General features: G+C 35.9%; 1 protein-coding gene across 2 annotated transcripts; it reads left to right on the top strand.

The window, feature by feature from the left end:
• The first annotated feature begins 4,529 nt into the window (after window positions 1-4,529).
• On the top strand, window positions 4,530-59,521 carry sfswap (splicing factor SWAP). 2 transcript variants are annotated; one of them, XM_014473741.2, is made up of 19 exons: window positions 4,530-4,894; window positions 6,446-6,609; window positions 10,482-10,613; window positions 13,527-13,603; window positions 16,702-16,927; window positions 17,174-17,274; window positions 19,186-19,324; window positions 21,057-21,312; window positions 21,504-21,656; window positions 21,775-21,868; window positions 27,228-27,291; window positions 29,411-29,514; window positions 29,651-29,780; window positions 33,612-33,808; window positions 44,219-44,565; window positions 46,863-46,988; window positions 47,364-47,501; window positions 49,204-49,276; window positions 58,764-59,521. In XM_014473741.2, exons 1-19 carry the CDS (start codon window positions 4,695-4,697, stop codon window positions 58,827-58,829), a joined length of 2,787 nt encoding a protein of 928 aa, XP_014329227.1. In that variant the 5' UTR covers window positions 4,530-4,694; the 3' UTR covers window positions 58,830-59,521. The 2 variants fall into 2 exon arrangements, with proteins under 2 accessions (XP_014329227.1, XP_005812212.1); XM_005812155.3 differs by having other exon boundaries at window positions 4,801-6,103.
• Window positions 59,522-60,948: the final 1,427 nt, after the last annotated feature.

Below are 60,948 nucleotides of genomic sequence, written 5' to 3' on the forward strand. Positions count from 1 at the left end.
GACAAATCATAAACACTTTGATGATAGATGGCAGTAGCTAATAGATGCAAAAAATCTGTCAGAGTTAAGATTTAATCACAGCATTAATCACTGAGATAAGGTGAACAAAGCAGGTAAACAACCCCAAGGTGCCGAAGTCAACTTATCTAATCTACATCATTCTCAGACAAAATCTTGATTAGAAATGTGCCGTTTGGGAAAGCTATAAATATTCGTACATTAATTTTATACTTTGTTTAACCCCAAGTGAAAGAGTTGGCTCTGTGTAAAATAATGATAAGAGCTCAGGGGTTGTATTAAGCCTCCGACTCATCCTTATAAATCCACTCACCACTGCAGTAAAATCCTCCCTGACTTGTTTCGAAACACTTGTGACGGCTGCAGCATTGAGACATTTGCCCTTGATGGCTCATGTCCTGTCCAACTTGTCACTCATGAAGGTGATCACCTGAATTTATAGCATGAATTTAGGCATGAGTGGTGCAAAAGAGATGCTTGGTCTCTGCTGGTGTATAGTACGGCATGTAGGGAATGATAAATAGAGTTAAAGAGTCATTTCTAACAGCTCTGTCTGACATCTGCCATTTAAAGATAAAGAAGAGATGCCCCTGCTTTCTGCAGTCGTCCACGGTCATTGCATGCTTATAATTTTGAAATGCTATTTGCTGCAACAATAAATCCAATACCAGTTTTTCTGCATGGATATCATTCTTTCTTTTTCCTCACCCTGGGGAATGTTAACATGCTGTGGTAAGCATAACAAGAAAAAACAAAGTGTCTAAATGTGGGAAGATTTGCATTTTTCACTCATGCTGCCACACAGTTTCTTGTCACAAGAAGATAGGAATCTCACTGTGGGAAATTGGGAGATTTATGTTACTCTCCACGGAAAGGAATCTATCTAACATGACAGTTTAATCCTCTCAGAAAAATCCCTCAAGATCAAAAGCAAGTATTTCAAAAGTTTCTTTGTGTTGTTGCCATTATGATTTGTTGCTACATAATAAAACAGAAACTCTGACAGCTAATTTTGAAAAGATTTCCTCTTCTGGGTTGTAGGATGTGAGTGAGTTTCAGCTTATTCTTCTTCAAAGCATTAACTTTTAAAATCCTTACCCAAAACAATAACTTAAATCTCACTTGTGTGTCATTGTACATTTTCAAATTAAATGTCAATTTATTCATTTTTCATTTAGGAAGAAATTACATACAAATAAAAGTAGACATTCACATATCTTTGTTTTCTCAGAGTCCACAATACTCTGCCTACACGTTTCTTGTTTAAGGTGAAAAGAAATTATCAAAATTATTTCTATTTATGCAATTCTAGTATAGATGAGAGAGAGATGTTTCTGTTGAAATGTATAAAGGTTCAGAGGTTTACATATATTTCCTTATTGGTAGAATTGTTTTTTACAGCATCATTTAGTTGTTTAAAAGCCAAATTATGGTTTTTGGCATCATTTGGCAAAAAGCATCATTGTTTTGGGTGATTCTTCAATCTTCTCACAGTATTTGGCTGGAACATAGACCCATTCATTCAAATTTATACTGCCTTCACTCAGTTAGTAGTGTCTTCAGGCTTGCTTACCTTTGTTTCTTTCAAATGGTTAGATCATTAAGGCCAACTATGTCCGTTTTAGTTTTAGACCACAGAGCATATGTCCACAAGGTAAGGTTTATATCCCTGAATGCATCTGCAAATAACGTTTTTTTTTACTGCTTTGAAATGATGGCTTCTTCCTGTGTGATTAGTGTTTCAGTCATGTCAGGACAGAACTGTAGATAATAGATACCTGAAAATAATGCAGGTCTGTTTGTCTGCAGGTTCACAAAGTCTTTTTCTTTGTTCTGGGGTGGCCAAACACATTTAGCACAAAACTGGTTTATCTCTGTGGCACTGAGCCTGTCTCCTTCCCTAACAATGGTTTCCATTATGGCTTACAATCGCTTGGGATGATCGCAAACATCTAGAAATTGTATACAATAATGTATCAGACAAGCAGAGATCCACAGTTTTCTTGCTGTTATCTTACCCAAATTTATGTAATGGTGTCACACATCTACAGCACACATACTGTATTCTGGGAGTCTTTAAATAGACTTTTTTTTTTGGGAAAACCTTCAATCTCAAACAGTGAAAAAAGATTTTTCAGTCTATGTAAATATCTGGTTTAACTCTGACAGAAAACAATCAGTTTTGATGGCTTTTGATTGCATTAACTATGGCAAAGAGACTAAGAGCCTTTTATGCCAAGCTCTCAGCATGTACTCATGTCAAAACCTTATGTGACACAGAACTTGCTTGCAGTTGGGAATATGGCCACAAAATCCCCATGTGAATGCTTGAAAATAGAGAACAGCACAGCCCAACTTGTAATTGATTTATTTTATTTAATCTAGCAATATAAAAAACTCATGGGCTCCCATTCTATCCTTTTTTATGTCACATATGCACACACCAACCAAGTGGTGCTTTCCTGACTAATTATTTTGGAATAAAGGAATAAACTTGGGGGCTCATCTTGCAAAAAAGGCAAACATAACAGCAGTAAACATTATCATAATTATCGGTGTTCGCGGTAAGTTTTTTTTCAAGGACACTCATGCATAAAAGATGAAAAGTGAAACCTAAAAATGCAGGTTTTTAACTGTAAAGAGTTGGATGGTCTCATCTAGATGACCGTCTTGACATTTGGAGGAGAAGGGGGGAAGCCTGTAAGTCTGTGTACATCATCCTGACTGTGAAGTATAAAGGAGAGATTTATGCACTGCCAGGTAGATGTTGACAAAAAGATAATGGGGCTGATCATACTACCAAGTTAGTTAAAAATAATAATATCAGTGTTATGGATTGGTCATCCTCATCTTAGTCTCATGGAAACTTTGTACAAACTTGACTCAGTTACACTGGTTCTGTCAGGAGGAATGACCCAAAATTTCAGCAAACTAATTAGCGAAGCTTGTGTGAAAGATGTCCAAAAATGGTTAAAAGGACTATTCTGTCAAACTCAGAGGAAAGTAACATAAATGGAGACTGCTGCCTTGCACAGCATCAGTTTTTGAGGCAATTGTGAAGAAAATCCTCCAAGGTATGTCATTAAACTCTGCTAATTAAAAAAAGGCTTCAGCTAAGCTTGAATAGAGTCCAACACGACCTATATCTCAGCCTTTGTAATACACACACACACATACATGTAGTGATGGTGATTTCAGAAGCTCCCCCTATGATCTCAAACTTGAGAAATGTGGGTGTTATTTTAATGAGCACTCCAAAGCATGAGTACGAATTGGTTTAACATTTCAGTGCGTATCGCATAGGATAGAATTAATCTTGTAAATCACTTGAGATGATATAGCCAGTGTTTGATATAATATTTAAAATGTTCTTTTCATTTAAGGTTAGCTGCAATACAATAAAACATTGTCTAAACCTTAAAGCCTTCTGTCTTCCTTACTATCACTCCCATGTGTTTCAGTTTGTTTGTTTCTAACAACAAAGTTTAAGATAATACAGCCAGAGGTTAAAAATAAGAAATAAAAAAGGTGAAAACTTTATGGATATACTAACACTATGATCTGTCTTCTTTGTATAAAAGTACTCTGACACCTCTGCTGTGAACTTCATTAGTCTTCCCAAACTCCTTACATTTCTTGAATAAATTATTCAAAGGGCAGCTTCTGGGCATAGACAAAAGGCCTTATTATGATTATAATAATGCACTGCTTCTTATACACACCTGGTCATTAAATCTCTTATTTATCAAGCAAATTATTTCAACAGAGCTATCTGAAAGCATTAAACTGACACTTATGAGTAAAACAAACACACACATACTGAAGGAAACTAAAATCCATTTAAAGCACATCTCCATAATATCTCAAAAATATACAGCAATTACGATTTTTTTTATGATTGATGTGTTTGGTATGGTTATTTAGACAAAGAGAAGTATCCAGATCAGTTCACAAAAAAGAAAACAAACACAAAACTAAATTAGCTATTTTTATCTCTATGTTTTGTACTTTGTTTCTCATGGCATATATTTTACTAAAGATTCAGAACATCTATTTAATTGTTTCTTTCCTAGATATTCCCTAAAAGTGCTGCTACCATTAACTATTTTCTTTTTTCTTCAGCATAAAAAGTAGTCCTGATCTTGTCCTAAAGACCCTTTATATTTATAAGATATGTATGTCTCATGACATAGAAGTGGTGTCACGCAAAAAAGTATTTTTTAGGAGAGATAAATTAAAGATTACACCACCTAGCTTTCCATGCCCCGTTCAGTCAGCTGGAAGAACGCAACAAGAACAATTATTTAAGGCAGATTCGACATAGAATGGGAATTCAAAATGGAAAACAAACACAAGCGTAATACAAATGAACCCCTTTTCGTAAAAAAAATAATGCAACTAAAAATATTCAACAATTACATGCATTTGTTGTAAATACATTTTTCTGAAATATTGCTCTAAGTATGACGCTTCAGCCGAAAGTGCTGTCGGGTTTAATAAAGTTATGATACTCCCTTCCCAATATGGCGACACGCAGAGTGCAATTTGTGCTAATCGTTGCTAGTTGCTAAACCATTTTGACTATATATGAGATATTTAGATTCCAGGAAGTCATTGTCGTGTGACTATTGTTATACTGTTCCCTTTAGCAAAACTAGTTTTCCAGTGACTTCGAGATGTTTCGCCGCGGAGCCGTAAAGAAGGACCCCAACAACAAACCTGTAAAGAAGGACGTGAGCGACAGCGATAAATACGCCGACCTCTTGGTTTTTGGTTATGCCTGCAAACTGTTCCGAGACGACGAAAAGGCTCTTTACCACGAGCATGGAAAACATCTAATCCCATGGATGGGGGACAAGAGCATCATGATTGATAGGTCGGTTGAACAAACGTAGACTGAAACATTATGCTAACTGTTTCTGCTAATCGTTAGCCTGTTTCAAATTTCAAGGGACTACTCCAGAGTTTATGTTGCAGAAGCCTGACAAGACCCGAAACAAACGCCGAATCCTTTATTTCTGTCTGCTAACTTATCTTTAGATGTGTTAAACTGAAAAATGCTATATGTAGTTTATACAACAACATGCTAATATGCAAAGGCCATCAGTCCTTGCTAACTTTAGCCACAACAGAATAACTACACGCCAGTCAACATATTTAATTTGTCAGATAAAACTGCTATAGTACGAAAATTTAACGATGTCAAAAATGGATGAATAAGATTTATTTTTAGTATATTTGTTTTCTAGATTCTAAAATCAACATTTGTCTATGATTTCACATTTCTTTTAAAGCATATGTATTTTAGACCTCCACTTTCAGTATTTGAAGCCAAATGCCATTATTATTCATATTTATTATGTTGAACTAGAATAGATTTCTACCTCTCATAGATTTTGTAGCTGATTACTGACTCACATATACTCAAAAAATCTTAACTTTGAATCTTATTCACAGATTTTTAGTATCTAACTGGCTGATCAGTAATCAGAGCTGATCCAGGATGATGTATGACAATCCCTACCACCAGAACCTTTCTTGGTGCATCTCTGTCTAGAACAAATAGGACTATTCTGGTCAGCTTTGCATACTGGCATGTTATATGAATTTCCTCTGGAAACCTCTGATTGCTAAATAAATATTATGATATTCACTCTGTCAAATTGTTTCTTCCCTTTCAACTGCTTTGACTTGCAAGTGATCAATTTGACATTTTAGTTTGTTGATGGGCATCATCCCAGAGAATATTCTAACTCAGAATAAGTTCCTCTGGTCAAAATGATTCAAAACTTTGCATCAGCGCTGTTTTCTTGTTAAATTGTGCATCTTATTGCTATTGCTATGTATTTACTTGAATCATCTTGGTCTGCAGTGGTCCAGCCTTTGTTGCGTTTATACACGATTTGTATGTGTGTCTTTATCACATAATCAAGTTTTTCCCCAGCAAGTTAGGCTTAGGGGGTCGTTCCAAACCCTGATTGTCAACAACAGCACCCCATTTCTTTGCCTTCATGAAGAAACTACATCAGAGAGATGCCATAGAGGGACCCTGGAATATATCCTCCATTTGGGTTCTTACGGATAGGTATTTATGTGCTCGGGTTTGTGTGAATGTAACTTTCTTTGCAGATTTAGAAGTAATGATGAGTGTTACAGGGGGGATTTGAACCCTGTAAGGTAAGAGGCGAGTTGCTTTGTTTGTCTTCTTTTTCTTTTTTTGTATTTCTTGTTTTTGTTTGAATCTAGGTTTGCTTATAAAACAAAATCTGAACTGTAATCATTCTTAATCTTAGGAATTTTAAGACAAGAATATATGTAGTTAAAAAAAATCAGCATCAAAATATCTTGGTAAGTAGGTCTAGGTTTTTGTTTAAAATGTTTATTTGTTTAAACTTCTTTCACTCTAATCCTGTTTATCATTCAACAGATATGATGGGCGGGGTCACTTACATGACCTTTCAGAGTATGACAGTGGGTCATGGAATACATCCTACCAGCTGTCAGAGGAAGAGGCCAGGATTGAGGCGCTGTGTGATGAAGAGCGATACCTGGCTTTGCACACCGACCTTCTGGAAGAAGAGGCAAGACAAGGTATGCAAGATGCTTTTTTCTGGCATTCAGCTATAAATTCAAATATGCAACATAAAAAAGTTAAATAATCGTTGAGACTGATTATGTTTCTAATGGCATACCTTTATGAAAGGAGTGGGGAGAATGGCATCCCTTTCTCCCCATAATCATTGTTATTACAGCAAGGACTGCATTTGTTTTGCTGTTATTTGCCTATGTTTGTCAAACAATTTACACTAGGACACATTAGTAATGTGAACTCTTGCTTTAGAGTTCACACTAAATTATACACTTGTCTCTATACATTGCTTTATAGAGACGAGTCAGGACTGCAGAGTAGGTTTTATAAAGACAAAATCTGAATCTGGGGCCAGCTCCTCTTCTGTTTAGTTTATTTTTTTGGGGGGTGGGAGTCTAGGTTTTTCCTGCAGTTGGGTATAATACAAAGTGCCTTTTTGAGGGTTAAAAACAGAAATTCTGTCATAAAACCACTGTATTGTAGGCACACAAATGCCTTTAATGCCTACACATACTGTTTATGTGTTAAGGTTGGACTTGCATGCAGATTCCCACAGCAATAAACAGCCAACTTTGATGCTGTAACCCATCCATCTTAAATGAATTGTGACCAGCTTCTCCTTAGGAACATTGCAAAGTCAAAGATTTACACAAACGGTTGCCTACAGTTAGAAGAAAACAGCATATGTATCATACTGAATTATTTACAACAAGCCCTAGCTTTTGCATTTACTTGTCATTATGCCTTGTCAAGAGTGCTAGGATGTCATTTTGTATGGAAAAAGGGAAATAGGCACCAGACACCATTAACAGAATATTTTCCATATTTGAACTTTAACCCCCCCCCCAAAAAAAAACAAGGAAAATTTTGAAGCCTGTCCGTCACTTTGACAGATTGTAATTCACACACCTGACTAGTGTAAATGCGCAGACACTTTCAACTTCATGCACAGGATACATCGTGGAGGCAAATAAAATCAATAATTACAAAAAAATAAAATATTTCTGAATATTATCTCTGACACTGACAAATACATCTTGCTAACCATTAGCTGAAGAGTTATGCACAGGGTGCTTTAGAGAGCAGCTTGATTGCGCTCCAGAACACATTCAAAACTTTGGCTGAAGTAGTGTGTTAAAGCTTACAGTATACAAAGAAGAAAAAAACTAAAGAGAATGCTGTATTTTGTTAATCTATTTATAGCCTAAATAGAGGACTAGGTAGTTTATCTTGTTGAGGAAATAAGGAAAGTAAGGAGCGGAAATTAATTAGGCTCTAACGACCTTATTTTGAATGCAGTGCGCTGCACAACTAAATGCGTACGCAGCTCCCTGCTCATCATCCCAAAATATTTACACTTAGTTTGCCCTGTGCTTTGCAACAGCTTCCGACTCAATCATTAACCCTTCTGCACTTAGCACTCAGGAGGACCGCAGCAGCTGTCACGGTCGGACAGCTGGGAGGCAAAACCACACAAAAAACCCTTATCAAAGCGCATGCCCGGACCGATCACAGGGTTAAAAGCTTGCAGGTCCAATTGAGAAATTGTGAAAAAAACGGGAGAGGTTGCACTTCTTACTCAAATAGTGGATTAAAGCAGTAACATCATAATTAAAATAATATGTTGGGTTTAATTCAACCTCAGACTTCTGATTAATTAGCGCAGATTTCTGCTCTGAATGACGTTGTGAGGCTGCGCGTTCAGACCCTAGCAGGTGACGTGCTCATAATTTAAGTGGAGTTGTTTAATTTCATGTATTATATGTAGTCATTGGGGCCAGAGTCAGTGGTTTTTGTCACTGCGGATAAAAAGTTAGACGTGTTCATCCGCTGTATGTGTGATATAATCTGGATTCACGGTTCGGCTTGCTGAATATTAGCTAAACCGCATAAAAATTAAATCCAACTGAATAGCGTATGTCAATATCATTTAAAAATTGACGGTTAAAAGTAAAATTGACAGATTTATTCTGACGCTGTCAGTCAAAAGCAGGAACAACATAAAAGTCTAGCATGACCTCTGATGGGCACATAAAGTTAGTCCTGCCAATAACTGTTTTCTATGCACCTTTGTTCTTCTGTGTTTAAAGTGGACCATCTCTGTCTCAGTCTTAATAGCTAATGCTTAAATCCATTTTGACTTTAGGATGTCTAGGACACTTGCATCTCAGACGCTTTACATCATAGTTATACTGATTATTTTGGTGACAAAGTACTTTTTGTGAATGACAGACTTAATGACTGCCATTGAATTAATACATAGGTGTTTTAAGTGAAATATGGTGTCCTGTGCCCAAACTGACAGCAAAGAATGAGACAGCTAATGGTTTGAGTTACGCACACTCCTTGCAGAAGGTTCATTGTGCAGACTGTTCTGCCCTTGAATTTGGAGGCTTGACCCCATTCGCTCTGTCTATTACCCATCTGACCAGTAAAAGGGCAACAGGAGAAGTATTGATAGATGTCATGAATTTTAACAGAAAAGTTTCTCCTCTTAAAGTTTCAAAGAGCCTCCTCTACAAATGTATTTGTGAAAAAAACAACAAAAAACTAATGTCATTTTAAAAGGCAGTTTTTGTTGGCCACATTCAAATCAAAGCAATTTTTGAGTTTTATTTCCAACTTAATGCAAGAATTTTACCTTAATGAAACACTCCACATCAGAACCAAGAAGCTGTTTTCAGACCAGCGATAAACAAAACCAGGAGAGATTTGTTTGTGTGGGTAAGGCAATCTGACCCAACAGCAGGTTGCATTCTGCAAGTCTGAACTAAACGGCTACAGCTGCAGGGTACAATTTTTATCCTGGGATGTGAGTGAAATCAATATTTGCTTGCAGCTTGCTGAACTGGTCAGGTTTAGGCTGCTAATGTAATATACTGCCAGCTTTATTTTCAGGCAGTCTGGATGTTGGCCTTGTGTTTACTTTCTTGTTTTCGTCTGAAATGTGTCTTTGCACTGAATCCTGCTCTTCCCCCCGGGGCTTTTTGTAGTCCATTCTGATCCTGTTCTTTTTTTCTGTGAATGTAAACAAAATATCTAAGTGAACAAACCACTAAACATACTTGTAGCTAAATAAACATGAAGTATTTATATATATTTTTTTGATACTGCAAATAAGGTTATGTCTTACTTTGACTAGCTTTCCTTTAAACTGTCATTCCAGACCTGTCTTTCCAAAGGCTTTATTATTCTGAAACAATGAATTTTAGTCATCCGCCCATATTTTTGACTTATTTTACCCATTTTTCTTTCAAACTAGCCTGTCAGAGTGATAGGAGACACAATGTGCATGTCATATTTATTCGCCCATAAGCAATATTAAAAATAGACATCCTGATGGATGAAGTATATTTTCCTCTTTGTCTTGACAATTCCCATTGTACATTTGGGATGGGTGATATGGACTTAAAATTCATGACATTATTTTGTGGCATTTGAATAATGCCACAAAATAATCATGAAAAGTTATGATTAAAATTTATTTAAAGCTTCATCACAGACATTTTTTGGCCACAGGTCTGTCAGTGCATACAGTGAGAGCACATTCAACACAGATTATGTTATTGAAATTGAATATCTCACTATGTGAACGGACTACTTTGGTACACCAATTAGAATAATGGACGTTGTTGTGCCACTAAGTAGAATACAAATCATATTTTCCTGTCAGGAGACAGTTACAATTATGTATCAAATGTGTAACAACAGACATCTTTATAAAAGTTACCTATTGCAATTTTAACAAACAGCAGTTTGCGCTTGTTAAAATATTGACCTGGTAACTTATTGAATATGTTACAAAGTCTCAATTAGTTCTCTTTATTTTATGTGAAAATGCATTTTTTTCTGTATGTATGTCTCCGTTTTATAGAGGAAGAATACAAACGATTAAGTGAGGCCCTGGCTGATGAAGGCACTTACACTGCGGTGGCCTTCAAATACAGTGCTGACTACTACGATCCCTCACAGCCCACAGAAGAAGAGGATGCTAACAAGGAACATGGTGAGAACTTGTTACAGGTCTATTATTCTTTCAATAGATGCACTCATCTGCTTTTCACTGACAGATACTGATTACGTTCTGATCAAAGCAGTTAATTCCTGTTTTTTGAAGAACTATAACCCATGCAACCTTCTGTGTAAATGTGTTCATTTTAGAAGATTTTCCTCATTTATGCATATGTTTCTAACCTTAATTTGGATCTTACTGCACAGACACATGGAAGAACATGCCATTTGTTTATCTATCTGCAGATATAACACTTGTGAGTTTTCATTTTTGGAACAGGGAGAAAATTTAAATTTTTAACTCGTGTAGCTCTACTGTAAGTATAGATGAAAACTATATTTACTTGTGGCAATAACACAAAGTACAAACGTTGTCAGAATCAAAAGAAAGTAAGTGGAAGGAGAATATAAAATTTCTTTTTCTTGTGTTAATGTTTTTGCTGTGGGAGCTCTTCTGTTTTTTTTTTTTTTTCTTATTCAAGTAACGTTAAAAGTACAATTAAAATACCGGGTTTGATCAATATTCTGCACTATAAAAACTGAAACAAAGCCAACTGACAAAATACATAATATAGCAGATAAAAATAGGAATTGTCTCAAGAATGACAAATTACTCACGAAGCCCTAAGTATTGCAAAACAGAGAGAAATAAACGTCTTGTGTTAATGCTTTAAAACCTTAATCATTTAATGGTTTTATTTATTAAATCTCTTTATTGCAAGTATTTACATACAAAGAGTTACATAAACAATCAACAGCCATTCCAGGAACACTTAGAAAAAGGTTCAGGGTATGGAATTAATTTACTGTATATATAGGACATACTGTGATATTATATATAACTATTGGTGAAAAATGGGAAGAGCGTTTTCCCAATCATTCCATAATGGGTCGTTTTGTAGCAGGAAACAGTAAGTCATGCTCTAATACTTCGGTGTGTTTAATGATGGTAATAAAGAGAAGAGGTACAGGGCTGTTCTTTATAGCTAGTGTTTGGTAATGGCTTTCTTAGTTGCCGCCAGCATGACCTTTAAAAGCAGTGCATCATCCTTACTTAAATCTTCAGAGCTATGCAGAAATATATTATATAAGTATATTGGAATGTTATATTACAGGAGACGCTGTGATTTCTGCAACGACTGAGGCTACATCCTTTCTGAAGGTCTAGATTTTAGGACAGATCCAGTAGATGTGGGAATGATCAATCATTGGCTGTTTAAATCCTCTACAGAGTTACATCCTGTTTGTTTTTAATTTCTGCTTTTTATAAAAAAAACAAAAACATCTTTTGTTTTCCCCCAGCAGATTTGAGACTATCTTTTGAACCCGTTCATTTCTGTTCAAAATTGCTCTGGGATTGTTGGATAATTTGAGTTCATTTTTGCCAGCAAACATGAAAGCATTTTAGTATATTCAGAAAACATTGCACTTCAACCGGATCCAAGCACATGACCTCTTACTGCCTCAGTCAGCTTTACTGACCATGTAGCACTTTGTTGGTGATCAATAAATCTTAACAGCTATTTTGTAATAAGCATGAAAATAAAGTAGAATTCTCTTTTGAGCCATCTGACTGACTCTGTGCTTCATTAGGTTGGAAAAAAAAAGTTCACATGTCCAATTAAATGAAGAACAGAAACAAGCTGATGGCGGGAAAATTAATATGCCTTTAAAATAACTTGCATCACAAGACCCAATGGCCTAAAATTGAAATTAAACTTCACAAAGTTTGGGGAAAAAAAGTAGTCTCTGGTGCACTCCTCCAACTTACATATTTGATGTAGTGGCTGCTGGAGGCATTTCCAATAGGCTGACAGGTAAGCAGTGATGCTTTATATTCTCTTCGAGGAACATTTGTTGAACAGTGGTATTAAAAGGTCTGCTGAAAATGCCAATATTTGAATTTGCCTTTTGGGAAAAGGCCTGTGTGGTTTAGGTGGCTGAGTTGAAGCACATCACTGGCATTATCGAAAATGCTGATTTATTAAAATAAGCACAGACCCTTCCCACAACAGTACCCTCAAAGAAGTAGTTGACGGAAACAGATGCAGACAATATAATATTATAAATAAGATCATTAGCCCTATTTTATGTCCCTGAGTGAAAGCCAAACACGCCAGAAGGTTAATATCGGTGTAATTTATATGCTCTATGTCAAAATACAACTAATGGGTTACTTCAGGCATCGCTGAAAATTCTTACTCCATTACTTGGCAGTCATTTCATAACACTCTACTTGATTTAATTTCCTTTAAAAATTAAGATCTTTATTGGATGATTTGCTTTAAATCTGTTTGCTTTGTCTCTACTGTCTCAGTTGAGTTCCCTCTTCAATAGAAGAGGGAACAACAAAACCATAATAATCTAACTAAAATTTTTTGACAACTGTTTTTTCTTGTTGGTTTTCATAGTCACTAAATTTGATCAGAGATGTGACATGAGATGGAATGAATAGTAGTCAGCCTTGTCAAAAGCTAATTTAAAGATTGTACCCATGGGTCATTACACGTGTCCAGGCAAATGAAATCCCTTGGTCTGGCAGAATGTTTGAGTTCTTTTTACAGCTCATTGTGGCTTTGTATTAAATTAAAGAGCCCCTTTATCATTCTGCAAACTCCCTGCAGTACTAAATGAAAAATTTAATCTCGTCTCTGTCTGACCTCTATGTTGTTATCAAGATGAAGGTAAAGGCTAGGGTGGTATTTCACTATGATATATTCCTGAAGTGAAGAGAATGATGGAAGGAATGTGTCTTATTAATTTTTTAGATTTTTCTGAAATTCTGTGTTCTCTTTTTCCTTGTTCAAACCTTGTTGAAATCTTGTATCAGATTTTTATTTTGTTTCAAAGGATAAATAAGGATTCTCAATGTTTTTGTTCCATTTTCTTTTCACACACACATACACAGAGGAAGCAGAGCCTGAGGAAAGTGAAGAACCATTTGTTGCCCCCCCAGGACTTGCTATCCCACCAGATGTGGAGCTGGTGAGTGCAAATATATCTGCTGCCTCATGGCTAGTGTAGCCTATTGTAGTCATATATATATATATATACATACATACATACATACACACACAGTATTTATGAAGTCTCTGTTTCTTTTAAGGTGAGGTTCTATAACACACAAAATTCTTGCTTTACTGTGTTCTTCAGTTTTACAACCATGGCTATTTTGTTATTATATGAATGTTTCTAATTGAAGTGAATTGACAATGAACTTGAAGCCACTTGGGATTTTGTAAATAGAAGACATTTACCTGTACAGTGAGAGCAGAGTAATTGTGAGTGGTGACAGTTTATTTAAAATCCATTTTACCTGTGCATTTCTACAATTTGGAGTCCATGACTTTTTAAGTATAACCGCTATGAAACAATCAGAGATTAATGCTGTATTCATCTGATTTTAGAGTTTCTGATTTACATTAATAATTCGGACCTTGCAGTGGAAAGACCTACAATAAACCTGCCTTGGTGGATTTAAAGTGAAGGATGAGAAGCATTCAGAAATCCATGGTCAAAACTGTGGAATGGTGGTCAGTGGCCAGAAATCAAAAATGGCCGAGCTGTCTTTTTGTAAATCTTTGCAAGAAAGAAAAAAATAACAACAAACTATTTTGTTGTTATTATTTTGTTGTTACAGTAAAAAAACATGTCTTATAGCCTTCCTGCAATCAGTAGTCATTAATTATTAATATTTGGAGCAGCGGCAGTGTCGCACCTTGAGTGAACAGTCAAAGTAAACTGTCTTTTGCTGTTATTTTGAATCAGCAAAATCAGCTGATGGTACGTTCTCTTTTGTGATTGGGGAAAAAAAGAAATTGGCCTTTTGATGTTTCGCCTAGTTACAGGTTATCACAGGTTAGGGGAAAGCAAGTTGAAAGTCATCCAATTTTCAACATTTGCAATTTAATGATGCAGCTCTAATTTGTTCATAAAATTTATGGCCCGTATGTTGCTGAGAATGTAAATAGCCTGTTTTAACTGGCAGAAAAAATAAAGGTTCCTAAAATTCAAATATTTGTTGTTTTACATAAATGGAATAATGTATTTTTATTACTATCTTAAAAAACAAGAAAAGCAGGAACCTGATTTATATTTATATTAAATTTTTCCAGCAGATTCTGCCATATATAATATTTTGGTAACGGTAACTACTAGAAAGGTTAGCGTATGAAATAGGACATTTTTATATCAGTGTAGGTTGCCTAAAGCAGAATACAACTTCATGTTGACGTAACGTCTAAAATGGAAACAGTTGTACATAATTCTAAAATATTTAAACTGGTGTTTGTTCATTCTATCTGGTGTCTACAGATGGAACCTCAGTGACTCCCACTTTCTTATGCATGAGAGGAAAGAAAACAACCTAATTGTTGTCATGGGGTGCGTGCATATTCAACAGCCCAATATCCAGTTCAGGCAATAAAGCTTCAGTGGAAATAAATTGCCTTCATACTTCTAATTGCATTTCACTGGTACACATTTCTCATATTGAATGTTATAAACAAAACTTTCTATAAACATGTTACATTCACTACCTTGACTGAAACCATATGCAACCCCACATAGAAAGCATTATTTTAGTGTTTTCAGATTTATTTTTGAGAAGCATGCCAAACTTTCTACCTAATTTCTGTTACTTTGCAAGACCTAATATTTTCATCTGTAACATTTAAATCTCCTTTCTGTGTATTATCCAGCTTTATCCAGCATTCTTATTTTAGTTTTTCTAAATAAATACCTTTGCACATAACAAATTTTTCTCAGTTTATATTTCACTTTTGTTTATAATAGTTTCATTAATTATAGTCATGAACAAATCCTCTATTAATTATTTTTGCCTTTTTTATTGATTTCCACAATGTTTGCATTGCACTTTGTATCTACTGATCATCATTCTGATCTCCATTTAAGCAGTTGAATTTTGCAATTGTGACCTCTGATCAAACCAAAATAACTTTCTGTAATATATATGATCTGTGCCACCCATAAAACTGCATTTACTTAAAGTAGCTTGAAACAGTCATAGATTAGTCAGTGTATACAAAATGTCTCAGACAGCTGTGAAATGACATGATTGAAACAAAATGTCCTCATCCACACTACTCCATTGTAGGACCCAAAAAAGTGAAATAATTTAGATCCATCATGAAGAAAAACAATAAATTGTTTCCAAACTCCAGAAACTAAATTGTTTCTTTTATCTCTTTTCCACTATTGATCCAGTGAGATCTGCAACAATTATCAGTATCGAAGACCCATACTCCACATATCTGACATCAGTGCACTATTCGTGTTTGTCCAGCTTAAAAAAGACTCCTAACATAATTTTAAAGAACATTAAACATCACCTACATAGTTATTGCAATAAACCCCCGAACAAAATACTGTGACTAACTTTTTCTGTCCATATCACTCTTCCCTACTGCGAAAGGACCAGCACATCTCCGGTGCAAAAATTGTTTTTCTTTGTTTTATTTTTTTTCATTATTCTATTGGATGTAAGCTGTAAACATAAAAGTGCATTTTCTACACCCTTTTCCCTCAATTGCACATTTAAAAAGGGTTGTTGTATTGGTGTACAATTTGTTTTGGTTTTTGCAGGAAGCTGGGACCCGTTTTAGCCAATTTCATGACTAATATTTATATTGACTTTTATCTTGATGGGATGTGTATTCCATTAGAAATACCCACACTTCTACCAACTTTCTTGGTAATTGCTGTAATTAATCACTGAAAGCATACATTGTGCAAAATAATACACGAATAGTGGACCATCTCTCATTCCACTGATTTTTATCCTGAATGTTCTTTTATAATTAATATCACAATTGACTTAGAGCTCTTGGCATGAAAATGTTTCGGACATCAAATGCCTTATGTCCTTGGGCGAAAAGGCAGTTGTTACTGTATGCTGCATCTTAATGCTTGCTAATTCATACTTGTACAACTGATGCTCAGGTTTTACACATTTTCCTTACACCTGAGTTATTTTAGTACTTGTGCAATTAATTTTTATTCTTATTGTGCAAGTGAGAAGATTGTTACTGCATTTATGCTAATTCGTTTTTCTCTTCCTCCAGCCGGCAACCATCAAGACTCATAACATCATTGAGAGGACGGCCAACTTTGTGTGTCAGCAGGGGGCTCAGTTTGAGATCGTGCTGAAAGCTAAGCAGGCCGGGAACTCCCAGTTTGACTTTCTCCGGTTTGACCACTATCTGAACCCATATTATAAACACATCTTGCGGGCCATGAAGGAAGGTCGATACAACCTTGTCTCTGCTAACAAGCAGGACCAGTCGCAGGGTGAGTTTCACAAATCCTTTACTGAATCCGCAGCTATGGAACTTTATTTTTGTTTTTTGTGTGATCCAGGAAAATGATTCAATGATTCAAAAGCATCATTAAAGGGATAAGGTTAATGACGTTCATGCCCATGATACCTGTTTCCGTAGTACTTTAGCATATTCAGTCCCAACACTATCTGCATTAATATTTGAAATGTGTGTATTCATTCAGTAAAAATCATTGCAGTATTTCTTTTCTTGCCAGACTCAAATTCAGAAGATTCTGATGATGATGGAGATGGAGACTATCTTCATCCCAGTCTTTTTGCTCCTAAAAAATGTTCTCGCCTAGAGGAACTGACAAAGGTAATTTCAGAATACAGATGCTTCATTGTCTGGCTGATTTTATTGAATTTTTTTATTGTATATTCCAGGCCCTTTTTTCTTTGCATTTTTAGAAACCCTTTTTCCTTGAAATTCTGAGATATGAGTGTCCTCAGCATCTTCAAGCAGATGCTATAAAATTTTTAAAAACAAGTACATTAAACAAAATAAACGGAATTTGTCTTGTTGAAACTTCACATGCAGAAATGGGAGTTTTATTTGTTGGCAGGCACTTTTGTCCCCTGCTATTTCTCTATAGCCGTAGTTTCATCATATTTTGTTGTATTTGGACTGATTTTACTACATTCTTCAGTGACTTGATGTGTCATGTTGGGAAAGGGTGAAGAAGCTTTAAATTTTTAATGTTCTGTATGCCAACAACAATGATAAACTGTCTATTAGTATAGTTTTATTTTATACAAAAGTAATATCACAGAGTTTAAGATTATATTTTTTTTATTGAATAGTGACTTTAAGCTACTGTTTAAGAAAATCTTTTGAAAGTTATGTGCATCCTCATCACTGTTCCTTAGTATCCTATAATTACTGCCTATGTACTGATGAGACTAATGTGCAATTGTCTTGCATTTCCCTGTTATCAAGCTGTTAGATTTTTGTTAGTGCTTTTATGTGATTTGTCATGAAACATGTTGATCTCTATGCAGCAGCAGTGAAAGCATATATCTTATTTTTTTTATGAGGACATAATCAGATTCTTTTACAAAAAGTTGAAGAACACTCATTTCTTATAAGGAGGGATTTTTTTTCACATTTTCTAATTAGGATTCATTGTCCCATAATTTGTGGCTTTATTTTCTAAATTCTTCAGAACTTTGACATTTAACTTAGGAAGACACTGCAAGAAAATGCAGTCTAATTATGTTGTCATCATCTCCGGTTTTAGAGATCTTTAAAGACTTGGTATAAACTTTTTTATTGTTACAGTAAGATGTTTTATCTAGTGATAATCCTAAGTGTTATATAGGAGTGCACTGATAGAGAAATTTGGGTCGATATTAAAATTTGGTGTTAGTGCTGCTGTTATGACCGACAACCAATATTTACCTACAGTTTTGACAGTGTGTAAAATTGACCACTAATTCTCTGCTTCAGTCTGCAACCCAAAACACAAACAGAAACAAAGTGGAAATGAATATTTGTTGTTCATTTTGGCCCAGTTGTCCATCCATCCATTTTCTGTACACCCTTGTCCCTTAGAGAGGTTGGGAGGGTTGCTGGTGCCCATTTCCAGCTAACGTTCCGGGCGAGAGGCGGGGTACAGCCCGGACAGGTCGCCAGTCTGTCGCAGGGCAACACAGAAACAGACAGGACAAACAACCATGCACACACACTCATACCTACAGAGAATTTAGAGAGACAAATTAACCTAACAGTCATGTTTTTGGACTGTGGGAGGAAGCACAGTTGTACTTGGACAAATTTATTACAAAAATGACTTGCATCAGCTGATACCGAAGTCAATGTTGTTGTTGAGGCTTCTGAGTGGCTTGCACCCTGCGGTGAAACCTTTGTATTGACTTTCATGCAGTTTTCTCTTTATGGTATACTTAAATATTGACCTCCTGGACAGTGTTGTTGACTTGCTTGGCTGATGTGAAGGGGCTTTTCTTCACCATGGAAATTATTCCGCAGTCATCCATTTCTATTGTTGTTCGTGCCCTCAAATGAAAGCTGAAAGTATACACATTATGTCCATGTCTGTTATATAACTATAATTGAAACATGTTTCAGTAAACAGATGAACTAAGTTTCAGTGTCCAAATATGTATAAACCTAACTGAGTCTGGAAAAGTGTTGAATTTTTGAAATGGAAAAAAAAAAGTACTTAAAATGGCATGTAAAATTTTCCTTAATGGTCTTGTTGTTCTGCAGCCTCTTAAGGTTATGGACCCAGATCATCCCCTGGCAGCAATTGTACTAAAAGCTCAAAAGGAAAGAAATGGCACAGCAGCTGCAGTCACCGCTCCTGAGGAACCTGCACCCACTCCACCAGTCCAGTACTCTGCTGACCGTGAGTACATGTACAGAGAAAACTGAATCAGTTCTATTGCATCTCTCAGACTGCTGGTCAAGTCAGAGCTAAATGTATATGTAAAAATTTAATTTGCAATAATGTTGAAGAGACCAAATTGTCTATTGTGCAGTATTGTATTAGTAGTGGGATTTTACAGCTTTTCCAAAATTCTTTATATTCTTGTTTACCTGCATCAGTAATAAGAACTAAACGCATGCATATTAATCTGATGTGCTAAAAACAAATGTGGCTAAGTGATTGATCCTGTATTCTAAAACCTGGTTTGCAAGATGCCAGAAAAAGCACAAGTGTGACCAGATTTTTCTTTGTTTGTGTAATAAACCTCACATCACTGCCCCTCCCTCATCTGTAAAGGACTGCACTTTTCAGTTGCTCACAAGAAGATATGTATTATAATAGATGCATGTCCTATATTTTTGTCTTGGGTCTATGAATTCAAATAACAAATATTAAAGACACCAATTTTTAAATAGCAAGAAAATATTTGTGAATACATCATGCTGCTGCATTTGTAGATTTTCAGACCATGGAAATCTCATACTCTTCCTTATCAGTGTTTTATTTTTTTAAATAGTATTTACTACTCCCCTATATGTATGGATATCTACAATTCAATTTAGACCTCCTTTCACAAACATCAGCTCTTAATCTTGTGCTGCATGACAAGTGTGTAAATCGGAGTCCCTGCTTTGACTTTTTATTTTCCAAACTATAAAATATAGTGTCATTAACGTCAGCCAGCTCAGTGAGTAATGTGCTAATATCACACTGTCTCTACTTTGACATTGACCATTTATTTTATCCCTGTCTCTGCATTTCTAGTCTTTCTTTTAACAATAAAAGATCTTTCAGATTAAAAAACTTCTGATAACTAAGACGACCTTTTTATATACAGGTCACATGCGCATTTTTATCACCTCCTTCTGATAGAGTTGTAGGATCACAAGGGTTGTTGTTTTTAATATCGGTTTCATCTGTATGTACAGGACACTGATGTCTTTTTAAACCTTGGGTTTGTGTTTGTTTTCTCAACTTGAATCATCAGTGAAAGAACTACTAGAGGCATTGGTGTTGCCCTGTCTTTCATTTTCACTTTCCTTGGAAAAGTCATTTTAACACAGCAAATGAGCCAAAATAAATGTGGCATTTGTGTTATTTATAGTACATTTCCATTTCCACCTCCATCAGCGGGTGACTTTTCCTTGACTGATCCATGCTCTTTAGCAAGGTTAAAATGCAAAGCCTGCATAATTCAAGAGGCTAAAATGATTCCGTACAGTGTCAAATTAATGTTTTAAGCTCATCATGCATCCATTATCATGACATCAGCGTCTGACATAAAAACACCCCAAAATCACAGCCTAAAGCAGATATTTAAATTATTGATGCCGGTCTCAACAAAAACTGATAATTATTTTCCACTTAAAGCTATTATTTGGTTGTTTGGACAAGAAAATTAGTTGCACAATATTGTTCCTGTTCAAAAGCATAACTGTGTTTGTATTCATCAAAGCATCTCTATTGAATGAGCTGAGCTGTTTGTCCTTTAAATGGAACATTTAGGTTATTTCTAAGATCTATTGCAGTGATTTGTAAAATGTTTAACTTGACATAAAACGTTTGACGTATCTGCATTCAGTCCCCTGTGTACTCCAATACATCTAAATAAAGACACTGCATTTATAATAGTTTCTTCTTTTGTCTGCAGCTGTCTACTACGGGTATTACATGCTTCCAGATGGCTCATACTGCTTAGCTGCACCTCCACCTGGTGTAGATGCAAATTCATACTACAACAATATGACTTCAGCTGTCGTTTCGGCCCCTGCTTCCTCTGAGCCTTCGTCCCACAGTGAGAGCACTTCAACACCTGCTGTAACTGTCACTGTGGCACCGCAAGCTGCAGCTCCCCCACAGGTTTCCACCCCAGCTACTACTGCTGCTGTGAACATACCCGAAATCAGGTATCAACTTGATGAATATATATATTTTTTTGTCTAACATTTGAATAGAATTGAAAAATGCTTTCTTAGAAAATGAAAAAGACACTATCAAATTGATATGTAAAATAACTTTTATGTGCATACTGGCGTGTATCTGCCGTGTTGCCCGTTGATGACTTGCTTTGCACTTCTACATTTTCCCCCCAATATAGCTCCAAAGTTGAAGCTCCAGTTTCCACACCAGCGATGCCAGCCATCATTCCCCCACCACCCGACATCCAGCCAGTCATAGACAAGCTGGCTGAGTATGTTGCGAGGAACGGACTGAAGTTCGAAGCTAGCGTCCGTGCTAAGAACGATCCCCGGTAATTGTTTTCATGATGCACAAATCTGTTGTGTAATCAAATTGAAATAAATAAAAAAATGTCACTCCAGTACTTTTTCATCATCTTTAAGCTTAACTTGTGCTTCTGTCTTTTGTAGGTTTGATTTTCTGCAGTCGTGGCATCAGTACAACGCCTATTATGAGTTTAAGAAGAATTACTTCTTGCAAAAGGAAGGAAAAGCTCTATCAGAGGTATGAAACTAAAGATTCTTATATACATATTAACCTAATGCCTAAAAGAAGAGAATTAAGGTTTCCTTGTCATTACCTTTTTTAATCTGTTTGTGTCTTTAGTGTTAGTCTTTTGTCTGTAGGTTTAGGACAGATGTTTAAAAAGCTAGCTAATCACTCACTTCATCGGGAAACTTTAGCTATGTAATATTAAATAAGATGATATCATAATAGTTAATAATGACAGTATTGACAGTTTGTTTTTAGCAGCTGCAATGCAAAACATAGATACCTGAATAAATGTTGTCAGCTGTTGATCCTGCTGATCTTGAATACAAAGGATGTTCTGGATTAACATAAAATTTGCTTTACAATGCTGGTAATGGGCAAGTTCAGGTTTGTTTTTCCAGTGCAGCCCAGAGAATTCCCATGTAGTTGTTGCACTCAGTTTGTAAACATCTTTATATAGTAAAAATGTGACTGATGTTAATCATTTGAAGCCATGTTTTGACAGTACAACCAGAACATTTTCAGATTCCATAGAATGATGTGAATTACATCTGCTGACACAAAAAGCATCTCTTTTTTTTATTCTACTGGATGAATCTGGCTGCTTTAAAAATGTTATAAAACTATGAGGTTAAATTCAGCCACTATCAGCTCTACGTACCCTCTTAATTTTTTTAATTCCATGTATTTAGAAGTAATTCTCATTATTATCTGGAGCACAATGTTCATATTCAGCCAGCGGTTTAGCTTTAGCAATCCTGGGAGAGAAATTATTGCTAGGTCTGAATGAAAAAACTGAACTATTAATATGAGCAGTTTTTATATCAGAAGGCCTCTGAGATTGAGAAAAGGTTGTGTCATTCAGTGCACTTGGTCAACCTTGAAATTAGTTGCTTTACGTTCCAAATATTCTTGGATCTGACATGCTGGAGTTGGAGACTTCCTGATTCATAATATTTAAATAAGGAAAAGAAAAAATACTGTGAGAATGGAAAATATTATCTGCCAGGGATATTGTCAAAAGTTGCATTGAGTACAGATTGATAATCATTTCAAAGTCATCTATATTTAGGATGAAGGTTTTTCCACTATGATAACCGAGCCAGCAGAATCTGCTTTGTGTGTGGAATCTGCTTAATTTGAGTCCTGGGCACTTTTCACATGTTTTTGCACACATTGTTGATGCAAAAATAACCTCCCCACTAAGCAGCCACGTCTTCACCTTTGGAATTTCATAGACTGACACAACTTAAAAATAGCAAGTTGCAGAATCAGCTGTGTTGATGTTTGGTGTTGTGCGTTTTGCTTTGCCAGCTCTCTTGTTTCTGTACACATCTGCCATTCTGCTGTTCACATGCTGCTGTTGCTGACGTGCAACAGAAACAAAAAAAAACTGCTTTGCAATCGCAAAATGCGACCCTCTGATAAGACTGTACAATGAAGCAAACATATAATTGCTAAGTGACCTTTTCCTCTACTAACCAGCTCTGAAAAGTTAAGCGGTGTAGACCCGACTGGTACAAAGAGGTTTTATTTAGTTTCTCAAATCATGGCAGCTGTTTTGAGTGAAAACTCTTGAAACTCATCACATTATATTCCTGTAGCAGCTGTGGTTGTGACAGTGTATGTATGCTTCTTATTCTCAGGCATTGAGACAATACATGCGTTACATATCACAAATGTGAAATGAAACATCGAGGACAAATATGATTTCTTAACATAAAGCTTCTTGTTTTGGTCAAACAAATGAATTGACCAGGTCTCTCGTTGCTGAGATGCCTGGTCAAGTTGACAACTGCTATTTTGTCAGTGTAGATACAGGTGCAGATCTAGAGGGAAAAGCAATAAAAAATGGGTACCTATGAGGTCATCAACGTAAGTGAATTATATGCTCTCCAACCTCTTCGTTGAACAGAGCAATGATAGCTGCACAATGTCCCATTTTATTCTCCAGCTGCAACCACTCCAAAGCCAACCTACCAATTTGAAGCACTTCTTGACTAAGATGGATCTCATGAATCAGGAGTGGGAGGAACAAATCTGGCATTCAGCATCTTAAATGACATTTTCTACATGTAATACATGCATCTAAATTTTACCTGGTGTCGATGTTACTCACCTTCTGCACACCTATTGTTCAGCTTGTTTCCTTTATGCATTATTCACAAAATATTTATAAAATTTCTCATTCTCCACCAAGTTTTCCATGCATCAATCAATCAATCAGATTGGTCATTATCAATCAATCAATCAAATTTTATTTGTATAGCACATTTCAGCAGCAAGACATTTCAAAGTGCTTTACATCATTACAAACACAGAATCACAATGCAATATAGAATCAATCATTAAGTCAAGTTACATCAATAAATTTGTAATTGATTACATTTCAAATACAATTCTAAACATTATCAATCCATTTATACACTGTTGTATGTACTATTTATTCATCTGTCATGAAATATAGCTACTTACATGGAGTTCTCAAGTAATTAGTTGATAAAAATTTGACTTTCTCAAATGGACTCTTTCTCTCTACATCTTCAGAAAAGTAAGCTTGGTTTGTGTGCATAAGTTGGATTTCTAAACACCTGAAGAAGTCCTACACAGTCTGGCTGGTTGTAATTTCCCCAAAAAGCTCGAGTTCAATTAATGGGTCACTTAACTGTCCCAATAATTAAGTGTTCTTTGACTTATTAAAATTAATAAGTGCTTTGACCTATATTAAATAAAACTAGGCAGTTTCAAACATGGTTATCCATGTTTGGTTAGTCTGAGCACAACGTCTGGTTTCTCCATTTCTTCTTCAACACACTGTTACACACAACTCTGCTCATTAACATTGAAGAAATATTTTTTGTCACACCGACATTTAAATAAAAATCATCCTACTACTGCTTTTAAAAAGAAAAAAACCTTTTACTTGCATTTCTAGAAGACATAGAATCTTTAACATGGCAGATGACAATATTTTCTGGAGCAAGTGCATTCCTTCGAGGTCTCACATGCACTGAGAAGTGATAAAGCTTAGAAATTTTTATCATCAAATTTAAAGAACATTAATTCAGCATTTTATGAGACGCATTTAAGTTTAATTAACTTCGGAGTTATTGCATTTGAGCCAATCTCAGTCTATGGTAGATTTAATGTGATGTCGCCTATCAGTGAAGTGTGTCCAAGAATTTTTTTGTGCATTTCTCAATGCTACCCTGATATAAAGGTTCAACAAAGTTTTTGTTTTTATTTTTACTTTAGCATAAATTAATCAGGAATGAGAAAATCTGTTGAAACTCTGAATTCAACTATTTTCATTTTGTGGTCAGGATCTGTAGAATATTTCTGCAATTTCATTGCAGACATTTCTGCTTTCTGTCAGTACCGATATTCTATCTTATAGTTTACAAAAGGCAAGGACCTCACAACTAAAGAAAGCTAACAGGTGTGAAAGGTTACCCTCTGATCTGTTTGAGATCATTTTTATTTTTTCAATCAAGTCTTCCTGGGATGTTTTAATCTGTCTTTCCTCCCACTTATTCAACTCTGAGCTTTGATATTTGAGTTCTCTAAAGAGGTCATCTTCTGGGGTCATTCTGATTTTGTTCAGTGACTTTAAAAGTATAGATCACTCACAATCTAATATTCCTCTCAAATGTTCTTTAAACCTTTTGAAATGTATCTCATGAGGCTACATCTTTCCCTTTCATTTGACCTTCATCACCCCTCGTCCCATCAATTCTTCCCAAGTATTATATAATAGCCAGATGTTTAAGCTGAGTGTGTTAGATTCTATAGGGAAACATGGAAAGCTTTTTTGAGAATAATTAGGCAAGCAGGTGTATAACTGAGAGTCATGGGAAGAAAAATGCAGCCTTGACATTATAAGAAAGATCAGAATATAAACATGGCTATTTGGATAACTATGTGGATTGTTTATTAAAAATGGCATGCCATTAGTTTGCTACATTACATTATCAATGAATATAAACTGTAGATGTAAGGAATATTCTGCCACAACCTCATTTATCAACCTTTGGGTTTTTGACAAATGCTGAAATCGCAACATGTTTTAAAATAATCATTTTTTTAAATTATTTTTTGTAAGCCTAACTTCATGCTTCTCATTTTAAAAAATGGACCCTATCAGAACATGCTACAACAGGAAATTAAAGAAGTAAATGTCACTAATGAGTTAAACCTAGCTTTCAATAAGTCAGAATTTGACTCCTAGATCCTGATTGGGTGGAAACTGTTTGTCACTAATTTGTTTGGTGATTTCATTAACTGAGGAGGACAGAATGGCAACATAAACAATCTTGAAGCATAATCTAGAAGTTACAGATGGTTTTATACTACATGTCAAGGGTGAACTAGGTTTTTTTTTCATCTGCTGGAATGGCAAAGACCCCCAAACATCCTTCCATGCCAACCAAGGAGTGGCTGAAGAAGCACAACATTGGGGTCATACACTGGCCAAGCAAAGCTGCAGTTCTCACTCCTACGGAAAGTATGCCAAGTAGTTGGCATGAAACTTTAATTTCTTTAAAGCATTGGGTCAAAATCCTGATGATGAACAACAACAAACACCTTACCCCGGTGCTAACATAAGTTTCCCTGCACATTCAAGGTCATGTTTTGCTGAGTGATAAAATACTTATTTATTGAGCAAAGTGAAGATCAAAATATAACTTTTATCAAATGTTTTTAGAGTGATGTCTGGTTGATTATCTTGTCTTCCGCCATTTAGAGTAAATTACCATAAAAAATATTGTGCTTCTTATTTCCTTTTATGTGGACAAACTTTACCCTACTTTTGCATTTTTCCAAATATTGCACATCTTTAATAGTGCCCAGCTTCTGTTACAGAAATATTGTAGAACAGAGAATTTACCCAGGAGTCTCCTTTCATGTTTTCCACATCAGCTTTTTTTTTCTGCAAAATTTTAACCTCAAATTTAGATTTGCCCCCTGTATAAAGATAATTACAATGATTAAATAAAATGGCTGTAATTTTAGTGTACCAATGAAAAGAAATGACCTTTTGTAACATTTCAGCATCATCCATTTGTGGTACTGCACAAGGCGGATGCTTTGCTAACACTTGTATGTGTTAAATAGCTTTCCTAACTAACTTTTTCACACACTGCTGGTGCATACCTAACAGTGCATTATGTAACAAATGAACATATTCAGGTTCTACTGAAGTCTCATTTTCAGCACCATCTGCCTCTTGTCAAAGTTTTGCTGTTTCTGTGGATTCATCACAGAAAAAAAGCAATAAGTTTTGATGGATGTCCTACATTTTACTGATCTGCATTTTAATAGTTTAAACTGATCTCATTTGAATTATCTCTTTTGCTTACTTTTCATGTAGAGTCTAACAAACGAAGATAAGCTTCAATCAGACGACTCAGCTAATGACGCCAAGCTCGCAAAAGGTAACTTATTATTGCAAAACACACAAATAGTAATGTAATGTAATGTATTAGTATTCAAAAGTTTTTCACAATTTGACCTCTTGCAGCTACAAACTTTAATGTGTTCTATTTGGGAATAGACCAATATAAAGTAGTGCTTAAAATTGTGACGTGGAAGGAAACGGTTCCAATGTCTTGAAAAAGTGCATGTTTGTATGTGTTATGCCCCCTTCAAAGATTTGTTAAACAAAGCAGTGAAACAGCAGAACTATGAATAAAATGGAACACACCAGACAGGTCACAGATGAAGTTGTGGGGGAGTTTAAAGACAAATTAAGATGTATAGCAATATTCAAAGTGTTCAAATAAGCTCTGTTCAATCCCTCATTTGACATCTACTTAAGCTACCAGAGAAGCAGAGCATTAATTGGAGAATATACCATATTTAACTCTGGAGGGGCTGCAGAGATCTTCGTCTTAGTTAAGAGAATCTGTTAAGTAAGCTATCAGTTATCTACTTTACAAATCAGGCCTTTGCAGAATAGTGGGAAGAAGGAAGTGAATAGCCTCTTTCAGAGAGTCCTTTCTTTCTTGGATCTATGCATGTTTATCCACGCCACTTGATAAACTGACCGAAGATGAGGCTTTGAAGTTGTCTGCCAATATTACGCCCCTCATCCATCTCAGGATGGTACTCATAACCCTAGAACTGTGAGGGACAATATGCCAAAGTAGTTTGACATGGTACAAAAACATCTGGAGCAGCTGTTTAGTCTACAAGTGAGAACAGAACAGAGTGTCATATTATCCCCTTAGTCCATTTGATCTGAGAATTATGTTGATTAGCACAAACCAATGTAGATAATATTATGCAGATAATAGAGCTTAGTGCTGTGTGTGGCATTTCCTCCTAAGGGTAGTGCCAACACGTAGGTGAGTGCTGCATGTTGTGAGCCACATCCTTTGGTTCTGCAATTTCAGCTCCATGATGTGAAACATCAAACTGATTCACAATGGGGGTTTCATCATTCCCCCAAAAATCCTGCCATGGCAACCAAAGAGTGACTAAAAAGCACAACATTAGTCATACACTGGCCAAGTACCCTGGTAATTGATGGCAGCACAGCATCATTGGGATTATTTTCTCCACTAGTTAGACTAAGGAAAGCTAAATATTTGGTAAGAAATGTAAACATTATTTGTTATTTTTATTTTATTTCAACATTATACAGTATTTCAAGTTGGTGTAGCACACTAAATCCCAATTAAATGTATTGAAATTTGTAGTCAAAGTGTGGTGAAATAAAAACAAGTGCATAGAAACAAATTTGCAAGGCATAGTATATGTTATGCACTTCAGTTGAGATTTTTTTTATGACTGTCCTTCTAAATAAGATGGAAAGTCCTTGAGCAAATGTGTGCATAATTGCCCCTGAGCATTTAGTTACTTTAATGTGTGTCTGTCTATGAGCTTTATATTGTCATTTTTGTACAGGCACCCATGAGTGTAGTTGTGTTTACGTTGACAATTTCATTCAATGATATCAGGCCACAAATGTCTATGCAAAGATTAGACTGCTTACCTCTGTGCTGGTGGGAGCCATAAACATACACAGGCTCTGTATGGAAATGAGGCATCCATGCAGACTGATTATTGGGATGCCACTGATCATGGACCAGGCTGGGGAAAAGTAATATTAAGACAGAAAATAGCCCAAGTAACCTATACAGCCCTTCACTATTAGGATCTTGGTCCTATATTAAAGATATTGCTTCGGGGAATAAGGCACATAGTCTTCTTTCAACTCTGCTAGAGAAAATTTATTTGGTAATGAAATAGAAATACATTGTATCCTACTGCTTCAACTGCCTGTTTTTCTGGCTGTTTATGATTGGCTATTTTTTTTTATTTCTTATTAAAAAAAGTCCCAGTTCTCTTTTCTCCTTCTGTCATTTGGCCCTCCTTTCTCTCTTCCTCTTTCACCTAATCTCTTTCTTCTTCAGTTTTTTAACCTACCTTTCCTTTGTTCCAATTTACTAAAGAAACCAAAATAGGCTTGGATGATCATGTCTGCCCTCTTTCGAACCCTCCTTTGGTCTTTTTTAAAATCGCTTAACCTTTGTCTTTGTGCTTTCACAGCCTCTTTTGCCCCCATCTCTTTTGCCATCAAGCCAAAGGAAAATGACCTGCTTCCCTTGGAGAAGAACAGAGTGCGACTGGACGATGATTCAGACGAGGACAAGGTCAGTTTTTAATTTGTCTTTTATATAACATCCACAGTCATGTGTAGATGTTGTGTTTTTTAATATCAAAGTAAGCACCTTCCTCAGAATACAGTTTTAACACATTTGACGGTGATTGTTGTTTTTTTGCTGGTAGTTTTTGGAAGAGGAGGGGCTTGATGCTGTGATAAGTGGAGCTATAGTGGTTGAAAAAGAGCCTCCTCCTGTGATTACATCTGAAGAGAAGAAACCTGTTCTAACATTAGAAGAGCTGGAAGCAAAACAAGGTAAATACAAAAAACAAATTAGACTGACAATCTTGAGCTCTGTTTTATTTCCACATTACTTATTACGCAGATACAATCTGTTGACTGACTGGACCTTGAACTGTAATCTTATAAGGACTTTCAAGATGTCGAACTGGCTCATTTTAACCTTATATGGTGCGGGAAAACATGCTCAGTTTTTTGCACTTACCTAAAACACATGTTTATGTCCTGTTATTTATTGTGGGGATGAATTTGTGGTCTGGGCTTCTTTGGCATCTCTTACAGCATCATTGTGGTGTGACACAGAAGTCATCCACCTGTGGTGTAAAGGAAGTCCTTGTATTCTCTGAGCAGTTTAGATCAGCCTTGTTTTTTGGACAATCAAGCACATCATACTATGGTTATTAAGTCCCATATTGGTACTTTTTGGAGTGTGAGCAGCTGCCAGGTCTGGTTGGAAAATAAAACCAGCATCATTATAAACATGGGCAGCAAAGGGAAGCATGAAGGTTCTCTTAAATTCCCACTTCCGGTTAAGCAGCTGTGCTGACTTTGGTCTTGAGTTAACACAACAAACCAACAGCAGCAGATGTCATAGCTCCTCAAACCCTTACATTACTCTTCACCCCTTGATTTTGTGCCTCTCATCTCTCAGTGACTCTAGGACCTTAATTTCCTTTCTAAAAGCAAATTAAATTTTCAATTAAAAACAAGATCGTTGACCACTGGGCTAGGAATGCAGATTTCTGGCTGATTAGTTACCTTTAAAAAGCCTGACATGCCAATACCGATTTTGACCAATAATGATTTTCTTGTCTTAAAAGTCAATAAGTTGGTCACAGTGTGACTATTGTTAATTGCACACATGCAGAGGTGACCTGGTGGACAGGACTGTCAGGCAGCCCTCACTCACAGCAGAGCAAAAGAAGACAGTGTTTGATTTTCAGATATTTGCAGAGGTAGATAAGATTGGTAGATAAGACGTCTCTCTCATGTAAGCATCAGCCAATCACTGATGTCACAACAACAAAGAAATCTGAGCCAATTTATTGGTACACCGCTACACTGAGCAACTGTCCAGTCCTCTTTCTTCTTAGTCTAGGTAAAGCATGTTTGTTGTGTCTGAATCAGACTTGGTTAAGAAAAAATAAATATTACTTATTGGTGGCAACTGTTAAGTGAGCAGTCTTTCCCACTCTTGTGTAAACCATGGTATATCATTTCTCAGTTGGTCTTATGTAATATTCAAGATTTCATTTTCCAAGTAATGATATTTCAACCTAAGCATGTTAAATATACAGTATGTGTGTGTTATGAATCTATAGGTTGTTTCACTTGTTGAAATGAAATTCTGAAAAGAAAGACAGTACTTCAAAGTCATTTTTACATGTGATCACTGTCATCGAATGCCAATGAAGTAGAAATTCAGTATTTCCATGTTGATTTATTAAGGAAGCTTGTTGTCAAGCATGGGCCGTTACAGCCTAATATAACCTTTTGCAGGCTTTAATTAGTTGGTCAGCTTTTATCACTGCAGTTAATAAAACCTGAACAGGTGCAGGGATGGCTGTCCTTGAACTCTTCATCACAATTATCGTACTAATTTTCAAATAATGAAAAGGCAAGTGACCAACAAAAAATTCTCTTCAGCAATACTCCATGACTTTGTGTTCTGTCACCATTCTTAGTGCTGTGAATTTGGAATAGCAGACTAAATCATTATTGCCATGCATATCAGATTTTCCTGATTGAAATCATTTTGTAAATGCTTTCAACAAATGCCCTTGAGACAGCCTGTGTCTTTAAAGAGAAATGGTTTGCACTTTATTATAGTTACCGATTAGATCAAAATCATAATAATGACCTTTTGACTAGAAAGACAGCTGTTAAATTGAACCTTAAAAGACAGATGGATGGTCAAAGACAAATGTGCTACTTTCAGCATCAATGAGGTTGTCAGGTTTCTTTAGGTTCACTGGAACAGTTTTAGAATCTAATGGCTTTTTTTTTTTTTAAATTGACAGGCAGCCAGAGAAAGAGGCTGCAGCAGCCTAATAAAAAGCTGACCAAATTGCTTCTGCTGTGCAGCAATGTGGCTGTCAGTCAGTAGGCTTAATTTGATCAGATAGCATAAGGATCAGTAGCAGACAGCAAACACTTATCTGTGGTGATGGCGTGAAGAAAGGCCACCCACATTAAATGGTGTTTGTGATAAACAAACTGGAGATGCAAACATTTCCCAGTAGATGTGCTGTTTTGATTGTGGGCAGCTGGGAATGATTATCGATGTATAAGTTGTACCAGCTATCTCTCATTTTTAGTTCACATTTTGGGGTTGTTTTAAACAGTTACAGACTTTGATGGTGATATAGTTTGACTTGTATGATTAACCAACCAAGAATCATCAAAAGTGAATGACTTTCATTACCTTTTTATTTTCATTTTCTTCAGTTCACTCCCGATTTTATAGAATGCAATTTATTTTTTATTTGAATTCAGTAAGATAAAAATTGATTTTGTCAAAAAGAAAACAAAATATATAATTTTTTAAGACCATAAACATTGATAGTCCTCACAGATTGAGCTCTAGAGTACTCTGTAAACTTGATTTAGATTTTTTTTTCACTTAGTTTAAGTGTTTTAGTTTTTAACATATATCTGACTTCAATACTATAAATTCACAACTTGGCTGTTGATGTTTTCATCTACAGCAGTTTACAAATTAAATGCGTGGCCTATATTGCAGTTTTTACAAACTGTGTGCTAACTGTAGGCTGCTGGTAAAATTGGCATACCTTTTGTCATCTGTGTCTCATATGCTGATCATTTAAAAATACCTTAAATGAGATTCTAATCCAGTACTTGGAATCAGATCCGGCATCCTTTTCCAGCATTTTCATGCTGCAAAAGTCTCTAAAATTAATTGGATAATAATTAAATACCAAATTCTTGTCTCATTTTCCCACAGCTTTTATATTTTTATGCATCTAATTGACTATGATTCTGAAAATACAACAGTGAGACGAATGAATGCCAATATTGTGTTTTCATTGTCTGGGGTACAGATGGATTCTACTCATCCTGGCTGCTGTTCACTGTACTCAAGTGTGATTTGCCTCAGCAGCTGGCCTATTTTTAGCGCGTTAGAGATTCCTGTATCCCCAGCAGTTGCATAACCTAAAAAAGCGGAGTTTTAGTTAGCATTTTCTTATATATTATGAATCTACATTGGACTTCCTTTGTTTTCATTTGTCCCTTAGCATCTCAGCATTCCTCGCTGTTCTTCTTTAACCTAAGTTCTTTCTAACCCCAACTTCCTTTTACTGCACCTCATTTTTTTCACTTACCAAATAGTTAATATTTTCATTATTACCAACATGTATTTTCTCCTATACCATATTTTCTATCCTACTTTGAATTTTCCTGTATAAACCCTAAATTGCATGACAATATGTATTGCACAAGATGCAGTTGGGTGTTAAAATTATTTGCAGAACGTCTGTCAATATTTAGCTGTTGCGAACTCAGAAAATTGCCTGAAATTACTTTGGTTAGAAGTGTCGGTAAATGTGGAAAAGTACTTTCGGTATCTTTTTCTTCCGTTTTTTTTCTCCTGTTTGTTGCTTCACTTTTGATTTTGTCTAAGTATGTTTTTTTTTTTCTTCCCGTCTTTCTTTTAGTCATTCTTGTTATAAACAGGCTCCTATTTTATACCTCCTTTTTGAATGTCTTCTAGGTGGACATTCAACTCCTTAGTAGTTGAATGTCTCAGTGGTCAAAACATAAGAGGAAAGTGACTACCTTCCAAACATTTCTCCTGTGTTTCCTTGTTCATCTTGTTGCCTTCAGCCAAGCAGAAACTGGAGGATCGCCTCGCAGCTGCAGCCAGGGAGAAGCTGGCCCAGGCATCTAAGGAGTCCAAGGAGAAACAGCTACAGGCGGAGAGGAAAAGGAAGGCAGCACTCTTCCTGCAGACGCTCCGCGGTCCAATCGCTGGAGAGCCTGAGGCCAAAAGAGCGGAGCTAGAGTCATATACACAGCAAGAGGTAAGAACAGAGGTCTTTGTGATGGGTCTTTTTGTCAGAATAAGTTTGGAAAAAGTTAACACTCACTGACAATTTACATAATTTCTAAGAAGATATGCTTGAAAAGTAAATTATGTTAAAATAATGTCATAAGTATTTTGAGCTGAAAAGCATACAGAATATTTGAGTGTCACATAAAACCCAAAAAACTTTCCACGTTTTATTTTTTTGTCATCCTCCCTCCCTTTTTTCCCCCTTTTTTACCTACCTCTTCCTCTTGTACCAACGTAACTTGAGGTCAAAGCATGTAGTAACAATTTTGGAGAGTGATTCAAAAGTGGGGAGAGACAGTGTCATGTTTTATTCACATGAGACTAGGTCCCTTGTATCTTTTTTGCCTGAAGTGTCTGACACGTCTGTATACCATCCTACCTGGTGACTAACCATATCTCGTCTTTATTGTTTCAAATACCTTGAATAACCTTCAACTTAGTTTCACGAAGATTGTAACTTAAAGTTGGGTCATTGCCAACCTCTTAGAGACAAAATGTTATCAAGGAAACTGTAATTATTTGAGTGCAGACTTAAAAGTAATTATTTTGCTTTCAAATTCCCGAAGACAACAATGGAGTTTGGTGTCTGGCTAAACCTCTCCAAAGCAGTGCTGCTGTACTCTAATACATTCTATTATGAGACAGTGTGTGTCAGATGTCATCCACAAAATATAGAATACAACACATATACCAATGTTTGAAGGCGAGATGTAATTGCTGTGTTAAACTCAAAGACAGACTTTATACATTGACATACCGAGAATCTTTATGTGATTTTGAAAATATCAGTCTCCTTTTATTTCTTTTTACCACTGCTGGGTGCAAGCCATCACTGTGACCCCTTTTAGGCTTTCGTTGTCATAAATGTTTTATAAAGCAACTCTTCTCTACAGGAGAGAGCTTTACGTGTGACAACAAGTGTCAAAATATTGAAAAGGATAGGTGGGCAATTAAAGCAAAAATACTTTTTGAAAATCATCTGCTCATTTTTTTATTATAGCACAGAATGCACACTCATACTCTAAAAGGCGACAGGCATTAATCATTTTGACATTGCACTTGTGTATGTCATTTTTTACTCATGTTGAATAATAACATCTCAAAGTGTCAGCTTAATAACAATTTACAAGTCTTTTCTAACACAATTTTCAAAACAGAACCTCAAATAACATCTAAGACAGCAAGTGATGACAAAATCTTTCAGACTGTTGTCTATTTTACATTTTGGTTTCAAAAACTGAACTCATAGCCTTGAGATGCCTTAAGTCTATCTTTTGGAGGTACCGAGATCAAGAAGGAAGCTCAGAGGGGACACGGCTTTCTCTGTCATGGGCCCCAAATTATGGAACAACTTGCCTTTGCAGGTCAGGGAGGCCCCTTCACTGTCCACTTTTAAAGCTCGTCTTAAAACCCATCTATTTTATTTGGCTTTCAACTCTAGCTAGTTTTAAATTGTATGTTTTTGTTTTTAAACTGTAAGTTTTTATTTTATGCTTTTTTATTGTTATGTTGTGTTTTGATGTACAGCACTTTGTATCAGCTGTGGTTGTTTTAAAGTGCTTTATAAATAAAGTTGGTATGGTATGGTATGGTATGCTGAAGTCCCATTTAATGGAGCAAGGCTTTTTTACACTAATGATTCCATCTTGCACTCGTTCAGAGGAGCAAAGCAGAAAGTTAATACATTCTCTGGCAGAAATTGCAGCTCACCTTTGATCTTGTTTTCCACCTTATAATTTATACTATTAAAGCTACTATAGTAGGCATATTGCTGCATCATAGCGGTTATTGAAGAACTAGGTGCTCTATTGCCACCTTAGTACTAAGTACACCTGTAAGTACTGTTCACATGATAAGCTATGTAGGCTATTCACATTGCATGGGTAAGACTCGGTGCTTGGGGAAGAGGGCACACGTCTTTTCAAATTACACCTTGAACACAGCATACAGCTGTCTGCCAAAGAAAAGCCCCAGTGCCTTTATTCACTAATGATGAGAAGAAGAAGAAAAAAAAAACATCAGCGATAATATCATCTAGCTATGAAAGTTGGGCTTGCTCCCCCAGCTGCTGTACTGAAACAACAGTGTCTTCCACACTGATGTGAGACAGCGCAGAGCTGTGTGGCAGACTGAGAGTCTGCTCTAAAATTAAAGTCAGTCACAACTCAAACAGCTCTCTGTGATCAGGTTGTGGTCATTAGTGCATAAACACACAGATATGGATGGGGTTTTTTTTGTTTTGTTTTGTAGAATTTCTTCTGATGAAATGATATGAACTACCTCATCAGAAAGCTGTTTTCAAATTAAATATTTTGAACTTGGCTGCAAGGCAAAGAAAAACACTGTGATATGGTGCATTGTGTTGCACTCTACACGTTGTTCAGTTCTGTACACCATACCCACCTCTGTCATTCTTCAGAAATCAAAGCAGCCTGAAAAACAGCCTGAAACAGTGAAAAAAACTCGAACTATATTCTACTTTACTAGTTAGATTTGTCCACTTTTATTACTAAATTAAAATCATTGTACTTCCTTAAAATGAGGCCAAAGTTGATGTTGTTTACTTGCGATTAGCTAAGGCCATAAAACAAATATTACAAATATTATTTCCAACATTTAACAGTAATTTATACTGTTAAATTATGGAAATGGATGTTCCACATCATTGGCTGGCTTGTTAACAAATGCTTTTGTATTTCCCTGTCAAGCATACTGAATTAGTGGCTTAATTCTTGTCTGTATAATGGCTGGTCACAACATATTTTTTTAAATTCAAAATTAATGCAGAAATGTTATCAAGAAGAAAGTCTTATTCCCTCAAGTCAAGGGAATAAAACTGTTTTACACCCTTCATGAGTAGAGTTGAGTATTAATTGTCCCATAAGGGGAAATTCAGGGTAGATGGAAATATAAACATTTTTAAGAGCAGATCTATCTCTTTAGGAAAACCTTTCAGTGGTTTTTGTTAGAATTCATGTCTTCATTATTTGTGTCTGGATTTTATTATTAAAGTTTTGACACATTTTTATCTTTTATTCTTTTTTCTTGGGTGTTAATTGCAATTTTTTGTTCATTTTAATTTATTTCACATATTAGTCTTACCTATTTTTAAGCCAAGTCATCAGATATACATGTCTTACATTGTGTTATTTTCACTTTTTTTATTTGGCCTTTCTTTTCTTTAATTCTGTAATCTTATCTGAACTCCATATTATCTCATTATAGGCAATTATGCTTAAGACTGTGCTACTTTTGTGGTCATAGCCATTTGCAAGTCTGTGGGTGGTCATGTGAAGTCTGTGTGTGAAGGGGTGTGCATGCGACTATAAGTGGTTGGGTTGGGCAGGAATTATCCTTTTGTTTCTGTTGCTTTATGTTGAACACTTCATCCTACATTCTTTTTTGTTTGAAATGTTCTTTATATATAAAGATTTATTTATTTTTAGTTGATGTGCATCCCAATTCAATAACAGGAAAAAAAACCATTTGAATTTATAGTACAATAGTTCATCCAAATCTCAATCTGACAAAAAGGCTTGTCCCATTAAACAGTCCATCCTGACATTCCCCATTGTACATTTACAAAGCAAGCCACGTCAGAAACTAGCCAGTTTCATTTCCTCTCTTTGTGTGGGAAGAGGTCTTTTGTGACAGAGCTTTCTTATAGCTTTGGATGTAAACAATATAACTGATTGGGGTGAAATTGAGGGGTTTGTAATATGAGGCTGGCAGCAGGAGAGGGAAAAAACATTCATTGCCACAGGAGGGCTGTGAAAGAACAGTGACAAATTTTATCAGAGCAAAAGAAACATCTATCTTGTCACATTTTGTAATCTAAAGGTCGGAACACAATCCTGACTAGAACTGTCTCTCTCTCATCTTTTTAACATCTATTTGTATTTTTATTCTTTATACCTTTTAAATTTAATCCAACTTTTGGTTTGATAAGACACTTTGTGCATAACTCTTTTACAATTTCACAGTGTCTTGAAAATATACTACTTCATCACCAATGTGGAAACCCTTTCTAATCTGGAAGATCCTGTGGCACTAGAGGCGATGCCTGCAGTGAAGCCAGTTTAACGTCACCATGAAATGGAAAGGTAACACCAATAAAGAAGAGCCTGCTCAACAATTGTTACCTTCAAGCACAACTGAAATTAGTCGTGTCCCACATGGAAAAGATCAGACAGAAATTGAGCAATTTGGCCACAATGATGAGAAGGACGTTTGGAGGAGTCAGAGCAAGAATTTTAAATTTTAAAGACATTGTTCCTGCTGCTAAGCATGGCAGGAGCACCATCATCCTGAGGGTCTGTTTGCTGCCAGTAGTATTAGTGGACTGTAGAAATGGGTTTGCAATTTGCAGTTTGCAATTAAAACTGGACAAAGATCCCAAAATCATATCGCAGTTTGGATATAGCTCACGAACATTATCCACCTAGAACGGCTGCAACCTGAACCCTGTTGAAAAATTATGGTCTGTGCTCTGCCAAGGAACCAATCAATCAATATAATCTCCAACGTTTCTTATGAGAAAATAGTCACATATTCAGGCAGAACTGGGCCAGGATCTCAGCATGGCTAGAAAAAGCATGTTATTTCTCTGCAGCCTAATAAAGGACAGATTGTGAGCATTTGATGGGGTGTATGTTTACGTTTGACCCTGTATTTATCATTTTCACACTAGTTTAAGTAAATGAAACCTATAATAAAACAGAACTTGTGCAACCATTTTTTTCTTTTAAAACTCTTGAATGTATCTTTGTTCCACCATGGGAAAAGAATGGCTCAAAATGCTGAATTAAACACCCTCAGATAAATGGGATTTGTGCACCTGGCTCCCTGTCTACATCTAAGCAGCATTGTAGTGATTCTGCTTGTCTTATGTTTTTTTGTAGAATGTTTTTTTTGTTAAAATGTTGTTGTTGTTTTTTTTTGATGCAGTGGCAGTTATTAACATGCAACCCCACATTAGCGTATCACATCTCTAAATGGTATCACATAGAAGACACAATTGACATCCACTGCACATTGAAGGCTTTTTCAAATTTTTTTATGCAGGATGAAGTGTAGTGCACATAATGATGAGCTGGCAGGCTCGGCTTAGACACTTTTCATGTGGGCAGCTTTATTCCAGGGGTTTCATTCAGTCATTAAAAAGAGAAGAGGCTGCATTTGTATGCTGAATAAGTTTATCATCCTGCAGCTGCTGGCACCGATAATGAATTCTTGCATCTTTTACTTCAAAAAGGCACACTTTTTACTAACAGAGTGGGGGCTGAATTAGTCCTAACGTTTTGATTGAGCTAGATAATCCATAGAGTTCATGGTATTCTTTTTTGCCTTTATTTCCTGTGATGATTTTGGTGTCGGTACTTATTGTATATTCTACAAGAAGTAGAATAGTACTTCTATTAGTAAAAAGTTGTTTTTTTTTTGTTTGTTTTTTTGCTATGATGGTACCTGTTTATCTATTTTCCTCTCCAGTGGCAAGGCAGGTGTAGTAAATGTTATTAAATACTCGGAGCACACTGTGTGGAGGTGGTGAACCAATCAGCTAGAGTGACTCATAGTAATGAAAACTGACGCTTAAATCTAGAAGCTTTTTCATTTAACTACAGTTTGTCTTTTCTCCTTTAGCAAAATGAGATATGTTTTATGGGGTTTTTTTAGGATTCATAGAGGCTTTTCAAGCTTTTGTCATATCAAAAAAGTACTAAAAGGCAGGAGTTCTTTATAGTGTAAATAAGACACAGCATCCATTTGATGTGTAGAGTGAACTTTCATATGATGGATGTTGGATGTCGGATCCTCTTGTTGTCACGTCAGGTGCATGCAGAACTGGCCTACTGCCTAAAAGGCCAGGTGGCCGTAGGTTGGCTCCTGTCACTGCTGCAGCAACACGCTCATTCTAGTCTGCGGCTGCTGCAGTGGCCCTCAGGGTGTACTCATCCTCTAGGAGTACAATAAATATTTAGTGTAAGGGCTTAGCGATCAGTAAATAGATGCAGTACTTCATAAAAGCATTCATGCCCCTGGAGCTTTTTTTACATTATCACTCTGCAACCAGAATTTTTATGCATTTTATTGGGTTATTTTTTTGGTGTCAGATAATTAAGTGGAACAAATGATATATGGTTTGAATAAAGTTTCACTTGTAATGGAAGTTGATATGTGCAATTGCGTTTAGCATCCTTGACAGAAGCACCTTTCTCTTTGCTTGCATATATCAAGTCTTCTGCTATATGTTTCTATCAACTTTACACGTCTAGAGACTAAGAAAACTTAGAAAATCCTTTGCAGAATTGCTCAAATTCACCTTGTCTGCTTTTACTGCATCTGGCAGAGGGAATACAATAAGTACAAATATATCAATTTATTCAATAAAGTTAAAAAGACACTGAACCTGCGGAGAACTAACCCACTAGTGGGAAGTAATTTCAATTCTGAGTGTATGTTTCTGCAGGTACATTAATGCTTACAAGATCCTCCTAATTAGAGGACTTGTTCAAAATCAAAGATGAAGTCAGATAAAAAAACAAAACTGCAGCCTTGTGCATCGATTTGTTCATTTTGTAGAGGCGCTTTTTGGAGCCAGGGCTAGCCGAATTCTGAAATGCTCAAAGGTGACCAAAGCTGCTTCATTTTTGCAAAGAAGTGAATCTCAAAACATTGATGCCATCTTTGGAAAGCACAGGTAGCGTTGTGGCTTACTGTGAGTGGATTGCAGACCTGAGGACAGATGCTTATGCCATGTGTTTGCAGAGTTGGTTGAAGTAACCATCTTGGATCCAGTGATGCAAACACTGCATGTTTCCTACAGTGTTTATTGTGTTGAATATGCAACATGATTGGAGTAGGCAGTGTAAGCTGTCACGAGAAGACCAAAAAGCTGTGTAATTTTTTGCCTTTTTTTTGTTTGTTTTTTTGGCTGCTGTTTATAATATTTTGAAGTACAAGCATCTTGTGATAATCTTTAAATGTTCCACTCTACAGGGACTTTATATTTTATTTTATGTTTATTATAGAACATATGAAGAGGATCTTGAGTTTTATAATTGGCTATCAGTGAGAGATTTTACAACTTTTCAGCTCATGTTGGGGTCTTACTTATTATGCAGTGTGATAACAACTCCAGTTTTCCTCACAGTGAATCCTTTTGATAATGTCTTGTTAATTAGTAAGATGCCCACTGCCTACTATTTAGATAATTCCTGTTTATGGTTCTGTTTTTAATATATATAAAAAAAAAAACAAAACGTTTTTTTATACAACAGCCTCTCATCCCTTCTGACCAGGCTCGTCTTTTGATTTGTAACTCATATCTGATCTTTCCATATGAAGATGCCAGGTATGATTTTTTTTTTTTTTTTTACCACATCTCGCTTTCTACCATTTTATTATTTTTTTGGTGCTAAATCACACTCCTAAATAATGTTTAAATTGAGCATTGGAATAAATGTTGCTCTTTTTCTCACTCTATTTATTGTCTTATGCGTCTTTGTTTCTTTCCTGCCAGCTCCTTTACCAATTTGCCTCTTTCTTTCATCTCCTTTCATCATCCCCAGCTTACTTTCTTTCCCTGTACGCTCCACCCATTGCTTACAAATTTAAGTTCATGCGTAAGAGGTGGCTGAATTGGAGAAACACATTCACTCTGTTTTTATTTTGTTGAAAAACTGCTACTGTTTTAAAGATAGTGTTCAGCACTCTCAAGGTTTCTTGTCACTCCAGGTAAAGATTTATTAAATGTTTTAAAAGGAATTTTTCTTTTATTGTAGTTCTATAATCTTAGACAGAAAAAGTAAAAAAAAAAAAACACAGCTTTTAATTTGATTGCATTGATAACAAAATAAATGTATCTGAAGCATTTTTGTAATTTTAATTTCTAATTTGATAAGAGTGTCTTGGAAATTATCATTTGAAACATTTCACTTTGTTTTCTTGGGAAACGTAACACAACTTGGAGATTATTATAGCCACCTGTAAAAAAATAAAAATAAAATGTGTACTGCATTTATTTTGTTGCAGCAAACCGTAAGCAAGATAGTAGGAATGATTAAAGATCTATAAAACTCACTATTATGAAATTAAAACAAAAATTAACCTTTGAGGCAATGATGGCTGCACAACAACTATTAGACCCAATCTACATGCCAACTTCTTTTTTGGTGGTGTGGCTTTCCTGTCATTTCTGTCGATCTTTTGTAAGGAAGAATATTTTTTCATGCACAGACATTGAAACAAAGGTCTTAGAAACTGCCCTCCAAATAGGTCCAAGTAACCCTTTAATTTTTAAATTGCTCCCCTATATGAAGTTGGTATGACTGTTAAGTTGTTAATCAGCACCAGCAGTAAAATATGTATTCACTGAAAATGTTTCACCATTACAGCCATTGGATGATGCATGTGGATGCTTTCTGTTTACTATCATTTTCACTTTACTTGAAAAACAGAAAAATTGTATCACATTTTTGTATTTTTCAGATGATCAAAATAATTACAAAAAGTTGTACTCCGAAGTTCCGAAGTTTAATGTAATGTGAAATAAATATTTTGCTAGACCTCAGCATACTTTGACTAGCATTAATATACCTCATGTATGTTGAAAATTATTGGACTTAAGGAGTAATATCTTCTAAAATGTTTTAATTGATCTTTTACTATATAGGGTATCCATTTATCAAAATCAATCAAATTTTGTTTGTATAGCACATTTCAGCAGCAAGCCACTTCAAAGTGTTTTATATCATAAGAAACATAAAAACACAAAGTCATGCAACATAGAATCAACAATCAAAACATTACATTAAGTCAAGTGGCATCATTAAATTCGTAATTGATTACGTTTCAAATACAGCTCTAAACAGGTGGGTTTTTAGTTGAGATTTAAAGAAAGTCAGTGTTTCAGCTCTTTTACAATTTTCTGGAAGTTTGTTCCAGATTTGTGGTGCATAGAAGCTGAATGCTGCTTCTCCTCGTTTGGTTCTGGTTCTGTGGAACCAGTTCTGCTCTGGTTCAGAGCAGAACCAGAGCCAGAAGACCTGAGAGGTCTGGAAGGTTGATACAACAACAGCAGATCTTTAATGTATTGTGGTGCTAAGCCGTTCAGTGATTTATAAACTAACAACAGTATTTAAAGTCTATTCTCTGAGCTACAAGGAGCCAGTGTAGGGACTTTAAAACTGGTGTTATTTTAAAAAATTATGCATTTCAAATGTATTAAATTATGAATTAATACTGAATTGTTTTTAAATAAAATTTCCTGTGTGATATTATTCTTCAAATAATTTTTTATGAGGCTTTTTAATGCATCTTTACCAGGATTGCCAGGGAATGTGTAGGATGCTGTAAAACTCACTGTTCATAATTGTTATATTTGATCCATTATGGTGTAAAATTTCATCTTGATGCTTTTGTCAACATGCCCCCTGTAGGAATTTACACACATTAAAAACGTATAACCTCTGAAGCACTCTGAGGCTGACAGTGACATGTTTATTTCATAGATGAACTAAAAACAGTTAATTTTTTCCCCTAACCTTAATCCAGCAGCAGATGTATCTAAAATGAGCAGGCAGGCTCAGATTGGGGTAATTAGTTGCAATTTGCAGCTGACAGTTGTAACTGTGGATATTCTCAGAGGGGCCGTGATGTTACCCACACTCTTTTCAACAGCTGAGTAATGTCTCGCCCTTCTTCCTCTTCTTCTTTAAGGAATAGTCTGAATAGTAACTCCCCAAAATCTTATGTGTCTTTGTTTCAGCATTTAGGAACCCATGTCTCTTTCAGTGGGTATGCTATGTTATAATGATACCCACTTAATAAAATCTGCTTCACTGTACATCTAGATTATTTGGGTAGAAAAAGATTGGGTAAAAAAAAATATTTCACAAAAATCCTTTCTTCTATTTTATTATAAATTGTGATAAATATCTGAGATGTGATTATTTATTAAAACCATCTCAATGACACAATTATGCTCCCGGCAAAAAGTAGGTCCTTATTTTCCCCGCTGAAGCTGCCTCCCCAAGTTCAAATACATGCAATGTTTTGTTGTTTCACCAATTCAAAATTCTGCGATCAGCATGCGTTGCATTAATGTGTAATGTTGACAAGGCCTCACATGGAAGTATTGAATAAATAAATCCTTAATCAACACACAACCTTTCATTTCCTGAAGTAGACAGGCCTCAGTATTGATTTTTCACTGACGTACAGAGTTTTGGGAATTCATTGTCGCCAACGTCAATATAGGGGACAGGATGTCTAATCTGATCAATCATTTGTCCAATCTTTTCTCTTTATCTTCAGATTGTTTAATTGGAAAAAAGCCGCTTGTGCTAAAATAATATTGTTTCTTATTTCTCTTTAGCTGCAGGAAGCCTACTCTGCTCTGTCCGGTTCTGGATCTCCTCAATTGTACAACGTGCCACCCGCGTATCCTCAGGATCAAAAATTGTCCCAACGAGCAAACCGCTCTAGGGAGCTCCCAACCGGCTCATCATCATCATCTTACACCACGTCCAAAGGCCCAGAGAGACACAGGGAGAGAGATCGGGACAGAGATCGAGAAAGAGATCGCGATAGAGACAGAGCAAGAGACAGGGATCGGGACAAAGGGAGGGATAAAGACAAAAAGAAGAAAAAGCACAGGAGGAGATCAAGATCAAGGTCAAAGACCAGACACTCTCTTCCTAGTGCCTACAAAAGAGGTCACAGGTAAGAACCCACAGATTAATTGGCCCAGAAATTATTGTGATAAATAATATCGTTGTTTTGAGACCATTGTTAACTGATTAACTAAAAGTGGCAAAGTAATGGAAATATGCCCTCTGAAAGATTAATAAACCAATTTCTAAAAAACAAAACATTTAACACTGTAACACTGGAATTTGATCAAGTCTGTGTAATCAAACTTGACCTTAAAAATATTTTAACCATTAGGCTCAAACAAGGAAACCATTCAGTGGTGCTAACTGTTTGTACTAACAAAGCATAGTTTTGTTTTTTTACTCCTTCAGTTGTTGTCTAAATCTACTGAAGCTGTGGAAATCTTACACAAGCCCATATTTAATTCATATTTTAAACAGTAACATTTGTGTTTATGTTGGGAATACTTCTCCACAAGCATGTTTTACTGAGAGACCAAGCCAAAACAGACTTGCAATATCATTTTTCTCCCTGCATTACATCATAGCCAGCTCCTCTTCATGTTCGTTGCCCCCTGAAGCCAAAAGCAAATTGTTAGACTGTAGCTGCTGACACTAAATTGCGCAGCGTATTACAGTGTCACAGTGTAACAGCTGGATGGATGCAGAGACATCTGGTTTATCAAGCCCAGATAGTAAGTGTGAAGGGTGGAATCTTTTCACCTCGGTCTGGTTAACTATGTTGATTAATGGAATTATCAATGGTTTTGATGGAGCACTTTTTAATAACCATTAAATAGCACTGAGGGGCAGTAGATTTTTTTTTTTAGGATTAATAGTGCATTAATAATATCTGTCACACGCTTCCTTTACCTTTCACACAGCTTTTATTCACCACCCACTCTTCTAAGCTGTATAGGTTATCCCACTGTTTTCATTTTAGGATAAGGAAGTGTACCAAAGCATCCCACATTAATCTTTTTGTCTATCATTCTTTCAAAATATAATATGCTTTGGTTTACATGCTAAAAATATATGTTGAGGGTCACATACCACATCTCTCCTTGTGTGAAAGAACCAAGAAAAAATAAGACATTAATAGCTCAATTTCCATGTCAAGATTAGCAATTATCAGGCTTGGATTTTGTATTAAAATACATTCAGAAGGTGCATTTCTATGGATATTATTTTTTAATTCCTAGTGCTCACTTGTAGTATTGATCCTAGACACTGCTTTTAAATGAGGCCCTATTGCAAAATAAATATTAATTTGTGTATTCTCTATTATACAATTACTTACTCCCCTGCCCCCCTCCCCCCCCAATATAATAGCTTTAGACTCTGCACAGAAATGTAAGGCTTTTTATTAAAAACTAAATTAAAATAGGAGAAAAAAAATGACAAAGCGGACAAAAAAATAATTGTAATCCTTACATTTAGTTTGGAATGTCTTTCAACGTTTTTAATTATTCTTTTCTCCATACATAATTCCTTTTTGTTGGCTGATAAAGATCTGACCCGGACAGGATTTGAAGTCATGTCTTAATACAAGACCCTGTTATCATTTTGCATGCACAGGGTGTATACAGAACGAAATTTCGTTGCATACGGCTCAGAACAATGTTTTGAGGTTCCAATGTTATGAGGCTACTCCGGAATATAAATATAAAATATAAAGTGCAGGAATGACAGTAAAATAGAAGTTATTTAGCTATGTACATGTGCCAAGTATGAAGTGGAAATCAGTTTTTGAGTGCAGTCCAGTTAAGAGTTCAAGCTCAGTAGTCTGCTCATTTATGTCATGTTCTGGATGTTTGGTTTTGACTCTAGAGCTTATTGCTGTTAAAATTGGGCCGCAATTTCTTTTTTTGCTTCCTTTACCAATTTGTATTTGCAAAGGATATTTGCACAAATCACACAGCTGTGCATGGTAGTCAGTGGACAAAATGAAATTAGCTCCACCCTTTGTGCGAAGAAATGGAGGAGGGTAACTAATTTCTTAAAGTAATATTTACTTTTTTCACAGCATGTTTTGTATTATGTAACATCTACATGTCAAGAATCTATCTGAACTGACTTTTATTATCGCAATGAAATTATTTTTATTAGAAATTAATTCTTATTCTTAATGTAAACTGTGGGGTGTACAAATTTTAAAATACAGCTTGGTACATTAGGTCTCCAGTGTTTTGCTTGATTTTTAAACTGTTACTGTTTTTATACCTTCTATTTATTTGTTTTAAGCGGATCAGCTCCCATCTCATATATATATATATATATATATATATATATATATATTTTTTTTTTCTCTCTTTACGTATTGACTCCGGCCCATCTTATGTTTTCATTGTCCGTTTTTATTGCCAGATCCCGTTCACGTTCCCCTGGGAGGAGGGACAGGAGGGCTCCCTCGCCTGAAAAGAGACGTGAGGAGAGAGATCGTTATCATCCCAGCAGCCGGTCCAACTTGCCCAGGGCACATTCAAGATCCAGGTAGCTTTGACTCCAGTTGCTACCATTTTGTCCTGAGAGCAAGAGTCACTGCGCTGGAGATTTCTCGAGTATTTCTCATTTCAACTGTCAAAGTAGACAAGGTCATTGATGCTGTCATGTCTGATGTGAATTCTGTTTTTTTCCCCTCCATTTTAGCTTTTATATTCATTTTAAAGTATTGTTTTCTTGAACAATGGTGTAATTTGCCTGTCATACTATGATCTATGTTTTTAGAAAGTCACATCTTTGTGGGTGGCTTACCAGTGTTTTGCTCTTCATCTCAAAATTTCCATTATTCGAAGTTGCGATAAACACGGTCACGCATTCTGGTACAAACTGTTAGGTTAATGTTGTCTTTCTGCTCATTTCTTCCAGGTCCCCTTCAGAACAAAAAAGAAACTTGTTATCTTTGTCAGGGCAGGTGCAAACAGCAGGATTCTCTGTCTCTCCTTATTCTTCACCCAGAGTTTTGTCGGAGTCTGTGAGCCCTGCATCCAGCCTCAGCCACTCAAGGTTATTCTTCCCAACTTTTAGTAATCCACCTGAACTTTTATAGGATTTGCCCCATATGTGTCACATCAGCGCCTCACAAAATGATTTATATGCCTTTAAATTTTTCATGTTTTTCCATGCTACAACCCCAAACTTCAATGTATTTTATTAATATTTAATGTCATAGACCAACACATAATAGCAGAGAATCTTTTGCTAAGACTTGGTAACAAAGTGTTTCCTGAAGGTTTGCTTTGAAGATTTGAGTGTTTTAATCCATATAATTTAAACCTCAACCCACACCATGACCACTAATAAAGGAGAAGTTTGGATATAAGATGAGCAAAAACCATAGAAAACACTGTCTCCAATAAAAGAGAAGAAACCAGAGCAGCAGAAAAGGTGCACTAAAAAATATATTCCAAGGTAGTACAGCAATTTGTCCATACTTGTGTGCCCTTGAGACTTCCAATCAGCAGTTCCGACTAGCCACATGAGGAGGTTCAATTGAAGAGCAGAAGCCAGTGTATTATTGAGGATGTTTTCCATTGCACCATCCAAACTGTTAGGATTGTAACATGAGAGTAACATCCTTGGACTGGGATTGAACAAAACTGAAAAAAGCTATTTGAAGGAGGAGGCATCGACAAAACCTCAAGTATAAAGGATCTAAGAGTTGACTGCTGCTTTCTGACGAAAGAGAGAATCGCAAGTATGAACAACTGCAATGCACCAGGCCCTGACATGATTAACACCTACTGAATAACTGATTGCACTCCATAAACTGCTGCCAGCACAAACGAACGGTTGTTAATGCATGGGACCCCAGGCCAGAGGCAATCCCAACCTAGTCATTGACCTGCCTCTGCAGAGCTTTTCTTGCTTTTTTAATTTCAATACCTTATGGGCTCTTTTTATGCTAATACAAACTCTTCATTGAAACTAGTAAAAATGGCTGCAGTTGTTTTTAAAAGGTGTTGCTTTCTTCTATGTTGATCTATTAAAACTAAAGGAATATTAAGATTATTTCTGTTGTCTCAGCTCAGGATGTTTATTTTAGCCAAAAATAATGCTATCTTTACCTTTTAGTTATTTTTTAAAGGATTAGTCTGCCATTAAAAAAATATTTTTCTGTTTCATATGAATTAAAGACAACATTGGACTTTTTGCCCGTTTCATCATTTTTTTATTTGGTCATCAAATTTTTACTTTGTCTTTGCAGACAACTCACCAAATGACTGAATAGATGGAACTGACTTTTGTCAGTTTGGACCCAATTCAAAAACCCCACAGCATCAGTCGCTGTCTGTTCTGGAGTTTCACCTGCTGTGTTCAATCAGCTTGATGTGCACGTTGTTCCCCTATTTTAAAAATACTATGCTAAATTATGAAGTGCTTGGGCTGTAGAGAAAATAAAAAAAGCTTTGAACAGAACCATGATGGTAAAGTTAAAGCCTGCAGTTTTGGCACTGTTTGCCTGATTTTACTTTCGGCTGTTTTTAGCCGGGTAGTTTGGCCTCTGGATGGATATTTGTATTTTTACAGGTCAAATGCCATTGTCTTCTCCTTTCTTGTTCTTTTGCTCTTTTTTCCTACTAGTACAATGCTTGATGCCTGTCCAAGTTAAGCATTTCAGAAAATATCATGAATATTGCATGTTCGCTTCTGGTAACACAATTGATTTTTTTTTTCTCTCTTTATTTCTCCTCTCTGTTCTATTCAGGGGTTGTTCTCAGGAGAAAGACAAAGCAGTGTCTTCATCCATAGTGTCCTCTGTGCAGTCCAAAATAACTCAGGTATTGTTCTTTGCTTTTATCTCAGATGTATCCCATGCTGAACTTTACGGCCTACCTAATAAGTGCACTGAGTAGAGTTCTTTGTTTCCATCATATAAAAAAGAAAAAAAATGCTAAGTGCTGTGCACTTTAACATTCAGTTTTTATAGCTTTTGTTTTGGGGAGTGCTGTATTAGTTCTTTTTTTGTTGTTACATCAACATGTCCTTGGGAACCTACAGAATAATTCTGGAGGATATTATGGTGTTATCTTTGGATTCGTCTTACAAAGTTGCTCGGTGTGCACACTTGCTTGTGAGCGATCTCTTTGGAACGTTAAGGACAGTTTTGGTAAAAAAAAAAACAAAAAAAAAACAAAGATCACGCTTGAGTACAATACAATGTAAAAAAAACAGGATACGAGGAGCATTCAAAAAGCATTGCACAGTCTTATGCTTTATTACATTTATAGCAATATGTAGAAACAGTTACAGCAGTTTATCTTCTGGTTATACTGGTGTTTGCCATTCATGAGTGTTTTAACAAAATCCCATCTATTTTCTTTGTGAAGAGTTTGCATTTTGAAACCATCTAGACATTATCATCTGCTATATAGAAAAGCCAGGGCCAAGATTCTAGTTACTTACATGGCCTTGAGTTTTCAGCTATATGTAGAGGATCATTGTGTGCAGATCAAGGGGCTGAAACACAAGAACTTCAGTCTATTTTGACGACTGTAGTTTGTTGAACTATTTTAATGAGAACCTGTGAGTGTTTAGCCAAGATGCAATAATTTTCAAGGGTTGTGAAACATCTTGAAAAATTGCTAAGTTGCAATTTTTTTTATTTCTGCTTCCATAAGTTTGTTTTCCAATTCAAGACATTGTCATATACTCGTATAAACCTGTATCCTAACTAAAATTTTATGTGCGAAAAATCCCAAAAGTTTTATATGGAGCCATGTTCATTAAAATAAAAATGTCTAAATAACAGCTATGAAACTGCAGAGAATCATTATGTAAACCCTCAGCCAACGTTAAATGTTGCATCCCATCTTGGACGCAAAAACCCAGTAAAACACTTTGTTTACATTCTATTTTTTTCCTTCTTTCTTAAAATTACTTTGCTCAAATCTTCTCTGTATTTTCATGGTTCTATTTTCTCCCAACTCATTTCCATCTGTATCCATTAGGAAATCTTGCAGAACACATGTGCTTAACTATTGTGTATTCATTTATTCCTGTATGCGGTCTGTTGATAAATTATTGCAAACAATTAGACATGATGATGAAATTTGATTTATTCAGTTTCCCTAAATATGTTATATTGTCCCATTATGTTATGGTTTTAGTCTGCATATAGGCATTTTAGGGGTATAATCAGCTCTTATGAACATATGACATTACCACCACTGATTAAATCAGATTAACTTTGAGAAACCTCATGGAGGTTTAAAAAACACTGCAGTAGACTATGATTAGATTTAAATAACTTTAAATAATTTGTTCTCAAAGTAGTGTAAAACATCCCATAGAAGACAACTTCATTCCCTGTCTGTCCAAGTAAAAGGACTTGGAAATGTTTTTTTTTTTAAATGCGAGCGATAAGACCTTGAACTAGAGAATTGCTAAAATGTCACTGCAGTTTAAGTGTGCACAATCTTGCAAATGCAAAGCACTGCTTGGACACAAATATTTGGTCAGTACATTTCGTGTTTGATTCACTTAAACACTGTCGATAATATCTAGTCGGATGATCCTCTATTGTCTTTTATGCTAATCTGACATAGATTTCAGTAAAAAAGCTGCTGAATTTTAAATTGAATAATAGGATCATTGTGATAATGCAAAAGGAAAGATTGATCAAAATGTTACCTTATCACAGCTGATATTGTCATCTCAATTTTCAAATTAATATTGCAGTGTCTAGTTTTCTAATATTGTGCAGTCCATCCCTAAAACTTTACTTTGGTAAAAAGGTGTGGCTTTGACCCTTCGATAAAACCAAAACCTGCTGTTTTAAAGCTATTTGAGTATGAATTCTTTCTAACCTATCACAAGATCTTGAGGTGTTTTCTTGCCGACACTGAAAAGAGGAAAAATGAGCTGCTGTAGTTCATTGTGAGGATCTGGTGACTTTTATTTAGACTTGTGAACAATTCTCCCACACACTTTGTGGTCTCCCCCATAACCGTTCTGGAAATGCCCTTAGGACTGCTCCAAGTCTTCACTTTCTTGCCTGTCAGTTACAAACAGATTTTATATGAGAATGCTTATTTGGCGAACTCAAACTATCTTTGAACACTGCTGCTAAAGTGTGCGCTGCTTATACCTCAGAAATAGACGCAACAAAAAAGGCCTACCCATTTATTTTTCTTCCCTCACTCAAACGGTGACAGGCTACCTGCCGTTATGCTAATGCAGATTTATCTCTAGACAGACATCACATTCTGAGAGAGGCAAATCACAGGAGTGAGAAAAATAGGACATATTTTTGTCATGTAACGTTGTATGACGAGGTGGCATAAAATAAATGGATGTTGAGTTTGAATCACTTTTTTTTTTTTCCCTTAGCCTGACAAATTTGACTAATCTTTTTGTTTTGGACCATTCATAGAGCTTAGATTTTTTTTTCTTTTTTACTTTCAGACAGTTGGTTGACTCCTAAATATGGAAAAATAATAAGGCAAGATGACAATTTCACATCAAGAGTAATAGAACCTGTCGTGATGCAGCTGAATATTGTTAAATCTACACATTTTGAGTTCAATAGACATGCACTACTCCAAACACAAGCAACACATACTTGAAAAGCATGACATGTCTACTTGTTACGCCAAAAATCTCCTTCATTCCTCCCTGTTTAGACCTACATTACATGCATTTTTCAATACACCAGTGAACACGACAGGAAAATACAATAGTTTTTAATTTCTTGCTAATATCTCTTTTGCTTAATGTAAAAATGGTGTTTTGCTTTAGTCTTCATGATACTGTAGCATTTGTTGGCTTATAAAAACACATGGGGCAGTCTTAAAGTAAAAGCCAGGACATAAATTTATACATAAATGGCTTTTTCATTACATCTAAGGCAACGTCGGTCTGACATTCTGATTCTTTGATTCTTGTTTTCCCCAGCCTGACATCAAACGTGGTCTAAATACCAAAACAAAATCTGGAAATTTGTGTTTATGTACATAGTTTCATAGTGTGCCCATGTGTGTATGCTTTACAAAGGATTTATTCATGTTAATCATATCCATATTAATGTATTTGAATCATAATTTGGGCTTAAGGACCTGGTTTGCAGGTTATTGCTGTAAATATTTACTTACTAAATGAGTACCACTGATAAAAATGTGATGAAGAGATATTTGTTCCTGGGAAAACAAGAGATGCTCCAGCAAAGACCAGAATTAGACGCTTTGACACTTGATGTAATGAAGGTCAACAATGTTATTCAGTAAACTGGTGCTACTTAAACTCTATTCAGCACTCGCACTGCTATTCGCCACTGCTCGTGTGGGAGAGAAGGAGCTTCAATCTGTCTCTACAGTTTAGGCAATAAACACAAAACAGAAAAAAACTACATATTTTTCTTTGTTTCCCAATCAAGAAAAACCAACAAAAACAAAATGTCTTCTGTGTACTTATTATCTCTCACAACCCATTTATCTGCCTTCATTTCTACTCACTAACAACATTAGCTTGTTCATGAACATGCTGCGAACATGCTTTGAAACTAAACCACTCACTACATCTGTCCCATTTGTGATGTTTTGCGAAGATGCATTGAAGGTTTCAGCTTATTTTCATCTGGGTAATGTCCTCCACTCTCTTTTTGTTTATTTCCATATTTATGCTAGGTGATTGCTGTGCCTTTAGCATACATCTAATACTGCTTAACACATTATCAAAAACCCTAACCACTTTGCTTTTTAATGTGTTAAATACCAGGCCCAGCATTTCCTTTTCTTCTACTCTACAGCAGATCAAGTTGACCTATATTCTATTTTCACAAGTCTGTTTTAAATAAGTCTGAAATAATTTAGTCCAGGTTTGTCTAAGTAAGTGTAAGTGATGCAGTTCTTCAGCAACACCCCATCTAATGTGATCATAATGCCAAAAATATAATTGAAATGTAACAAATACGGGTTTCAGAGTTAAACTGTTTTAATTTATCTTTTTTCATGATTGAATTTTCTGGTCAAGTTTGATTTGATTTATTTTTTCCAGTTTTGAACAACTGAAAGAAAAAGACCCAGACCAGATTTCTTTAAAATATTGAACATTTACTAAAGCTGGGAGTCACATTCACTTAAAAGACTTTTCAACAGACCCAGAGCCCATAGAGAGTATTCTTTGTGTTCTCCAAAAAGGAATAAAGAATTAATAGATAATACAGTGGATTCTAAATAATTCTGATTAGTTTTGACTGATAAAACAAATTCAGATTTTTGATTGTGGGTGTGATGCTACAAATCTTAAACCAGCCTTATATTTGTTTTCTAGCCATACTGTACTGCAACATTCATGTCTCCCTGAAGTTAACTCATATATGCAGTTATCTCTACAAATTCAGTCTTACTCAAAATCTGAAAATTATTTGTGACACATCTACTTATCGGTGTGACTGTACAAAATATACTCTGAGTTAGTAATGTCTTGAGTAACCAATTGTCCTCTTTATATTCAAACAAACACCAATGATTAATTAAATATGGCTTTACTCACCCTAGCTGCGATTCATTCATTAATATTACAGATCTTTCCCAAACATATCATATCCTTACTGTAAACACCCTGTTTATTGCTTGCAATGCGTTTCTTTGTTGTGTGTGTTTGACTTTGCAATGTGCAGCAACACATTCCACCCTTGCTCTGTCACTTCAAGTTTATCTCTGCTTTATCGTGTTGAGCCTTTCTGTCTGTGGAACAGAAAGTTGCTTTGATCAGCTCTAAATGTTGGAGGCAAAAGTTCAACTGTAAAGACAACCTTTGTTGAGGGACAATCAAAACCTGGTTATTATTGACTCTCGATGGTCACAAGTCCTTCCCAGTGTGCTTATGTGTTCAGCCTCGTCTCACAATTACCGCATAAAGTAACCCAAGAAAGTCTTTGTATTTATTTATTTACGTTAAAGACATTGATGTTACATGATTCATAATCATCCATGTCACACATTTCTTTTCAGGAAAAAGCATATTTTATCCCTCATCTTGTACAACCATGCCATTTTCAGTTACTGACATCACCTTCATTTCACATTCTCATGTTTTGTTTAACCTTCAACAAGTTGTGTTCTCTGTCATTGTCTGATTTACTACTTGTGATAAAACCATTAGACTGGTAAACTTAATAAGTTAGCCAGTACTTAAAGAATGTATGACAGTAATTAGATTGTAGAAAGACTATTGAGGACTTTTAAAGCAGGTCATACAAGACTACAAAATTTCAACATATAAAAACCCAAACCAAAGTTTTCTTAGGTTTAAACTAAACATAAAATAATGTAAAAATGTGAATAACCAATACAGGATTTAGGTTTATGGAATATTTTTGCCTCTTTAGCACATTTTATAAACAGTTCAGCTCAATCAATAGGCAACTGTTTCAATTACAGCTCTGGTTTTAAAGGGACAGTATCATGTAAAATGGACTTTTGAGCTTTATATCATGTTATATTGTTAACTTATACCAGCTACTGGTCAGTGCAACATTGGTAAAAACGTTGTTGTTAAAGGGTTAACAAAGGAGCGCTGTTGTGATTATTTCCTGAAGGCGCAGTGTTGGAAAGAGCAGACATTTCTTTAGAGAGACAGAGGTCCAATTTCAAGGCGTTAAATTACAAAGTGAAATTTCTTTTTCATCATATTTGACATTTACAACATTTTTAGAACAATTGAATAACATCTAGTTACTTGATTGTGCTATCAAATAGCACTATGTGCCTGGAATAAAAATAACAATTCTCATTTAAAAAATAGGCCTTAGTCCTTTTTTGGTTTTATTGTTTTCACAAGATTAGGAAGTGTAGGAAACTTTTAGGTCAACATGTCAGACATTCATTAAAGTCTTTCCTTTAATTGAAGCATAAAGGCTATTCATGTAAGATTATTTTCATATCACATCAGGTCATCAATTACTTTTGCTTTATCAGTTTCCCAGGACATTAACTGTTCAGAAGAGCTGAGTTACTGTTAGTTATTTGCTCGATTTGCGGGAGATCATGTGTCCGTGTTTGCTCAGCCACACCAGGGCCTTCAAGAAAAAAATGACCTTTTGAATAATTTGATGTGACAGCTCCTTCCCCCATGTGATTACAGCTGTTAATTTGTCTCGTCTGTCAGGAGAGTTCAGGGGTGGAATTTTGTCCATGCGTGTATGAATCACTCATGGGACGCAATGCAAATTAACACTACTTTTTCTGCAGTGCAAGCATTTGGCTGCCAGTCAGCAGAATTGAAAAAAGTCTACCTATACAGACGTGGGGAAGGAAAACAAGGTCTTCAAACTAAGCTTTTCAGCAGATTTCTGCACTGGATTTTTAATTTCTTCCGCTTACAGCTGCAGCTTTTCCTACAAATTTACATTTTATTTTTCATTTCGACACACCAGTTACTTGAAAAGTCAACGTTTTTGTTTTAGTAATTCTAGCAGAGGTGTATCAATATGTTCATAAGAACTTAGCGGGTGTTTTGACCTTTCCTGGTAGATTCAAGATTGACTCCACTGTGCAGCAACAAAAGACTAACATGGTTCTTTTTACAACGTCCTTTTAGCCAAGCCAATGGCATTTGGCCAGAACCCCCTGCTTTGCTCTTTCCGGAGAAACGGCTTCCTCACAATTTAACGGCTGCGTTTATTCATGCAAGTCTCCAGCAAAGTCGAAACAAAAACAAATCAGTGAGCTTAAGGCCACTGCAAGCTCCTTAGTTGATTCCCTATGGGAGTGGTGTTACTACCAGCCCTTTTCACGCCTCAGGGAGTCATTTGATTAATTATACACAGAATAATTATTCATTGAGGAGCTGTAATGCAGTGCAAAGACAACAGAAAAGCGTTACAACATCAGCGTAATCCCTGTTGTCAGTTATTTCAAGTGATGGTAATTAGTTTACATATCAGTCTAGAGTGTTGCTCTGATTGCAGATCAATTGGGCTTGTAGAGAAAATTAGAGAGCATCCACTATAGTAAATCTAAAGCACACAGGGAGTGTTGGTGCACAGTAGATATGGGTCTGTCTTAGAGTCCCACATTATTACCTTAAACTAAAATTGTTTTCTTTAATCAGACTTTTTGAATTCTACATACATATAATGTTCCCTTTTTTTTTTTTACTTGTTTTATCTTTTGAGACATTCTGTTATCAGAGACAAGCTTCTTGGCTGAATGAAATGTGATTTGAATCTTCTATCTGAGATGGGTTTAACTAATTTTTTGACTTTTCTGTCATTGTATTTCTAAATATAATTTTTTTAAATTACATCCATAATTACATACTTGAAACATTCTTTCAGGTGTAAATCAGTCTTTCTCTCATCCTAGGGAGCATTAAGTTGGATGAGATGAATAGGGGAACTGACCTGGAGGAAAACTGGTGCTGTAGCTGTTCTGTGCCCCAAGATATACTTTGCTAACTGCTATGCTAGCTACTAATTGTTTTCAGTCTCTTCAGTGAGTCTTGTTATTCAGCAAATAAATGACGAAGCACGGTATTCATTCTCAGCTCATTTCTATTTGATTTGTATTCATAATTAGCAGAATTCAGGAGGATGCTGTAAATGCCAGCACTGCGGCCACTCCTCTGGGAGACTCCATTCTGTTTGTTTACATAGGTCAGTAAACGTAAATGAATCAGAATTATAATGAAGTCCCAAATGTAAAGGATCAGAAATTGGTTGTTCTGATCTTTACCTAAAAAATGACCATGCCAACACACATAACCACATTTTAACAAATAACTCCGCACACCAAACTCTGTGGCCCAGGTTTCTACAGCACATTTCAGGGGTTCTTCCGATGTTATGCCATGTACATATACCTTGTCACTACCTCATGCATTCTGACATTATCTTCTTTGATCCCTGTCTCTCTATAAATCCTCATGGTATTTTGAATTACTGCAGCTGAAACACTCCTGGACATCTTCACAACATAACAGGAAGCCATACACTGCTTTGTTTACCTCTGGGCGGTGTTCTCCTCAGTACTCTGCCTCGTCTCTGACCTAAGGCCGTTCAGCTATCGCTCTGTTGGGGATTGCATTTTTGGTTTGTTCTTATTTTACTACCGTATTTTCCTTATGTCAAGTCGCTCCAGGATGTAATGTAAATCACGTCAGTCAAAAAAAAAAAAAAAAGTGTCATGAAGAGGAAATAAACATATACATTTCACTGGAAGTTACATTATTTAGAAATTGTCAAATGTAACGGAGACCTTGTTGATGATATGACCTGGTAAGAAGTTGTGTTCAGTTACCTGCTTTTCAACAAACTCATGGAAATTGTCAACCATGGCTTGGAAGTCTGCTGCCAAAAATGTCTGATACACCAATATTTGTGCTCTAAATTGGGGAGGTCAGAAATGACTCCACTCTGCCAGCAAAGTGTGCAGCAGAACACAGCGTTGACGCATCGTTGTCAATTTAGGGCCATGCCTTGCATGAAACAATAACACCAAGAACGCTCGCCTGGAAGGTCATTTTTTATTCATCTCCTTGGCAACTACCAGGATGAGGAGGCATAACTTCTGCCTACCTTGGTAGCATGTTCTTTAAGCACCCGACTGTGGAACCCATCCTCCAGCTCTGGCCATCTTCCTTTCTGCCCACCATTAGCTTTCCTCACGGCTGCAGATGGGAATGTTTAATCCTTGACTCATGTCTGACAGTATAATGTTTCGGTCAAGAAATGCTTCTTGAACAGGGAAAAAAAATGTATGAGTTGCACCTGAATATATGTCGCAGGACTAGTCACACCATACCAAAGAAGTGCGACTTAATAATCAGGACTATATGGCAGTACAGTAAAAGGCGCCAAAATCTGTTTCTCTGGCCAGGAATACATAAAATGTTAAAAAGTGGTTCATATTGGTGAGATAGGTTATTAAACAGCTATATCACCTCTATCTTGCTATCTGTAGTTTTAAAGCAGCATCACCATAAGAACAGTGACTTTTTTTCTTCACACCAGGATCATCTGGGTTTTTTGTAACAGAATATGTTCAAAGAGCCAAATTAAGCTTTCTTCTAATTGTGTGAAAATAGCTTTTAAGCCTGCTGACTAGCAGTGCGTATCAAAAGGTGAGGAAGGAGTTATACCGGAGTCATAGTATATGCTTCACTTAACAAGAGAAAACTTTTGTAAATGCTTTTTCTTGCATCTTAATTAAAATAACTGTAAACTGTGGAAATGGTATGAAATAATTTAGCAGCTTTGAATGTCTTTCGAAATCATGAATTAATATGGCTGATTTTAAAAATGCACCTTTTGCTTTTGTCTTTCAGGATCTGATGGCCAAAGTGCGAGCCATGCTTGCTACGTCCAAGACCTTCCAGCCTCCCACTTCCTGAAGAGGGCAGATCTTTTTTTGTACCCACTGCAGCCTCCGTTGGTCAGACAGCGCTATTCTCCAATTTCCTGGAGATTCATCTTGCTCTCATCGGTGTTTATCAGCGATGTCTTTATCTATGATTTATTATTTCAGTTATGTTTGCTCTGCAGACTCTGTTTAGCTACAGAATGTCCTTTGCAGTGTCGTAAGAATGAAGCAAGCTGGAGCCGTAAGTGTCTAGTTTCACACCTGACTGGAGGCGGCGGCTCATTTGCTGGGAGATTAAGACACAGTTGATATGTTTTGGTGCAGCGAGAATCAATTGTGGAAGTAATCCATGTGTTATGCATTCTGTTTTATGATAAACCCGTAAAATGATGTCAGTCATTTCTGCAGCGTTATGTGGAGCTGTGGCAAGTGTAATTATCTCCTTCTGTGAAGGTTTGTGTTTGATAATTTCATTTCTCTCACATATCTGCTTTTCAATGCTGCTGTTTCCTTCTCTCTCTCTCTCTCTCTCTTTGTTTCTCTCTGTTTCCCTCTTTCTTATTATTTCACCCTCTAAGTGGAGAAGTGGTTTTAATTTTTTATTCATTCCCTCAGCTGTACGATGTGGCCTTCTATTTCTGTTCCTGGTTTGTACTGTAACGAGTTTGACGCAGGGCAACTTTGTAAACTGAACAGTCAATAAAGTCTCAGTTGTGAAACATGTCTGGTGTTTAATATTTTTTAAGGTTAAACCTCATGCAAGAGATAAGGAAATAAAATGTTTTTTTAAATAAACTAAATAAAATGCTTTTTAAGCGTTTTGAGACTTGGATTTTAAATTAAATTTCAAAGCTACAACTGGAGTCATAGTTTGAAAATTACATGTAAAGGTCTGGAAAGATTCCTGGGAGTTGACTTTAACTCTAAATCTATTGATTCTAGACATTGTTCTAAAACAGACTATTTGTAAAGATTTGAGTGGTTGCAACATATTTAAGATTTTAAACTGTTCTGTGGAAGATATTAGATATGCAATTGAAAACTGCAAAAAAATAGTAGATGGTGCAATTATCTGTGACTAATTCCATAATTTAGTTTTGTGATCTGCTACATCTCCCTGTTAGGTACTTTGTTATGAGCTACTAGCCACAATTAGGATAATTACACGAGGAATATTTCAGTACCGGTACTTTGCCTGGGATCAGTAAATGGAACAATGTTCGTTAACTTTTATGTTTGGGTGCTGATCTATAGTTTTTTTTGCCAACCAAGTCATTCAGTATCCATTAACAGGTCAAGTGCAGTTGTTTGTGACTGTCATTCACGGTCTCACCTTTTTTAGTGGAATTCACTCACACCATTTCTATTTTTGCCCTTTAATAAAAAATTAACAGTGATGTAGTAAAAAGGGTTTGCAAGCCAACAGATTTAATCTGTTTTTACTTTTTTCCACACCCAAATTTTTCAGATTATCAAAGAAATCCTAACATTGGATTAGAAAAAACCGATTCAATACAAAGCGCTTTTCGTTTTTGATGTGAGATCAGCTGTGGTTTTGACCTTGGCTCTCCCTGTCTGCTTCTTATTGTTAAAGCTTGAACACTGACCGTAACTGAGGTAATTGTGACCACCCGGTCATATTGTTGATGTGCTCTTGGAGTAATTTTGGTTGATTGGCTTGTCCTCTGAAGGTTCACTACTGCTTCATGTCTTCTCCATTTGTGGGTAATGGCTCTCACTTTAGTTCGCTGGTGTCTCAAAGTCTTATAAATGGTTTTGTAAACCTTTCTAGATTGATGGATCCCATTGACATTTTTTTTTCCATTTTCAGACCTTTTAGATGTTTCTCTTTTGATTTTTATTTAACCTTTATTTTACCGGGCTAAAAAAAAAAAAAAGACTCTTATTGACATCTTTCAGCTGCGCGAGAGGCGTTTGCTTGTGAAACTGGGCTAAGATTTCTAAAAGATTTTATTTAATCACAGTTCATTCGTGATTTAAAAAGGGCAATTGCCTTTAGGAATTAGTATTTTATTGTTTTCCCTTAATGAATGAGATTATTATTTGGAAGCTGCTTTGAGTTTACTCAAGTTATCTTTATCTAATATTAAAATTATTTTCATGATCTAAAATACTTAATGTTGACCAGA

The sequence above is a fragment of the Xiphophorus maculatus genome, chromosome 8 (assembly GCF_002775205.1).
Source record: "Xiphophorus maculatus strain JP 163 A chromosome 8, X_maculatus-5.0-male, whole genome shotgun sequence".
Lineage (NCBI taxonomy): Eukaryota > Metazoa > Chordata > Actinopteri > Cyprinodontiformes > Poeciliidae > Xiphophorus > Xiphophorus maculatus.

Coding starts and splice junctions, on each gene's coding strand:
- sfswap (XM_014473741.2), top strand. CDS start 4,695: ATGTTTCGCCGCGGAGCCGTAAAGAAGGACCCCAACAACAAACCTGTA. Junction 13,604..16,701: donor TCCCACCAGATGTGGAGCTG/GTGAGTGCAAAT, acceptor CTCTTCCTCCAG/CCGGCAACCATCAAGACTCA. Junction 49,277..58,763: donor TGCAGTCCAAAATAACTCAG/GTATTGTTCTTT, acceptor TTTGTCTTTCAG/GATCTGATGGCCAAAGTGCG.